General features: G+C 42.3%; 1 protein-coding gene across 1 annotated transcript; it reads left to right on the top strand.

Moving 5' to 3' along the window:
• The first annotated feature begins 51,945 nt into the window (after window positions 1-51,945).
• Window positions 51,946-69,673, top strand: LOC135547969 (sialate:O-sulfotransferase 1-like). The gene is made up of 8 exons (XM_064977173.1): window positions 51,946-52,623; window positions 52,874-52,988; window positions 54,141-54,334; window positions 57,855-57,976; window positions 65,462-65,654; window positions 65,853-66,017; window positions 66,275-66,475; window positions 68,655-69,673. Exons 1-8 carry the CDS (start codon window positions 52,209-52,211, stop codon window positions 68,999-69,001), a joined length of 1,752 nt encoding a protein of 583 aa, XP_064833245.1. The 5' UTR covers window positions 51,946-52,208; the 3' UTR covers window positions 69,002-69,673.
• The last annotated feature ends 2,416 nt before the right edge of the window (window positions 69,674-72,089 follow it).

Genomic DNA, 72,089 nt, shown 5'->3' with positions numbered 1-72,089 from the left:
TTTCTGGGTCAAGGTTTGGCTTTTTCAAGAGAGGCTTTATTACTGCCACTTTTAGTGAGTTTGGTACACATCCGGTGGATAGAGAGCCGCTTATTATGTTCAACATAGGAGGACCAAGCACAGGAAGCAGCTCTTTCAGTAGTTTAGTTGGAATAGGGTCCAGTATACAGCTTGAAGGTTTAGAGGCCATGATTATTTTCATAATTGTGTCAAGAGATATAGTACTAAAACACTTGAGCGTCTCTCTTGATCCTAGGTCCAGGCAGAGTTGTGCAGACTCAGGACAACTGAGCTTTGAAAGAATACACAGATTTAAAGAGGAGTCTGTAATTTGCTTTCTAATAATCATAATTTTTTCCTCAAAGAAGTTCATGAATTTATCACTGCTAAAGTGAAAGTCATCCTCTCTTGGGGAATGCTGCTTTTTAGTTAGCTTTGCGACAGTATCAAAAAGGAATTTCGGATTGTTCTTATTTTCCTCAATTAAGTTAGAAAAATAGGATGATCGAGCAGCAGTAAGGGCTCTTCGTTACTGCACGGTACTGTCTTTCCAAGCTAGACGGAAGACTTCCAGTTTGGTGTGGCTCCATTTCCGTTCCAATTTTCTGGAAGCTTGCTTCAGAGCTCGTGTATTTTCTGTGTACCAGGGAGCTAGTTTCTTATGAGAAATGTTTTTAGTTTATACGGGTTCAACTGCATCTAGGGTATTGCTCAAGGTTAAATTGAATTCCTCAATTAAGTTCCTCAGATAGACCACCAATAACCTACAGATGTCTCACCCTGATCTGTTTCACCTGTCCTTGTGATTGTCTCCACCCCCCTCCAGGTATTGCCCATCTTCCCCATTATACCTGGGTTCTCTGTTTGTCCGTTGCCAGTTCGACTTGTTTGTCGAGTCAACCAGCGGCTTTTCTCAGCTCCTGCTTTTTCCCAGTCTCTCCTTTTCTCGCCCCCCTGGTTTTGACCCTTGCCTGTCCTGTCTCTAAGCCCGCCTGCCAGACTACTCTGCCTGTCCTGACCCTGAGCCCGTCTTCCGTCCTGTACCTTTGCCACACCTATGGATTATTGACCCCTGCTTGCCTTGACATGTCATTGCCTGCCCCTGTTGCTATAATAAATATTGTTACTTCGACAGTCTGCATCTGGGTTTTACCTTGATTCCTGATGACAAAACTTTAGAGAAGCGCATGCAGTATTAAGCCATGGAACACCTTGATTGTCCAGTGAGTGGTCAAGCCTTCATCACGCCTACAACTTGTTAAGTAATCAAAACCCAGCCCTTTCGTACCACCACCAGCTATTGCTCCCATAATAACGACTGTGAAAATAGCAAAAATATTTCTGACAGAGCTTCGATTTACCGTTGTGTTAGGTTTGTTAAAATAGAGCCCTCTGATTTAGGTTCGAAAGAGGATTAGGCAGCATGACTGAGGTCAATACTTAACTAAGTAATGGGGAGAAAAAGGAGTTCAGGCTAACAGACTAAGCACACCATGTAGCAAAGAACACCTCATACGACTGCAGAGAAAACTTACATCAAACACTGTTGAAAGAGGAGAGATGGAGGAAAGGAGCAGGAGAGAACATGCTGCAACATTGAGAAATAATAGCAGACAAACCCTTGAATAAGGGGGTACGGAAGAATTACAGTTTTAATAAACTCGCCCTCCCACATAATCAGATCTGCTTTATTAAACACATGCGCTGGATTGTGGGATATTTACGATTGGGGAGAGACCATTAAAATATAATTAAGTTTGCATACAGAAGGGGGATCTGTGAGCGAGTGAGTTCTATCCCTGGTTGTGCCTGCCTGTGCACTCAGACAGACAGTAGTGATGTGATGGGGCCTGCCCACTGGAAACAGACATCAATTTAACATCTATTCCACATTGGTTCAACGTCATTTCATTGAAATAAGCAGGACAACATTGATTCAACCAGTGTGTGCCCAGTGGGTGGTGAGTGGGCTGCCTGCGAGGCTGGGATGAGGAGGTCAATGAAGGCTGCTCTTCTATTGGAGAGCCAAGCCATTAGCTGACATTTGGTCCATCACAACAGAATCCCTTATGAGAGGAGAAAGCTCCTACAGTAAAGTGAATGCTCATTTTAGTCATTGGATTTCCTATTGTTTTTCTATCTCCCCATTTTCCCCAATCATGCAGGAGAGGCACATAGACAGCATATGTCCTGGAAATTGAATTTGTGGCTAATCCATGTAATTTCCTGCTTATGCACGTAATAACCCAAGTACTTATGCTTTCAGCCCAGAGAACTTTATTAATGGCCCTCTTTCATGGCCAGAATCAAACAGCATTACCCAGGACTGGAGATTTCTATCCATCAAAGCAAATATTTTTTCACTAACAAAGAATGATCTGGATGAGTGTGTCGTTATGTTATTTGAGATTCATTTAAAATCTGGCCAGTAACTGGTTATCTGACTATATTAATAATGAGACTTTCAGGATGTCCAAAAATAAATAAACAACAACTAAATAGAGTAGGAGAGAGGATCACAATGATCTGTCATTGATGGTCCCGGAGTTTATTAGTTATTGACGAGGAAGACTGGGGGAATAACACTTGTTGAGTCCAGTGGTAGACGGCTATTTCTGATACCTGTTGAGGTTCTTGACCTCTGAAAGACCTCAGTGATCTCACTGGTGGTATTGAACAACACACACTGGCAAAGCACAGCGCATCACATAATTACTCGTACGGTATGAGTGGTTAAGGTGGCAATACTGTAAAAAAACATCAACAAGTGCATTAAATTACACATGCACACAAACACATGCACACACACATTGGTATAAAGTACTTAAGTATTACTTAAAAGTATATTTACTTAAGTTATTTTTGGGGGTATCTGTACTTTACTATTTATAAATATGACAATTTTTACTTTTACTCCACTACATTCCTAAAGAAAATAATGTACTTTTTAGTCCTTACATTTTCTTTGACACCCAAAAGTACTTGTTACATTTAGCAAGACATGAAAATTGTCTAATTCACATACTTGTCAAGAGAACACCCCTGGTCATCCCTACTGCCTCTTATCTGGCAGACTCACTAAAAACAAATGCTTCGTTTGAGATTTTGGTCAGAATTCTATCCGTAAATGCTATCCATAAATGTAAAAAGCAAGAAAATCATCTTGTCTGGTTTGCTTAATATAAAAATACTTAAGTACGTTTAAAACCAAAAATTTTAGACTTTAACTCAATTAGTATTTTACTGGGTGACTTTTTCATTTTCATTTAAGGTATCTATACTTTTACTCAAGTATGAACATTTGGTACTTTTTCCACCACTGGACACACGCACACACATATACCATTTTGTTCACAAATAAGTTAAATCATCCAAGAATGAAAAAGATGTCCATTGCTTGACTGTTTGCAGCTCCCTAGGTGTGTTGTCTGTTATTGAGGGTGTTTCTATTCACATTTATTCAAAGCTTTCTCTCATAGTCAGACACTGTCATTACTGACTACACTTCGGTGACTTCAGAGCAGATAACCAGGGACTGTTTCTCCTCAAGACTCTGAGTCACTTTACAAAACATCTATCACTTTAGGAATTAGCCTGGCCTCTCTCTCTGTCATTATATTGAGCTTATGAGAGGTGATCAATCTGTAAGCACTACCCAAGGACTCTGTCTTTCCTCTGCTAGGTGGGTAGGAGGGGGGGAGAGGGGTGTGATCGATGACCGCATTAAAACAGTTAGAGATTTTACAAAATAAATAAACACTTTGAACAGCAGCAGTAAAGGTGGTGTTGACTGGAAAACGCTATAAAATGGCTGTACTTTCTCTTGGAACTTCCTATTCTGGGTTTGAATTAGCAATGAAACAGGAGACATTTTGAACAGGTTATGAGACTCCCATAATATTTTCCATGGCTACCTGTGTGACAGTATAAAGACAGTATATATTGTACTGTTTGGGATCACATCATGTTGCAGCACATGAGAAACAGGGTCAGGTTAGGTGAGACAGGTGTTTTGAGATAAGCCATAGGGGAGTTGCTGTTGCTGCTGCTGCTGCTGCTTAGTAAGGCTCCATGTAGATCAGAGAGGCTGCTGGGTAATACTGGTTAGTGGCACAGCTACTTTGAACAGCATGTCTTCTCTCAGAATTTTGTGCTTGCTGTATGGCCGTAACACATGGCAATGATGATGTTTGTGGTATTGCTACTGGTAGGCAGGACAAACTTTTCACAATTTCACTAATATTTCACAAATATCATCACAAACTTCTATAGATGCACCATTGAGAGCAGCCTCTCCAGAGTGGGCTCTCCAGAGGGTGGTGCAGTCAGCCCAACGCGTAACTGGGGGCACACTGCCTGCCCTCCTGGACATCTACAGCACCTGGTGTCACAAGAAGGCCAAGAAGATAATCAAGGACCTCAGCCACCCGAGCCATGGCCTGCTCACCCACTACCATATACAGTTCCTTGCAAAAGTATTCATCCCCCTTGGCCATTTCCTATTTTGTTGCATTATAACCTGCCATTTAAATATATTTTTTTATTTGGATTTCATGTAAAGGACATGCACAAAATAGTCCAAATTGGTGAAGTGAAATGAAAAAAATTACTTGTTTCAAAAAATAAAATAAAAACGGAAAAGTGGTGTGTACATATGTATTCACCCCCTTTGCTATGAAGCCCCTAAATTAGATCTGGTGCAACCAATTACCTTCAGAAGTCACATAATTAGTTAAATAAAGTCCACCTATGTGCAATCTAAGTGTCACATGATCTCAGTATATATATACCTGTTCTGAAAGGCCCCAGAGTCTGCAACACCACTAAGCAAGGGGCACCACCAAGCAAGTGGCACCATGAAGACGAAGGAGCTCTCCGAACAGGTCAGGGACACAGTTGTGGAAAAGTACAGATCAGGTTTGGGTTATAAAAAAATATCTGAAACTTTAAACATCTAACGGAGCACCATTAAATCCATTATTAAAAAATAGAAAGAATATGGGACCACAACAAACCTGCCAAGACAGGACCGCCCACCAAAACTCACTGACCAGGCAAGGAGTGCATTAATCAGAGGCAACAAACCGACAAAAGATAACCCTGAAGGAGCCGCAACGCTCCACAGTGGAGATGGGAGTATCTGTCCGTAGGACCACTTTATTAAACCATACACTCCACACAGCTTGACTTTATGGAAGAGTGGCCATAAAAAATCCATTGCTTAAAGAAAATAATTTGCAAACACGTTTGCTGTTCCCCAAAAGGCATGTTGGAGACTCTCCAAACATATGGAAGAAGGTACTCTGGTCAGATAAGACTAAAATTGAGCTTTTTGGCCATCAAGGAAAATGCTAAGTCTGGCGCAAGCCCAACTCCTCTCATCACCCCGAGAACACCATCCCCACAGTGAAGCATGGTGGTGGCAGCATCATGCTATGGGGTGTTTTTCATCGGCAGGGACTGGGAAACTGGTCAGAATTGAAGGAATGATGGATGGCACTAAATACAGGGAAATTCTTGAGGGAAACCTGTTTCAGTCTTCCAGAGATTTGAGACTGGGACGGAAGTTCACCTTCAGCAGGACAATGACCCTAAGCATACTGCTAAAGCAACACTTGACTGATTTAAGAGGGAACCTTTAAAATTTCTTGGAATGGCCTAGTCAAAGCCCAGACCTTAATCCAATTGAGAATCTGTGGTATGACTTAAAGTTGGCTGTACACCAGCGGAACCCATCCAACTTGAAGGAGCTGGAGCAGTTTTGCCTTGAAGAATGGGCAGAAATCCCAATGGCTAGATGCGCCAAGCTTTTGAAACATACTCCAGAGACTTGCAGCTGTAATTGCTGCAGAAGGTGGTTCTACAAAGTATTGACTTTGGGAGGGTGAATAGTTATGCATGCTCAAGTTTTCAGTTTTATTGTCTTATTTCTTGTTTGTTTCACAATACATAATGTGTTGCATCTTCAAAGTGGTAGGCATGTTGTGTACATCAAATAATACAACCCCCCCAAAACATTAATTTTAATTCCAGGTTGTAAGGCAACAAAATAGGAAAAATGCCAAGGGGGGTGAATACTTTCGCAAGCCACTGTAGAAGGCGAAGACAGTACAGGTGCATCAAAGCTGTGACCAAGAGACTGAAAAACAGCTTCTATCCTCAGGCCATCAGACTGTTAAATAGTCACCACTAGACGGCCTCCTCCCAATGCCCTGTCCTGAACTTAGTCACTGTTACTAGCCAGCTACCGCCCGGTACTCTATCCTGCACCTTAGAGACTGCTGCCCTATGTACTGTACATTGTTTCCTATCCTGTTTCCAATCCTGTCCATACGGTCTATACACCCCATGACATTGCTCATTCTGATATTTCTTAATGATTATTTTTAGGATTTGTGTGTATTGTTGTTTTGTATTTTTTAGGTATACTGCACTGTTGAAGCTAGAAACATACATGCTGCCTTAAAATGGATTACAAATTAATAATAAAAAAAGGAATATGTCTCGATTGCATGTCTTCACACCCCAGAGTTAATATTTGGTGGAAGCACCTTTGGCAGCACTTCCAGCTGTGAATCGTTTTGAACAAGATTCTACCAACTTTGCTCCTCAACACAAGTATTTGAGTGTCTGTTATTTAAAATACCTTTTAAATAACAGCCAAGAACAAGTAATTTTATATGAGGATTCAAATTGTTATTTTTAAAAACCATGTTCAAATACTTATTTCAAATACTATTTTCAAATACATGGGTTAAATGCTTGGGAGTGTATTTGAGTCAGTGTATTTTAGTTTCCAAGTGTATTTCCAAATACATTAAAATATGAAACTCTTTATTTTCAAATAAAATGTATCTGAATACTTACCTTGAAAGTATTTGAAAGTAATTGAGATATTTGAAATAGTATTTGAACCCAGGTCTGCTGTGCAGCAAGCTGAACGTTCGCTGTTGCCATTGGTGGTAGGTGACATCATGTTGTCAAATTGGGTATTTCAATGGAATTGCACATTATCAAGGGACTGTTCAAAATTTTTGGAACTGGGATCAGGAGAAAAATGAGGGAGGGCCATGCTTTTTCAATTTCAGTCAGGGCATGGTCATGTCAATTTGAATTGATGAAATTGATGAAATTTAATTAATTGATGTCAATTTTAATTGATGAAATTTCAGTATTGCCTGATTCTGACCCTCATCCCTGTTTCTCTGCTGAATGCGCAATATCAGGTGCACTGTGTGCCTGTGGTCTCAATCAAATCATATTATAGCTATACTATAGGCTATAGGCCTAGGTTATACGAAGTCTATGATTGGATAATTCTGACGTTGCAGACGGCCCATCTAGTGGAAATTGCTCAGTTCTGCCTCCAGGACAAGGCTCATTCCAATAAACGTCAACCTGCTCATGTAAAATAACCTGGAATATGATGAGAGATTCATTAAATTATTTTATTATAAAGGACATATTTTCACTCCTACCCATGTCCGCAGCGATCTGCGAACCCCCAATCATCTGGCCCGTAGACTTGCACGCTACATTGCCAATTAATGCTTAAGAGATGAGGAACAGTTTCTAAAATAACATACCTAAGTCTCTGGTCTGTCCTAGGAGTGGGGGCAAACAGTAGGCTTGTTATCGTCTATGTACTTTATGTTTTAATTATCATTCTGGGTATAGGGGAGGGTCACTTATTTTTTTTTCAAGTGTTCAGGGAGGGCCATCAATCATACTTGTGAAAGTAAAGATATAATGTTGTGTCTTTGGCTATGCCAGATTAAGTGATATGACCTGCTATTCTATAAAATCCTTTCTCTGTAATTAATATTACCTGATTGAGCTAATCATGTAAATGTAATTGACTAGAAAGTTGGGGCACCACAAAATAATATTTATAAAGCAGTTATCTTCCAAATAAACTCTAGTAATATTTTACATCAATAGCAGTCAATATTAATCATGACCTTATTTCAGTCTCATCTGAAGTTGTAAATTCGTCACAAACCCTGGCTAACAAGTTGAATCAGCAATACAAAATTGGGTTTAATTATTTATTTACTAAATACCTAACAAATCACACAGAATTACATATACACAGAATGAATCATACCTTAATTACAAATTATGTCATATAGGAAAACGTCCCTAGCGGACGGAGCAGATATGACAGCTGGTTACACAAAGAAAAGGTTGCTGGGTTTGAGTGAATAGCGGGAAGACTGAAGAACAAAGGGAGAAGCGATGTCTCTATCGAGCCGTAGGCAGCTACTCTATCGTAAATACAGAAACTTATGCATTCTAAATTACCGCCCATTTGGAAAAAGAAAATGCAATAAATATTTACTCTGAGCTGTGCTTCGGTAGGTTGGTCGTAGATGCTGCTCATGTTGGCCAACAGATCTTCCTGTCCTCTGAAGAATGTCTCTGGTGGTAAATTGTTGTACAACGTTGTTGTGTGGTAGACGGGATACTCTGTCTGTTCTTTCCTAGCCCACGTTTGCAGCTGTTGTTGCTAACTCAACGGCCAGGAGGTATCACTTCTGTAGTGAATAAGAGTTCAAAGTTCATACCATTCTCAACCAAAGCTCACGCTGAGGTTGGCTTCGTTCTGTAGTTATTATCTGAAATCTTCTGACATTGGATCGTCATCCTAATGTACCCGGAACAGGAAGTTATATTGTCGTCAAGGCTTATATAGGAACGGAGAGGAGGGCGTGTTTCATAGTTTATAACCAATGTCTCTTCACGTGGGCGGGCCACTGAGTCGGGCCTAAAATTCATCCCCACACAAGTAATTTAATATTCAAACATTTAAATTGCACAACAATTCCATGTGAATCTGATAACTAGAATGTGTAGACTTTCCACGTACAGTTTATGTCATCCTATTATTGATGAGAATGTCTCAGATGACATCATATTCATTAAGTACCAACGCATATGTTCAACTGGTTGGATTACCAAAATATGGTTCATTTCCCCCCACCTTCTGATGTTCCCAGAATCTCTATGTTTACCAAGGGATTTTCAATAGTCACATCAGTAGGGTAGAGAGAGAGGAAAAAAGGGGGGAGAGGTATTTATGACTGTCATAAACCTACCCCCAGGCCAGCATCATGACAACATTAATAGAAAATTACTCAAGTAAAAGTGAAAGTCACCCAATAAAATACTACTTGAGTAAAAGTCCAAAAGTATCTGGTTTTAAATATAGTTTATTATCAAAAGTAAATCTATCACCCAGTAGCACTCACTTCTGTCATCATGAAGTGCTTTGAGAGACTAGTCAAGGATCATATCAACTCCACCTTACCGTCACCCTAGACCCACTGCAATTTGCTTACCGTCCCAATAGGTCCACAGATGATGCAATCGCCATCACACTGCCCTATCCCATCTGGACAAGAGGAATACCTATGTAAGAATGCTGTTCATTGACTACAGCTCAGTATTCAACACCATAGTACCCTCCAAGCTCATCATTAAAGTTGAGGCCTTGGATCTCAACCCCGCCCTATGTGATTGGGTCCTGAACTTCCTGACGGGCCGTCCCCATGTTGTGAAGGAAGGAAACAACATCTCCACTTCGCTGATCCTCAACACTGGGGCCCCACAACGTGCAGGAGCCCTCTCCTGTATTCCCTGTTCACCCATGACTGAGTGGCCATGCAAGCCTCCAACTCGATCATCAAGTTTGCAAACGACACAACAGTAGTAGGCTTGATCATCAACAATGATGAGACAGCCTATAGAGAGGAGGTGAGGGCACTCGTAGTGTGGTGTCAGGAAAATAACCTCTCACTCAACTTCAACAAAACAAAAGGAGATGATCCTGGACTACAAGAAACAGCAGAAGGAGCATCCCTATATCCACATCGACGGGACAGCAGTGGAGGAGGTGGAAAGTTTTATGTTCCTCAGTGTACACATCACAGACTAACTGAAATGGTCCAACCACACAGACAGTGTGGTGAAGAAGGCGCAACAGCACCTCTTCACCCTCGGGAGGCTGAAGAAGTTTGTCTTGTCACCTAAAGCCCTCACAAACTTTAACAGCTGCACAATTGAGAGCATCCTGTCGGGCTGTATCACCGCTGGAATGGCAACTGCACCACTCACAACCGCAGGGCTCTCCAGAGGGTGGTGCTGTCTGCACAACATATCACCGGGGGGCAAACTACCCGCCCTCCAGGACACCTACAGCACCCGATGTCACAGGATGGCCAAAAAGATCATAAAGGAAAATAACCACCCTCCTACCATCCAGAAGGCGAGGTCAGTACAAGTGCATCAATGCTGCGACCGAGAGACCATCAGACTGTTACAGCCATCACTAACACTGAGAGGCTGCTGCCTACATACAGACTTGAAATCATTGGCCACTCTAACAAATGGATCACTAGTCACTTTATTAATGCCACTTTAATAATGCTGTTTACATATCTTGCATTATTCATCCCATATGTACATACTGTATTTTATACCATCTATTGCATCATGCCTTTTCCGCTCGGTCATTGCTCATCCATATATTTATATGTACATATCCTTATTCCATCCCTCTACTTTGATTTGTGTGTACTAGTTAGTTGTTGTAGAATTATTAGATAACTTGTTAGATATTGCTGCAATGTCGGAACTAGAAGTACCAGCATTTCGCTGCACTTAGTGACAGTAAGTAGAAATACAGTACATAAAGAGCAAATACCCTCAGCAAAGACATGACTGAAGACTTCAAGATCACATACAAAAGAGCAATCCTTGTCTTTTTAGTGAGACGCATTTCACAACTGGCTTTGATTAAATTATTCAGGGTCAATTTGTCATTTAAAACGGTGTGTTCTTCACTATTTGACAATACCAAGCCGTGACAGTGAAGGAGGAAAAATGCAGCGGCCCTTTACGGTACCAAGGTCAAGAGGACTCATCACTACACTCACACACTCAGCACTGCTGTGGAAAGACTAACAGGGACTTTTAAAGGTCACACTTTCACATGCTACAGAACTACTATGCACAGATTTCTGCCAAACAATATATACAGTATCTAGTCCACCCATAGAAATGAGACCACCGCCGAACACTGAAATGGTGATGGTTATCATGCTTCATATATTGTCTGTGGACAACTATAATCAAATATAAACATGCTCTGAAAGTCTATGGGATAAAGACTGCATGCATAATGTTCACCCCAAAGGTCTCCCTGTAATACTATACATCTGTTATGGTAGTTAAATTGTGTTTCATTGCACCGGTTACAGGTAAATTCTCCCAAAGCATTGGAGCTTGACTGATTAATTGACTATTAGGGTAGAAAGTTGCCTTGCTTCTCTGTAACTTAACATCACTGATTTAAAGACTGCTATGAAACCTGCTATGAAACCGGCTATAAAAACAGACCTTTTCTGTTCCTCCATGATTTTTCTGGCTGCTATTTCCTCCCATAGGAGTCCTTTTATATCTGCACCCTCTTCTCTCTCCTTCCTCTCCCAATTTGCCTGTGTTTCTCCTAAAAAACACATATCAACAGTACTTCTCTCTCTCAACACTACTTCTCTCTACTGCTAGATTTCCAGATCAGAGCAACGCACTAAAGTGGTGACGGCAATGTTCGCTTGGGCGACTGCACCAACCATGTAAAAATACACCCACCACCACCACCACCAACAACAAATATTGGAGAGTTGGGTAATTATGTTGTTGACTGGATGAGAAATTGTTGCAAAGCTGGCAAATCTTACCCCTGGGCATTTCCAAGACAACAGTTCAAGAACGACAAGGAAATCCAATAAAGTTTAATCTCCTGATTGCAAACAGTAGAGGATAAATACATCATTTAACCTACTGTACTGTAGCGTCACTGTGCCTGTACTCAGCCTCAAAGAGAGGTATTTTGGGTGCTGGGATGTGTTAGCATGTGTGTTCTAGCATGTCACTGGCTCATCTCATCAGCTGTAGATCATTTCTATTGCTCCGAGGCGAGCCTGCATTTTTAATCAGAGTGGAGAGACAGAGACATGCAGCCGAGACCAGGCAGATGGCTTTATTACCTCATGTACACATGTCATGCACGCAGACTACATTAGGCTGCATCAAATAAAATAATCTCCAAGACGTGTGACATTTGCTATTCATTCAGCCATTTGCTATTCAAGTTTCAAAGTTGTTTTGTCTCATGCACAGGATATAGCAGGTGTATAACAGTACAGTGAAATGCAGAATAAAAGTAATAAAACAAACAAGAAAAATGAGAGAAGGAAAAAAAACACGAGAATGCAAGTTATATTCAGGTCAGTGCCAGTACTATTATTACAATGTGCAGGGATACTGGGGTGATTGAGGTAGGTATGAGTATATAAACAGGGGTAAAAGTGACTGGTAGCAGAATAAATACCAATGGTCATAATCCTAATGATAAAATGGGTAGAAGGTGGCTGTTAGCAAGATACATACTAATTGTAATAATAATTGTATTATCAACATAGCAGCAGCGTAATGGTAATAGTGATCAATATAGTCACTTTAACTGTAGTGTATGTGGTGAGTGGGTTTGTGTGTGAGTGTATGTGACTGTTTGTGGTGACAGTAGTGAGTGTGTGAGCATGTGTGTATGTTAGACCTGGGTTCAAATACTATTTCAAATATCTCAATTAATTTCACCTACATGCAAAGTAAGTATTCAGATATATTTTATTTGAAAAGACAAGTAGTTTAATATTTGAATGTATTTGGAAATACACTTGTATTTGGAAATCTCAAATAGAGTGACTCAAATACACTCCCGTGCATTTAACCCAGGTATTTGAAAATATTTTTCAACATACTATTAAATACAATTTGGCAGACTATTTGTTTGTTTTTTACAAATACTCAATTAAAAGTACATGTTTTGGGCTGTGTATTAGAAAATACTGAAAAACAGAAAAAGTGTTATTTTTATTATTTTAAAAAATAATAATACAAATATTTTTTTCACACCAAATGCAAACATACACATATTTTTATTTAACTTGGCAGGTCAGTTAAGAACAAATTCTTATTCACAATGATGGCCTAGGTACAGTGGGTTGTTCAGGGGCAGAACGACAGATTTTTACCATGTCAGCTCGGGGATTTGATCTAGCAACCTTTCGGTTACTGGGCCAACGCTCTAAACACTAGGTTACCTGCCACCCCTATGAACAACAACTTACAGAAGCACACAAACAATGACTACATCTCCTCTGACCAGACCCACATGCTCACACCTCCATCCCTAGTGCCTGTGTTATTGTTTGCCATATGGCGTTAAATTGTACCAATTAGTTTTCTCTTGGTTGCCCATGCTATTTCAATATGTAACACCCTAGCGTTGATTGACTTACCAGTGCGTCAATCTAAGTAACATAATAAAAAAATCCCCATTAAAATCTGTCAAATTAAACTGGAAATGTCTCAATCCACCGTATCTACCAATGTCGCACGGGGTGAAAGGTAGCAGGACTACAGCAGTGTTTGTTAGACCATGAGACATCCCGAAAATCAGTCTTCTCACAAAAACATATGTAGTGTCCAAATGGTTTGACCTACAGATTATTATGACCAGTCTATGGCAAGGGGAGACTCTCATGAACATGATGGTGTTCTCTGTCTCAGGACTCTTCTGAAGGTATCTGGTACCGGTTGAAACAAAATTGTGAAAGGTGAAGGTTGTTTTGTGCCTACCCAATTTATTTTTTAATATGTGTAAAAACAATAGCTACAAATATTTCCTGAGCTTTCTTATATATCTTAGATATAGGACAAACACTTCAAAATCTTGTGTCTCACAGAGTACTGTGAAATACCGCAAGAATCGGAAGTGCCCAATGAATACCAAGATATGATCACTATACCTGGGTTCTCCTCAAATAAGAGGGGCACTGTGCCACCTTATTGGCTTGGCTGTGCCTCTATGTAAAGATTTCAGAGCAAATTAAATTTATATTTACTAATGATAGATAGAGTAACTATCTTTGATCGCAAGCACATTTCAGCAGTAAGCTATCTCGACTCAGAGCGCGCTCAGGACACTGAGTATAATGTTGTCGTATTATTCAAACTTTTTAACGGCAGTCAAACAAAGTTGATGAATTTGCTAGATAACCTCCTTCAACAAATGACACAATATCTCCTATTTGGCAAAATCGAGTTGATCTACTCTCATACCGTTTGTTGATCACACATTCTGTACCGAAGCTCTCATATGGGCAACAAGTACGAGAGCACAGAGAAGCTGGTAAAAGATAAATCGGTATTTTGACATGGATAGGCAAGAGACTTGCTTTGATAATGCAACCTATGGATTACAGAATAAAGTGAGGACTTTTCATGCGAGACAGGAGTTAGGATTTTGGGTTTCAGTGAAATTAGGACTGGATAGCAAAATAGCCTCAGCTCTAGGACAGGAGAAGATAGAAATGTCCCTTATGCCTCTGAATTGTTAACATACATAATTTCTGTGACAGAAATCCTTATGTAGTGAATTCTGCATAGAACTATCAAATGTGTGACTGTCTGAAGATTCACAATGACAGCTCAAAGAGGCACATTATTTTATAGACTATAGGCCTTCTGTTGGGGTTTCTTGTAGGGTTTATTAACTGCATTTGGGTAGTTTGTGCAGTCCAGCAGTGTCAATTATGTGTGTGCTTTGAGTTTAAGTCAACTTGTGTGAAGTAAATATGTGAGGCTAAAGACTTCCATGCAACAACCTGTTCGGATAATATGCTTTTATTTTTGCTTATCAGTTTTTTGCATGTTGTGTGGGGCATGCATTAGTATCGACATTGGAGAGAAAGGTTGTAATTTCCCGGGTCTTGTCATTACATTTTTTCGGGAAATGTGAAGAGTGTTCCCTGGACATTCCCGGGATCCGGGTTAACCATTTCATCGGTACTGTAGTTGAGCATTGAGTCAATGCAGGTAGGCAGTGCGGCTAGTCCAAGGGAGCGAGGGAGGGCAGTGGTAGTTAGCTTCTAAACAGTCTTTTGGCCTGGGGAAAGAAGCTGTCTCTGAGTCTGTTGGTCTGAGACCTGATGCAATGGTACTGGCTGCATGGCTCAGGTGACTGGAGTCTTTGGTAATTTGTTGGGCCGTTCTCAGACACCGGCAGGCATGATGGTTGGGAGTTCACCCTCAGTGATGTGCCGGGCCATCCTCACCACCCTCTGTAGGGCCTTGCGGTTGAAGGTGGTGCAATTGGTGCTACAACCAGCTTCTGATAGTGCACCTGTAAAAGTCCTTATGATTTGATGGGCCGTGACAACCCCCCCCCCCCCATTTCCTGTAGTCCACGATCAACTCCTTGGTCTTGCTGACATTGAGGGAGACAATGTTGTCCAGGCATCACCAGGTCTCTGACCTCCTCCCCCATCGGTGTTCAGGCCTACCACCGTTGTGTTGTCTGCAAACTTGATGATGGAGTTGGAGTCATGCGTGGCCATGCAGCCATGGGTCAACAGGGAGTACAGGAGGGGGCTAAGCAAACACCCCCTGGGGTCCCCCGTGTTTAGGGCCTGTGTGCAGAGGTATTGTTGCTACCCTCACCACCTGGGGTCGGCCCATCAGGAAGTCCAGGATCCAGTTGCAGAGGGAGGGGTTCAGTCCCAGGGTCCCGAGCTTGGTGATAAGCTTGGAGGGCACTATGCTGTTGAACGCTTAGCTGTAGTCGATTAACAGCATTCTCACTTAGGTATTCCTTTTGTCGAGGTTGGAGAGGACAGTGTGGAGTGACATTGAGATTGTGTCATCTGTGGAGCTGTTGGGGCAGGATGCAAATTGGATAAGTTCCAAGGTGTCTGGGATGATTACATGATTAGATGATTACAGATGTGAGTGCTACAGGGCAATAGTTATTGTGGCAGGTTTCCTTAGAGTTTTGGGGAACAGGAATGATGGTAACCAGCTTGAAACGTATGGATTAAAGACTTGGACACGGAGAGGTTGAAAAAGTCTTTGAGGTCCCCTGGCCTTGAGGTCTTACGAATGTCGACTCGTTCAAAAGTCTAAGGTCAGCCTCAGAGAGCGAGATCACCCAGCCCTCTGGAACAGCGAGATATTAAACTGCGGCGGTCGTAGTGGGACTTTTTGTACAAAAAAGACAGTCATTTATGAAAACTAGTAGCACAGAAGTTACATGTCAAGAAAGAGAAGCAAGAGAACTTTATTTTGATGGGTGTTGATTTTTTATGCAATTGAGAAAGGTAATGATTTAATAAAGTTGAAAAGTTTACAAATTAGATGTGCTGAAATGAAAACAATTTCCGTAATTGAACACTCAAATTATAGTGATATTATGTCTGACCCCGCATGTGCAATGCATTCAGAAAGTATTTAGACCCCTTGACTTTTTCAACATTTTGTTACATTACAGCCTAATTTTAAAATTGATTAAATAAATGTTTATCCTCATCAATCTTCACACAATACCCTATTTACAGAAGCATTCAGACCCTTTGCTATGAGACTCGACATATAGCTCAGATGCTTCCTGTTTTTTTTTAATCCTCCTTGAGAAGTTTGTACAATTTGATTGGAGTCCATCTGTGGTAAATTCAATTGATTTGACATGTTTTGGAAAGGCACCCACCTGTCTATATGAGATACCACAGTTGACAGTGCATGTCAAAAAAAAAAACAAGCCATGGGTCAAAGGAATTGTCCATAGAGCTCCGAGACAGGATTGTGTCGAGTCACAATCTGGGGAAGGGTACCAAAAATGTTCTGCAGCATTGGAAGGTCCCCAAGAACACTGTGGCCTCCATCATTCTTAAATGGAAGAAGATTGGAACCACCAAGACTCTTCCTAGAGCTGGACGCCCTGTCAAACTGAGCAATCGGGGAAGAAGGGCCTTGGTTAGGTAGGTGACGAAGAACCCAATGGTCACTCTAACAGAGCTACAGAGTTCTTCCGTGGAGATGGGAGAACCTTCCAGAAGGAGAAACATCTCTGCAGCACTCCACCGATCAGGCCTTTATGGTAGAGCGGCTAGACAGAAGCCACTCCTCAGTAAATGTCACATGAAAGTGTTTTCCAAAAGGCACCTAAAGGACTCAGACCATGACAAACAACATTATCTGTTCTGATCAAACCAAGATTGAACTCTTCGGCCTGACTGCCAAGTGCATGTCTGGAGGAAACCTGGCACTATCCCTACAGTGAAGAATGGTGGTAGCAGCATCTTGCTATGGGAATGTTTTTTCAGCCGCTGTGACTGGGAGACTAGTCAGGATCGAGGGGAATAAGAACAGAGCAAAGTACAGAGAGATCCTTGATGAAAAACAGCTCCAGCAGCAACGCTCCCCATTCAATTTGACAGAGCTTGAGAGTATCTGCAGAGAATTGGAGAAAATCCTCAAATACAGGTGTGCCAAGCTTGTAGCATCATACCCAAGAAGACTCAAGTCTGTAATTGCTGTCAAAGGTGCTCCAACAAAGTACTGAGTAAAGGGTCTGAAAACGTATGTAAATGTGATATTTCAGCTTTTATTTGTAATACATTTGCAAAAATGAAATCGAAAATCCTGTTTGTGCTTTGTCGTTTTTGGATATTGTCTATAGACTGATGAGGGACATTTTTTAATACGGCTGTAACATAACAAAATGTGGAAAAAGTCAAGGGGTCTGAATAGTTTACGAATGCACTGTTGGTGTAATCTAGAGCTAAGCATTTAGATTTTAATTGGCATGGATATCCTTCTCTTGACCCACTTGATGAATTATGCAGTTGAACTTGACAGCAACATGATTGATTAATAAATGAGGTAGTCTAAACAGTGCAGGTGGGCCTAGAGACAGAGCACATTTATGGTGGGTGTAGCCCTGTTCCAGCCTTTTAAACTAATTAATTAATTAATGCAAATACACCCCGTGTTTTATATGCAATTTAGGCACTGTTGGGTCTTTGGCTTTGCCAGATTAAGTGATATGACTTGCTATGCTATAAAATCCTTTCTCTGTAATTAATATTACCTGATTGAGCTAATCATGTACATGTAATTAACTAGAAAGTCGGGGCACCACAAATAATATTTATAGAGCAGTTATCTCCTGAATAAACTCTTAAAGACCTAGTAATATTTTACATCAATAACAGTCAATATTAATCATCACCTTATTTCAGTCTCATCTGAAAGTTGTAAATTCTTGGTTTTCTTCACAAACCCTGGCTAACAAGTTGAATCAGCAATACAAAATTGGGTTTAATTATTTATTTACTAAATACCTAACTAATCACACAGAATTACATATACACAGAATGAATCATACCTTGATTACAAATTATGTCATATAGGAAAATGTCCCTAGCGGACGGAGAAGATATGACAGCTGGTTACACAAAGAAAAGGGGGCTGGGTTTGAGTGAAAGCGGGAAGACTGAAGAACAAAGGGAGAAGCGATGTCTCTATCGAGCCGTAGGCAGCTACTCTATCATAAATACAGAATCTTATGCGTTCTAAATTACCGCCCAATTGGAAAAGAAAAATGCAATAAATATTTACTCTGAGCTGCGCTTTGGTAGGTTGGAAGAATGTCTCTGTTGGTAAATTGGAAATATGTTGTAGTAACGTCTTTGTGTGGTAGACGGGGTACTCTGTCTGTTCTTTCCTAGCCCACGTTTGCAGCTGCTGTTGCTAAATCAACGGCTAAGAGGTATCACTTCTGTAGTGAATAAGAGTTCAAAGTTCATACCATTCGCAACCAAAGCTCACGCTGAGGTTGGCTTCGTTCTGCAGTTATTATCTGAATGCTTCTGACATCGGATCGTCATCCTAATGTACGCGGAACAGGAAGTTATATTGTCGTCAAGGCTTTATATAGGAAGGGAGAGGAGGGCGTGTTTCATAGTTTATAACCAATGTCTCTTCACGTGTGCGGGCCACTGAGTCGGGCCTATTTCACTCACGCAAACCCAATTGGGGTTTGCAGTTTGCAGTTGGGTGAATTTTGGTCCATTCCTCCTGACAGAGTCGGTGTAACTGAGTCAGGTTTGTAGGTCTCCTTGCTCGCACACGCTTTTTCAGTTCTGCCCACAAATTTTCTATGGGATTGAGGTCAGGGCTTTGTGATGGCCACTCCAATACCTTGACTTTGATGTCCTTAAGACATTTTGCCACAACTTTGGAAGTATGCTTGGGGTCATTGTTCATTTGGAAGACCCATTTGTGACTAATTGTTAACTTTCTGACTAATGTCTTGAGATGTTGCTTTAATATATCCACATAATTTTCTTTCTCATGATGCCATCTATTTTGTGAAGTGCATCTGCTCCTCCTGCAGCAATGCACCCCCACAACATGAGCTGCCACCCCTGTGCTTCACGGTTGGGATGGTGTCCTTCGGCTTGCAAGCTCCCCCTTTTTCCTAAAAACATAATGATGGTCTTTATGGCCAAACAGTTCTATTTTTGTTTCATCAGACTAGAGGATATTTCTCCAAAATGTGCGATCTTTGTCACCATGTGCAGTTGCAATCCGTAGTCTAGCATTTTTATGGCGGTTTTGGAGCAGTGGCTTCTTCCTTGCTGAGCAACCTTTCAGGTTATGTCGATATAGGACTCGTTTTACTGCGGATATAGATACTTTTGTACCTGTTTCCTCCAGCATCTTCACAATGTACTTTGCTGTTGTTCTGGGATTGATTTGCACTTTTTGCACCAAAGTACGTTCATCTCTAGGAGACAGAACGCTTCTCCTTCCGGAGCAGTGTGTCGGCTGCGTGGTCCCATGGTGTTTTTACACTTGCGTACTATTATTTTTACAGATGAACGTGGTACCTTCAGGTGTTTGGAAATTGCTCCCAAGGATGAACCAGACTTGTGGAGGTCTGCAATTTTTAAAATTTCTTTTGATTTTCCCATGATGTCAAGCAAAGAGGCACCTAGTTTGAGGGTAGGCCTTGAAATACATCCACATGTACACCTCCAATTAACTGAAATTATGTCAATTAGCCTAATTGAAGCTTCTAAAGTGATGACATTTTCTGGAGATTTCCAAGCTGTTTAAAGGCACAGGCAACTTAGTGTATGTAAACTCTGACCCACTGGAATTGTGAAGCAGTGAATTATACTTGAAAAAATCTGTCTGTAAACAATTGTTGGAAAAATGACTTGTGTCATGCGCAAAGTAGATGTCCTAACCGACTTGCCAAAACTAGTTTGTTATTTAAAAAAAATATATTATTATTTTTTAAAGGGGTGGATCAGCTTAATATTGCGGAAAGAATATTGCTTCCATTAATGTCATTGTCTGCATCATTTCCAATCCCCCATGTATTTTTTAGGTAAATATATCCATACACGCATGCATACATATACATATATACATACACATTGTCACGACTTCTGCCGAAGTCGTTGCCACTCCTTGTTTGGGCGGTGCTCGGCGTTCGACGTCACCGGTCTTCTAGCCATCATTGATCCATTTCTCATTTTCCATTGGTTTTGGCTTGTCTGCCCACACCTGTTTTCAATCCCTTTCATTACCTGTTGTGTATTTACCCTCGGTTTCCCCTCATGTCTTTGTCAGAGATTGTTTTATTGTCAGAGATTGTTTTATTGTCAGTGTAGTTTGATTGTTGTATAGGTGCGCGTCGGGTCCTCGTACCCATGTTTGTGTAATTTTTTTTGTGATGGAGCATGTTACGTGGACTTAATTAAAAGACTCCATTTTACACTCCTTTTGACTCTCCTGCGCCAGACTTCCCTGCCACCTATACACCTATGCCTGACACACATACCTATATAGACATACATACTTTTTAAAAGAATATACATTTATTATTATTCCCAGCAAACCCTACCGCCGATCCCCCAATTGGCGTAAACTAATAAATAATTTGGCTTTAATCTTCAATTTATACACATTTTACATACACAGTCTATTTTACAATAGTTATTTTTTGTTTGTTTTTAGTCCTTCCTCTATTTCTGATGTCCACCCAGTTTGATTTCTATTTGTAACTATGCTATTTCACAAAAGTTCTGAACCTATATACATTTTACAGACCCTGTATGTTTTAATGTTTTATCTTGCTATTAGTCCCACCCTTCAGCTCCATTCAACCTCTCCCATCTATCTCTCAGCATCATCCATTTTGGATTTCTATTTGCCATATATTTTTCAACTGTGCTGTGGTGATTCACAAACTAATTGAACCTATCTATTCTCATAGCTTCTACAGATTGTAAATTAAAAATAAACATTTTTGCTCAAATAATTATTTTATTATTGATTGATTGACTATGATATTTCAAATCACCCAGTATTGCTGTCTGTAGCGTTAGTTCTAGGCAAATGTTGCAATTCTTCAGCCATTCCTGGACCTGTGACCAAAAACGAGCTACATATGGACAATACCAAAATAAATGATCTAATGACTCTGCCTCCTCACAGCAGAATCTGCAGAGCTGGGAAGATTGTATCCCCCATATCTATAACATTCTATTAGTTGCAAGAATTTTGTATAGTAATTTGAATTGAAAAATTTGAAGTTTTGCATCCGGCGTTGTTTTGCGTATCAATTCATAAACCATGTGCCATGGAATGGGTACATCGAAAATCTCTTCCCAACTATTTTGCAATTTATATGGCACAGCTGTCAGTCTTTTGGTCCTTAAATTAAATTGGTATATGTTTTTATTTACCACACTTTTCTTTAACCATGGATGTTCTTTAATACAGGGCCGACATACAAGTTCCTTACTTTTTTCCCCTTCTACTTGCCTCTTCCATTTTTGTGGTAATGCTGCAATTAATTGGTTGTAATTTTGGGTAAAGGAGACATTTCCATATGTCTGTGTTAGCTGCATGTGTGACGTAACTCCACCAGTCCTATTTATGATATTATTCACTAAAATTATACCTTTTTTAAACATTTCTTCGAAAAATACAAAACATTTTTAGTGTATTATTTGTTCTGTCTTTTCAGGTGGATTAAACTGAAATTGCAACAAACTTTCTAAGGCTTGTTTAAAAAATAAAGATATTTTGGAGATGATTTCCTTTTCAAACAATTGAAAGTGGGCCGGTGTAATCTGAATAAAGGGGAATAGGCCCTTCTTGAACATAGGATAGGACATTCGTACCAATTTACTAGAGAACCTGTTTGGATTTAGGTATAACTTTTGTATGACTGATGCCTTTAGTGAGAGGTCTCCTGCTTTAATATTTAATCATTTCTGCCCTCCGAATTCATATTTGTTATATAAATAGGCCCTTTTAATTTGATCTGGCTTGCCGTTCCAAATAAAATAGAATATTTTATGTTCAAAACCGTAAGCAAATAGCTAAACTGTGATATGACTAAAGAGTTAATCAGGGTGATTTTTCCACAAATAGACAGGTGTTTTCCTTTCCATGGTAGCAAGATCTTATCTATTTTTGCTAAATTTCTATAATAATTTATTGGAGTGAGATCATGAATGTCCGAGTGTGACCCCCTCCCCATGGGTTACTGCAGCGAGTGTTGCCAGCACTGCCACTGCCTGGGTGGGGGTACCCCACCGGAATCCCCACCGGCTTTGAGAATTCCCTTGTATAGTACGCTCTCCCTTTAGGGGGCTTTGGCTTTGCAGGACCAACCCTGCCAAGCAGGCTCAGAATCTTGAGGGGGCAGTGCTGCTCTTGGTCTCTGTAACGGCGTTCTTCGTTTGTTGAATGAGAGTCGGACCGAAATGCAGCGTGTTGGTAACTCATGTTTTTTAATGAAGAAAAAACGGAACTATACATGAAATAACTAATAAATACAAAACAACAAAACGGAACGTGAAACCTAATTACAGCCTATCTGGTGAAACTACACAGAGACAGGAACAATCACCCACGAAATACACAGTGAAACCCAGGCTACCTAAATACGGTTCCCTATCAGAGACAACAAGAATCACCTGACTCTGATTGAGAACCACCTCAAACCTAAACTAAACACACCCCTAATCAACTACAATCCCAATGCCTACAAAAACCCCAATACCACAACACAATAACATAAACCCATGTCACACCCTGGCCTGACCAACTAATTAACTAAAACACAAAATACTAAGACCAAGGCGTGACAGTCTCTGACCGCATTTTGGCTGCATACAGACCGCTTACAGCAGGCCCATAAAACAGTTAGTGACTTCTCCTTAGTATCTGTGTCACGAACCTCGCCGAAGATGCTTCCTCTTCGGGCGGTGCTCGGCAGTCGTCGTCGCCTGCCTATTAGCTGCCGTCGATTCCCTTTCCGTTTGTTTTGATTATTGGGTAATTGGGTACACCTGTACACCTGTAATTTTGTTTGTGTCTTTATTCTTCGGACTATTTTGTCCTGTTGTTTGGACTGAGAACTTGTACACGCCTGTGTGTTGGCGTGACCGTTTTTGTTACGCCAGTGAAATAAATTGACAACGACTGAACCCTGCTCTCTGCGCCTGATTCCACCCACCACTCCTAGTTTATCGTAACAGAAGCCTGCACCACCTATGGAATCAGCAGGAGCAGGGACCACCCCTCTCCCCACTATGGAAGAGCGCATCCATCACCACACAGCTGTCCTCCATCGGATCGGTACAGCGATGGACCTGATGATGGAGAGGATGGAGGGATGGGAGAGGAGTGGTCTACCGACATCTCCCCCAGCTCCCCCACAGCCGACACCACCTACTCCACCTACGTCGTCCTCTGGTTCCAGCGCACTGCGTCTCTCCCCCCCGAGGGAGTACGATGGAGCGACGGCTGGGTGCCAGGGATTTTTGCTCCAGCTAGAGCTCTACCTGGCTACTGTGTGTCCGGCTCCCTCGGGTGAGGAGAGTGTGAGTCTCCTCGTCTCCTGTTTAACGGGTAGGGCCCTGGACTGGGCCAACGCTGTCTGGAACAATCCGGACTCGGCTCGGGACAACTACCTGGAGTTCACCCCTGCCGTTTTCGAGCTGTGTTCGACCACCCACCAGAGGGCAAAGCGGCGGGTGAGCGACTGTTCCATCTCAGACAGGAGACGAGGAGTGCACAGGACTTCGCGTTGGAGTTCAGGACCCTAGCTGCTGGTTCTGGGTGGAATGACAGGGCCCTGATGGACCATTACCGGTGTAGTCTCCGGGAGGACGTCCGCTGGGAGCTAGCTTGCAGGGACACCACTCTCTCCTTGGATGAACTAATAGACATGTCTATTCGATTGGACAACCTGCTGGCTGCCCGCGGGCTTTCAATAGGGGTCATGTTAATTCCCCCTTCCAGCTCTCCCACTCCCACTCCGATGGAGTTGGGAGGAGCTGCATCTAGGGGGACCAGAGGAGGAGGCTCCTCCGGTTCCTATTGTGAACGGAGAGGACACACTTCGGACCGGTGCTGGAGGAGTTCCTCTGGGAGTCGAGCTGGTCGGCGGAACACTCCTCGGCCACCCCAGGTGAGTAAGCACCATACTCACTCAGAGCTCCCTGTTGGTCACATGTTTTTGTTGATTTTTTTTCTGCGTTTTCCCCCGCTCTTCAGCATAAGGCGCTAGTCGATTCAGGCGCAGCTGGGAGTTTTATGGATCACGGACTCGCCCGTAAATTGGGTATTCCGTTAGTGCAGATAGACCCACCTGTCCCCGTGCACTCCTTAGATAGCCGACCGTTAGGGTCAGGGCTGGTCAGGGAGGCCACGATTCCGCTGGACATGGTAACGCAGGGGAATCATAGGGAGAAGATCAGTTTCTACCTTATCGATTCACCTGGGTTTCCAGTGGTGTTGGGGGTTCCCTGGCTAGCTATTCACAATCCCCTTATTTCCTGGAAACAGGGGGCTCTTAAGGGGTGGTCAGACGAGTGTTCAGATAGGTGTATAGGAGTTTCCATCGGTGCCACGGCGGTGGAGAGCCCAGACCAGGTTTCCACCGTGCGCATTCCCCCAGAATATGCCGATTTGGCTATCGCTTTTAGTAAAAAGAAAGCGAACAAATTACCACCCCATCGACGGTGGGATTGCGTGATAAACCTCCAGGAGAACGCTGCACTTCCCCGGAGTCACGTGTATCCACTGTCACAGGAGGAGACATATGTCATGGAAGCTCTGAGACAGGGGTACATTCGGCCCTCCATGTCACCCGTCTCCTCGAGTTTCTTTTTTGTGAGGAAAAAGGAGGGAGGTCTGCGTCCGTGCATTGATTATCGAGGTCTCAATTCGATCACAGTGGGTTTTAGTTATCCGCTACCTCTCATCGCTATGGCGGTGGAATCATTCCACGGAGCGCGTTTCTTCACAAAACTAGACCTCAGGAGCGCGTATAATCTGGTGCGTATTCGGGGAGGAGACGAGTGGAAAACAGCGTTTAGTACCACATCAGGCCACTATGAGTACCTCGTCATGCCGTATGGGATGAAGAATGCTCCAGCCGTCTTCCAATCCTTTGTAGATGAGATTCTCAGGGACTTGCACGGGCAGGGTGTGGTAGTCTATATTGATGACATCTTGATTTATTCTACCACACGCGCCGCGCATGTTTCCCTGGTACGCAAGGTTCTTGGACGACTGCTGGAGCATGACCTCTACGTCAAGGCTGAGAAATGTGTGTTCTCCAAACCAGCCGTTTCCTTCCTGGGTTATCGCATTTCCAGCTCGGGGATGATGATGGAGTGTGACCGCATTAACGCTGTGCGTAATTGGCCGACTCCGACCACGGTAAAGGAGGTGCAGCGGTTTTTAGGGTTTGCCAATTACTACAGGAGGTTTATCCGGGGTTTTGGCCAAGTAGCGGTGCCCATTACCTCACTGCTAAGGGGGGGTGCCGGTGCGTCTGCGGTTGTCAGCAGAGGCTGATGGAGCCTTCAACAAGTTGACGGCGCTGTTCACTGGGGCTCCCGTGTTGGCGCATCCGGACCCTTCGTTAGCATTCATAGTGGAGGTGGATGCATCCGAGGCTGGGGTTGGAGCCGTTCTGTCTCAGCTCTCGGGCACACCACCGAAGCTTCGTCCCTGCGCTTTCTTTTCTAAGAAGCTGGGTCCGGCGGAGCGGAACTATAATGTGGGGGACCGGGAGTTACTAGCTATGGTAAAGGCCCTGAAGGTGTGGAGACACTGGCTAGAGGGGGCTAAATACCCTTTCCTCATCTGGACTGAACACCATAATCTGGAGTATATTCGAGCAGCGAGGAGACTGAATCCGCGTCAGGCTAGGTGGGCCATGTTCTTTACACGTTTTAGATTCACGATCTCTTATAGACCAGGTTCCCTTAACACTAAGGCCGACGCGCTGTCCCGTCTCTATGACACCGAGGACCGGTCCATCGAACCCACTCCCATCCTTCCAGCCTCTCATCTGGTGGCCCCAGTGGTATGGGAGGTGGACGCGGATATCGAACGGGCGTTGAGGGTTGAACCTGCGCCTACACAGTGTCCGACCGGTCGTAGTTACGTACCGCTTGGTGTCCTTGATAAATTGATTTGGTGGGCTCACACACTACCGTCTGCGGGTCATCCGAGGATTGATAGGACAGTGCGGGGTCTTAGGGGGAAATACTGGTGGCCCACCTTAGCCAGGGATGTGAGGCTCTATGTCTCTTCCTGTTCGGTATGCGCTCAAAGTAAGGCTCCTAGGCACCTTCCTAGAGGGAAGTTACAGCCCCTCCCGATTCCACAACGGCCATGGTCACATCTCTCGGTAGATTTCCTTACTGATCTTCCCCCATCTCAGGGGAACACTACCGTTCTGGTCGTTGTGGATCGGTTCTCTAAGTCCTGCCGTCTCCTCCCATTGCCTGGTCTCCCTACGGCCCTGCAGACTGCAGAGGCTCTATTTACCCACGTCTTCCGGCACTATGGGGTTCCAGAGGATATAGTCTCCGATTGGGGTCCCCAGTTCATGTCCCGGATTTGGAAGGCGTTTATGGAGCGTCTGGGGATCTCGGTTAGCCTTACCTCTGGTTATCACCCCGAAAGTAATGGGCAGGTGGAGAGAGTAAACCAGGAAGTGGGTAGGTTTCTGAGGTCGTATTGCCAGGACCGGCCAGGAGAATGGGCGAGGTACGTCCCGTGGGCAGAGTTGGCCCAGAACTCACTTCGACATTCATCCACGAATATGTCGCCATTCGAATGCGTACTGGGTTACCAGCCGGTCCTGGCTCCGTGGCATCAGAGTCAGACCGAAGCTCCTGCGATGGAGGAGTGGGTACAGCGCTCTTGAGAGACCTGGCGGGCAGTCCAGGATTCTCTCAGGCAAGCCAGTGAACTGCAGAAGAGAGACGCTGACCGCCACCGTAGTGAGGCCCCGGTGTTCGCACCAGGGGATAGGGTCTGGCTCTCGACCCGAAACCTGCCCCTCCGCCTGCCCTGCCGGAAGCTGGGGTCGCAGTGTGTGGGGCCATTTAAAGTCCTGAGGAGGATAAACGAGGTGTGTTATAGATTGCAACTTCCTTCTTATTATCGCATTAACCCCTCGTTTCATGTGTCTCTCCTCAGGCCGGTGGTAGCTGGTCCCCTACAGGACAGTGAGGTACCGGAGGTCTCTCCACCCCCTCTGGACATCGAGGGATCCCTGGCGTACACAGTACGACCGATTCTGGACTCGAGACGCCGGGTGAGGGGCCTGCAGTACCTTGTGGACTGGGAGGGGTACGGTCCGGAGGGGAGGTGCTGGGTACCGGGGAGGGACATTTTAGATCCTTCCCTCTTGAGGGATTTTCATCGCCTCCACCCGGATCGCCCCGCGCCTCGTCCTCCGGGTCGTCCTCGAGGCCCGGGTCGGCGCGCTGCGGGAGCCACGCGTCAGGGGGGGGGGGGTACTGTCACGAACCTTGCCGAAGATGGTGCCTCTTCCTCTTCGGGCGGTGCTCGGCTGTCGTCGTTGCCAGCCTATTAGCTGCCGTCGATTCCCTTTCCGTTTGTTTTGATTACTGGGTAATTGGGTACACCTGTTTTGTGTTAGGGTTTGTTTGTAGGCTATTTAAGGGCACTAGGCCTGCTGGGTATTTGTGCGGGCTTGTTTCTTGTTACTCTGTTTGGATGGTGTTAATTTTGTTCGTGTCTTTATTCTCCGGACTATTTTGTCCTGTTGTTTGGACTGAGAACTTGTACACGCCTGTGTGTTGGCGTGACCGTTTTTGTTACGCCGGTGAAATAAATTGACAACGACTGAACCCTGCTCTCTGCGCCTGATTCCACCCACCAATCCTAGTTTATCGTAACAATCTGGGTCATTCAGGTGGGTGTTTAGAGTATAAGGTTGTGGACCGTACCATTAAATTAGGATCAAAAATAAACAATTAGATATAATTTATTTTAAAAATGTAGTTCCCCGTGATAAGACAATAAATAAATCAAACGTATAATTTATTTTAAAACTGTTCCACAATGATAGGACAATAAATAAATAAGACATATAATTAATTATAAAAGTATTTCCATCATCTAAACAACATTGCAAGCTCTCTCATACCCCAGCTCACAGCAATACATTGGTTCTGGGATATGCAACCATTTCCTTACTCACTCACTCAACTTTCCCAAACATTACAAATAAAAAAATAAATAAACACACACCACACCATCCACACATACTGTGCCTTCTGTTTACATAGTTTTTATCTTCACCATGTTGAATTAGTGCTTGTGTGTTCCAATTAGTTATATGTGAAGACATACAAAAGCTATTTTTATTTGATTGTATTGTTACAATCCATAACCGGGCTAGAATTGTGTTTCACTATTTTCCTCATCTATGAGAACTTGGTCATTTTTAAAATATGGAGTCATGGAGTAGTCTTTGTGTCTCTGAACAACTGGTTATCAATATATAATTCATCAACGACGAGAGCTACTTGTTTCCCTTTTAATCTATTTTCTTTGAAAATTGGATACAGCCATAAGAAGTTTTAATTAAGTTTTAATTAACAAGAAATGTGTGGAGTGGTTGAAAACAAGTTTTAATGACTCCAAACTAAGTGTAGGTACTCTTCTGACTTCAACTTTAAATAGAGAATGGAGGATGTTTTTCCAGTGGTTCATTCTCATGCCAGCCAGGTAGCCTATGCTCTTGTTATAAATATAAGCAATGTGCTTAATATTAGGAAAGCTGATAAATAAATATAGTAGGCCTAGCCTATAGAAAGCTGATGTGATCCTCTTATTTTTAGTAGAGGCCATCACTCTGTTTTCTCACACAATTGCATAGCCTATAGAAATGTTGTGCAACAAGAGCACATGGGCTCTCATAAAGAGTTTGATTAGATTTTCTTTTACATTTGCATTTCTGTCAGAGGGATTAGAGGGACAATAGAGTGCTGAGTACCAGACAAGTTTTGGTAGGCAATTTTTGGTAGACCAGCAGCAGATCATGGAGAAGCCTAATTACCATGATTAAATGGTAATGTGGAATTTGACTGCCTTCATGGCTTGTAACCGCTGGTGTGGCGGTAACACGCAACAGCTCTAGTTACATTCACCCCTTTTGCCCTCAGAACAACAATTCAAAGGGGCATGGACTCTACAAGTTGTCGAAAGCATTCCAAAGGGATGCTGGCCCATGTTGAATCCAATGCTTCCCACAGTTGTGTCGAATTGGCTGGATGTCCTTTTGGTGGTGGACCATTCTTGATACACACAGGAAACTGTTGTGCCGTGAAAAACCCAGCAGCGTTGTAGTTCTTGACACAAACTGGTGCGCCAGGTTTCACCTAGATTCACCTTGTCAGTCTTGTCAATCTCGTGTAAAGAGCAGGTGTCCTTAATGTTTTGTACACTCAGTGTATAGGCAAACTGCTTGAACATCATCTAGTTTCCATTATAGTTTTGTAGATCTTTACTTATAATATCTGTAAATAAATAAAACCAATTTGGAAAATCGTATGGTAAACTATTTACATGGATAAACAATGTTTCTGTGCTGAACAAATGTTTATTATAATTCCATATAGTGTATAATGAATAGTGCAAATACAGTAATTCATAAGTTATTTATATATTTTTTTGCTTTGTCTCATACAGTTAACATTGATGAAAGAAAATGTTTCCAATTGCAGAGTAATTGAAGAGTATTGTTATTCCTAACTTCAGGTTTGCTGGGTTGTGGTTCTTAACATGTAATTGAGTCTTCAGGGGAACTTATTTCTATCAATTTAGTTTCAAATCATAAAGCAGTTACAGGGATGGTCAAATTAAAGCATGCTTTCAGATGACTTCATACAGCATTGAAAGATGAAGTAATATCTGTCTGCTACATAGTCAGGTCCATAATTATTGGCACAATTGATAAAGATGAGCAAAAAAAGACTATGAAATAAATAATACAAATACTGACATGTATTGCATGCAACAACAAAAACGTGTAATTAGATTATTTTATACTCATACAATTGCTACAATTGCTCAGAGAAAGAGATTTAGTTGAACAAAAAATCTCAATTTGAGATTGTGTCAAATTGGCTGTAAGTCTTTTGGGTGGTGGACCGTTCATTCTTGATACACATGGGAAACTGTCTGAAAACCACAGCAGTGTTGTAAGGGAGTGCATAACTGGCGGCAGGGAAGTCAGGCGCAGGAGAGACAAACTGGGTAATCCATGGAGCAGTTTTATTCACAAAACCACCGGAAACCAGAACAACAAACAAACAAATGGGTACAAAACCCGTTGCGCATCAGAGAAAATGTGCACATGCACTTACAATAAACACTTCCACACAAAGACATGGGGGGAACAGAGGGTAAAATACACAACATGTAATGAGGGAATTGAGACCAGGTGTGTGGGAAGACAAGACAAAACAAAAGGAAAATGAAAAGTGGATCGGTGATGGCTAGAAGATGGCCGAGCGCCGCCCGAACAAGGAGAGGAACCCACTTCGACGGAAGCTGTGACAAGCGTTGCAGTTCTTGACACTAACCGGTGTGCCTGGACCCTACTACCATACCCCGTTCAAAGGCACTTACTTAATCTTTTGTCTTGCCCATTCACCCCGAATGGCAAGTAGCTTATTGGTTAAGAGCCTTTGGACAGTAACCGTAAGGTTGCTGGTTTGACTTTCCAAGCCGACTAGGTGAAAAATCTGTAAGTGGTGCATGAACAAGGCACTTAACTCTAATTGCTCCACATGTACGTCGCTCTGGATAAGAGTGTCTGCTAAATGACTGAAATGTCAATTGACTCAAGGCTTAAAAATCTTTCTTTAACCTGTCTCCTCCCCTTCATCTACACTGATTGAAGTGGATTTAATTAACAAGTAACATCAATAAGGGATCAAAAGCTTTCACCTGGATTCACCTGGTCAGTCTACGTCATGGAAAGATTTAATGTTTTGTATACTCAGTGTATATTTTCAAGCCAGAGATTCAGATTGAGCTCAATGTGATCTAATCCTTCCCATTGACTTAAATTGTAACGGTTTTCTTGTGGTGAAGGAGAGGCGGACCAAAACGCAGCATAGTTATATTGATTCATGTTTAATAAAAAAAAGAAACACAAACACTACAAAACAATAAACGCGGAAAACCAAAAACAGCCCTATCTGGTGCAGAGACAGGAACAATCACCCACAAACACACAGTGAAACCCAGGCTACCTAAGTATGATTCTCAATCAGAGACAACTAATGACACCTGCCTCTGATTGAGAACCATACTAGGCCGAAACATAGAAATACCCAAATCATAGAAAAACAAACATAGACTGCCCACCCCAACTCACGCCCTGACCATACTAAATAATGACAAAACAAAGAAAATAAAGGTCAGAACGTGACAGTAATTGTCATACCGTCCCTCATGTTTTAGTCTCCTCTCTCCCATCTGGTTTATGCGAGGTGTTTTCCCCCATGGATACAGCAAGTTTCTGTCCCTGTTGCCTTTAATGTCTTAATTATAAAATGAAACACATTCAACCCTTCAGTACCTTACACACCCGTTCATTATTGAACTAAGTCTATTAGAGCTGTGAAAAGTGTGTGTGTGTGTGTGTGTGTGTGTGTGTGTGTGTGTGTGTGTGTGTGTGTGTGTGTGTGTGTGTGTGTGTGTGTGTCAGAGGTGGGGGTGGGGGAGATTTAAGTTTACCGTTTGTGGTCATAAACCAGCCAGTCTCTAATTAGCCACCATGGATATTATGGAATGCCAGGATTTTACATTTGTCCTTATTATCTCATCCTTATTATCTCAGCAAAGGAGGCATTAAACTGTTCTCACCTCACCTTACAAATGGCTCTCATTGACAGGTTTTTTTCTGGGCAGATGCAATGACAGCTTTGAAAGATATAATGAGAGATACAGTACACTGAAATCCATAAAGACTAATCAGAAATGCAGTGCTTCACTCAAGCTCTGTCCTGATAAGGCCTAAGTAATACATTATATGACATCCTTTGAAGAATTCATACCTTCAATATAACTTTTAGACAGCTGATTAAACTTATTTAAAACGCATGAATGAATTTAAGGTTAAGGATTCTCTTACACAACATTTATATTCCATAATTAGCCCTATTGTAGCTGGCTTAGTTAGCAGCTGAGCGCAAGGTAGTGTCAGTGACGTGTCATCCCCCTCTCCCTGCTCCCCCCTTTCCTCCTTCAACTAGGCTGTGGTCAGAGGTCGTAAAGTCCTCAGAAGACCCTGCCTCATGGCCACACAGTATTAGAGAGAGGGTAAACTTTCATAGAGGACAAAGGAAATACTTCCACCTCACAGAACTTGAGGTACGAACAAATGTCATGTTCCAGAGAAAGTGTAAAAGATGGGTGAAGAATCCAGCTACGAACTGGTGCGTTTGTCACAACTTGGGAAGCTCAAGAGAGACGGTGTGGCCACATTACCATAACGCTGTTTATATAATAGCCTCAGATATGAGGTTTACATCTAATTGTTGTATAAGATGTATGAGTGAGGATGATACTGTTTACACAATTTTACAATGTGATTTTGGACTGTTTAATGAAGGAAAACTCAAAAAGGGAATTGGATTTGAGCTAAATCAGAGGACCGCCCCTGAGCCCAGTTAGGGTCAGACATCCTGGACCGGCCCTGAGCCCAGTTAGGGTCAAACATCCTGGCACAGCCCTTTTCTGCCATTCCGAATAAAACCCAACTTTGAGAAATTATCAGCAGACCCATGTTTTTATCCATTAGGAGGGGGACAAAGGTTGTAGACCATTGCTGAATCTTTTAACAATACCATGTGGTTAAACTCTTAGACTATCGATACCGACAGAATGAGAACAAGTCTTTGATATTAATTACTAGTCTGCAGCTAGGAATTCGGTATCATTGAACGCGAAGAACAACAACCGCCGAAACATCCATTCTATAACGAATGTCACTTTGAACTATTCCCTCTAAGCAAGACAGAGAGAGAGGGAGAGAGACGGACAATTCTATGAAAGACACAAACTTTTCACCAGCGATCAAGACGACACACTGAGCGTAAATATATATATATATTGATTGCAATTGTTCCCGAATGAGTGAGCGTTCATGTGTAAATGATTAGCATTTTAATTGTTATAATTATCACTCTGTAGTGACTTCTTGGTCGACCCCCCCATTTTCCCTTTGTCGAACAAGCCGCCATGCCGGTTTAGCCCACTAGGGCACATTCTCCTATCATTTCATGTAACATGTTTGTTTATGCATTTCTGTGAATTACTTAGTTAGTAATAAATAAATGTTAAGACAATTGATGTATGGATTACTCATAGTGAAGACTGGGTTCGTGCAGATAACCAACAATTTACAAAGTTTGGAATGAGACTAACGTGAGGTAAAATAAATAAATCATTAATCAGAAGACTATTGAACAGATATGAAAATATCTGAATGGTTATATTGGGAAATTATAACTTTGTAATCTGAATACTTTCCTTGGTGCCCCAACTTCCTAGTTAATTACAGTTACATGATTATTCAGTTTAATCGCGTAATACTAATTACAGGAATCTTTGATAAAAACTAAGTCTTCAATTTAATGATAGTAAAGACACGACAGAAGGAATGCTTAAACAAATCACAAGGGATAATTGGAGTCTGCATTGTATAAAGAAATAGGCTAGCAGCACAATCTTTCATAATGATCTCTTCAGATAACCTCTTAACCTCTTACTTTTCAATCCACATTGCGGAAATTCAGTGTTACAGCGTGATTGAAAGTTAAAGGCAATGTTCCAGCGTCAGCAGAGACTACATTCACAGTAAATGCTGTAGAAGTCGGCTCAATAGAAAATTGCTGTTAAATATCTAGCGTGCTCTCTGTAACGCTTCAGTTACACAGATTGAATAGAATCCTTATTTCTTAATCGTTGAAGAAGACTGGAACTCACATACCTTTTTCAGCCGCTCAACTGAAGAAAATCTACAATAATCTACAAGGTTATTTTAGTACAAACCAACAATATACAAATTAGATAAACAACTTACATCCCAGGTTATAATGAGACCCAAATGTTTCAAAGTAGATGTTAAGGCTCATATGGACAGAAAATCAAATAGGCTGCTTGAAAGCTCCTCTACGCACATAACTGGAAAGACTACAGTGGCCAAATATCAGTGCCAGGTCTATCTGTCCAGTTCAATTCCACTCAGCCCCGGCTATTTTCCCAGTGACTAAGGCTCAGCCCTGAGTAGAATCCGTGCATTGGCTCTGACTCTGGTCATGAAGAGAAGATGAAAAGAGAAGAAAGAAGAGAAGAGAGAAGACATAGCATGAGAGTAATACAGACGACAGAGCGTTGTGCGCTGCTGGAGTCCCAGAGATGAATGAAGAGGATCTTCTTCATGTATAAGTAATGGAGTGTGAAGTGTAAACACTGGGGGCTATCGTCCCTGCTCTGAAGAGCTGTTAGAGGGAGAGAGAGCGATGGGTAGAGGAGAAAGAGAGAGCTAGAGAGAGGGAGAGCAACAGATAGAAGATGGAAGAGAGTGAGATGCCTTCTCCCCCCCTCTAAAGCAAGTCCTTCACTCTTCCTCCCCAGAGGTCATCAACAGCAGGTGATCTGGAAAGACCAACAGCTCACTCACTCACTCACTGCCAGAAACACCATGTGACATTCAGTTCAGTTTGTATTCCGCAGCCATTCTTGTAGATTTCAAATTATGCAGACGCTAAAAGATTTTCACTGGGATCATAAAGGAGAGAACATTACATCATTGACTCAGTCTGAGCTTGAAATACTTAAATAATGTAATGTAAATGGACAGACATTGGAGAGTACACAAAGCCCTCTGCCTCACTGCCTTGAAATGCAATATGAACATATCATCATTATTCATTATCATGTTTACAAATCCAGGGGACGACAGCAGTCAGGCACTGACAGAGCCTGTGCTACAGTACACTTCATAGTTGATGCTTCTGTTTGTTTCGTTCTTTGTATACTTGGCTGATTGAATACAGGGTCAACCAACAATCCCAATGTTTAACTTAATGTACACTGTCTAATGGGAACCTACTCTCCATCTAGTGAAATCAACTCAAAGATAAATGACAAGATGGTCTACAAAGGGATATCTAATTAACCAATATGAAAAAGAAAAAAAATGTAAATGCCTCAGTGAATAGTCATCCACTAAACATCAATAGTCACATCGAATAGAAACATGAAGGTGAAGGACCCTGTGAGTAGCCTACAAGGCAACCTCTTGTCACACAGATTATGAGGATCACATCTCTCACTAGCTGTTTTCCATCAGCTTTGGAATCCAGGGGAGTTTCATTTCTTCCAGTGATTACTTGTGGATGATTTAATCAGAAAAGGCATGTACAGATGTAGGATCGTAATATGATCCCTATTTTATTGCTGAGAATTATTCTGCACATCAGTGTATGAAGTTTAAAAAGGCTTCCAAAGTTTGCAATTTCCACTTTAAAATGTCAGAGTTGACATTTTATTTGCCCTAACGAAAAATGCATCCACCTCTAAAATTATTTTTGTTAATTATATTCCACATAATATTTCACATTTCCTGTTGCTGCAGGATTGTTTCCCTGCTGTAGCAAACTGGCTCAAATTAAGATCCTACATTTGTAGAGACAAACTGAATGTGTTTGCTGCTATCCCTAAAGCCTTAACTCCACAGCCATCCAAGTGCTTTAGTCCAGTTTATCCCCCAAAGGGAGACATGGAGAGATGGAGGATTGATCGTAATCAATCTCTTGATTGTTCTGTGACCTTGAGCAAACCAATAATAGGATTACTCACAATGATGAGATACGAGCTGGGCCATGGTTGGGAGTTGGTGGTTGATACTACCATTGTCTGCCCATGATATCCACACAATGAGACAACATTGCCCCCTGTGCTGATTGATCCTAACAAAGAGAATTAAAGTGAATCCATCTCATTTAACTGAACAGGGTTTTTATTCCAAGCTAGTTTAGTTGGGCCCCTAAGATCAGGGTTGGCAATAGATCTGTAGAGGGCAATAGCCTAAAGACTTACGCCCACTGCTAGCTTTCATGTAGCCAATGTGGATTTAATTTAAGCCGTAAAATCTTGAACAGTTTTCAACTGTTTGCAATCTTTAATTTGATCATGCCTCCTTGCATACACCTGTAGCAATGTGACAAATTCAACAATCAGCTAATAATAGATAGAACAGTCCAGTCTAAACCAGCAGCATCACCAGGAGCTTGCAATCCATCTGAACAAAGAGGTCTCTATTAAAGAAGTGGTGAATACCACTACTTGATTTACAGTGTCTGGGAGGCTTGGTCGATGCACTGGATATCACGTAGGTACAAATGTCACTCATTCCCTATCTGATTTCATAAGCTTTTATAGCCACAGTCAACACAGGGTATACAACAGTGGTGACTGCTGAAGTGGTGTGGCCAAGTTATTAAATGGACAGGTCACCATGAACTGAATTGTGGACATTTGGCCGTGAGCATACAAACGTATAATATGATTTTGCCTGTATCCTGCTATGAACCAGTGAATCCAGTGGTGGTGAGAAGTGTAGAGACACACTATTAGAAACTCAAACCCTGTGTGTGGGCAAGCTGCTTGTTCCTGTGTGGCTGGACAGGGCCCAATTTTAGAGGGTAGAAAGGCTCTTGGCAGGATTAGTCATAAAACAGAGAAATGAGGCAGATGTCTCAACAAAGATTTGTTAGAGGAGTAAAAAAATAGAGGCATTTTCTTTTCAAAGTTATAGAACACAACACATAGAGGTGATACAGGATCAGTAGTCCCAGAAGGTCCTATTATTGTCAGAGCCCAGTTAATGTGTGTACGTGTGTATGTGCGTGTGTCATATCAATTAAAATAAAATTGTTTTGGTCGTATACACATATTTAGCAGATATTATTGCGGATGTAGTGTAATGCTTGTGTTCCCTAGGTCAGCAGTGACTTTTTCCAATTTTCCAATACTTTTAAAATCGTTTTTTCCCCCCTCATCAATATACACACAATACCCCATAATGACAAAGCAAAAACAGGTTTCTAGAATTTTAGCAAATGTATAAAAAATGAAATATCACATTTACATAAGTATTCAGACCCTTTACTCAGTACTTTGTTGAAGCACCTTAGACAGTAATTACTGCCTTGAGCATGTCGTCATTGTAAATAAGAATTTGTTCTTAACTGACTTGCCTAGTTCAAAAAAGATTCAATAAAATAAAAAAATAAAAAATAAAAAATATTTGGCACACCTGTATTTGGGGAGTAGATCAGATCCTCTCAAGCCCTATCAGTTTGGATGGGCAGCATTGCTGCACAGCTAATTTCAGTTCACTCCAGAGATGTTTGATCACTTTCAAGTCCGGGCTCTGGTTGGGCCACTCAAGCCCATGATGGTTCCAAACCATCACCCCAGTCTGAGGTCCTGAGCGCTCTGGAGCAGTTTTTCATCAAGGATCTCTCTGTACTTTGCTCCATTTATCTTTCCCTCGATCCTGACCAGTCTCCCAGTCCATGCCACTGAAAAACATCCCCACAACAAGATGGTAACACCACCATGCTTCACCATAGGGATGGTGCCAGGTTTCATCCAGAAGTGACGCTTGGCATTCAGGCCAAATAGTTCAATCTTGGTTTCATCAGACCAGAGAATCATTTTTCTCATGGTCTGAGAGTCTTTAGGTGCCTTTTGGAAAACTCCAAGCGGGCTTTCATGTGCCTTTTACTGAGGAGCGGCTTCCATCGGGCCACTTTACCATAAAGGCCTGATTGGTGGAGTGCTGTAGATATGGTTGGCCTTCTGGAAGGTTCTCTCATCTCCACTGAGGAACTCTGGAGCTCTGTTAGAATGACCATCGGGTTCTTGGTCACCTCCCTGACCAAGGCCCTTCTCCCTCGATTGCTCAGTTTGGCAGGGCGGCCAGCTCTAGGAAGAGTCTTGGTGGTTCCAAACCTCTTCCATTTAAGGATGATGGAGGCCACTGTGCTTTTTAGGATCTTCAATTCTGAAGAAATGTTTTGGTACCCTTCCCCAGATCTGTGCCTCGACACAATCTTGTCTGGGAGCTCTATGAACAATTCCTTTGACCTCCTGGCTTGTTTTTTTTCTCTGACATGCACTGTCAACTGTGGTACCTCATGTAGACAGGTGTGTGCCTTTCCGAATGATGTCCAATCAATTTAATTCACCACAGGTGGACTTCATTCAAGTTATAGAAACATCTTGAGGATGATGAATGGAAACAGGATGCATCTGAGCTAAATTTCGAGTCTCATAGTCTGAATACTTATGTAAATAAGGTATTTCTGTTTTTTAATTTGTAATGCATTTGCAAAAATGTCTAAAAACCTGTTTTCGCTTCATCATTGTGTAGATTGATGAGGAATTTATTTGATTTGATCCATTTTAGAATAAGGCTGTAACATAACAAAACGTGGAAAAAGTCAAAAGGTTTGAAAACTTTCAGAATGTACTGTATATGTGTGTATTGCAAGCTCTGTTTATCTTTCCCTCGATCCTGAACAGTCTCCCAGTCCCTGCCGCTGATGTATGTATGTATGTCCTGAAATGCCTTTCCTTTTTCAGGCAATTAAATTGAATGTTCTGTGCTCTTAATGGAAAGATACACATCTTGAAAACAAGTCCCCTCACCTGCATAAAATGCCACGCCTGCAGCCAGAGAAACAGCCCCACAGGCCCACAGCTGGCAGCAGGAGTCATTCTGACTAATCATCAGTTTATTTGAATCACCTCGCAGCAATTATCCTCTCTCGTCCCATCTGAGGAACTCAGGCTCACAGCGGTGCACTACCCTACAGCACAATGAAATAAATAGATTGATTACAAGTTGAAAGAGGTTTGTAAATGGGGGCTCTTTGCAAAACATGTAGGCCAGGGAAGGAAGGAAATAGAGAGGGCAGAATCATTGAAGGGTTGCATATCTATGACCTGTAATAGGCCCTTATATTTTGGCGTACCTCCTCATGGAGGACTCTTGACAGGCAGGGTGTTTGAGCCACAGTTTAGACACATGACATGAATAGAATACCCTATGTACTGATGCCCCAGACGCATATGTCATTTACACATATTCCATAACGTTTCCCTGAATATTAGTGCAAAATGAGACATGTCTTCCTTTAGTAGTCTGCTGCACGTTTTAAACAGTTGAAGAAGACTTCATTAATGTGAGGATAAGTACAAAATCTTGTGAGCTGCAAGCCCACCGGTTGATCTAGCAGCTCAGATTCCTGGTCAGCAATTACACATTGGTCATTAAAAACTCAGAAGTCTACATACTACAATTTTCATATATTAAGGTTAATCAAATTAGATAAAAATACATCATGGGCAGCCAATTCAATACTGCTGCAAGGCTACTTGTGCACTGTTAGTGATGCTTGTTTTAATCAAATCTACATGGTAGGTTATTAATATGTGGTTACCGTTTTACCATGCAATTTCTGGGAAAATATCTGGTAATTTATATGTGGAAAGAAAGGACTACCTTCCTTAACCTACAATAGTTCTGCTCTGAAAGAAAGATAACTCATACCTTGGAAGTAACCATCAGAACTTGCGCTATCCGTGGTGCTGATGTCTTGTGTAAAACGCTACATGCTTCGACAGTCAGCTCCTCTCCTTATCTGACATATTCATTCTCTGCACGGATAAGAGAGGCTTCAAATGAATGAACAGAAGGGCTGAATGGTACATTTTCAATGTCGGAATGGGCAGCAGATGGACAGCACAGTAACCGTGAGATGGTTAAATGGTTTGAACTTCATTCATGTGTTGATATTGGCAACATGCGCTCAGCTTTCTACAGTAACCACGGGATCATAACATACCATATCTAGAGGTTCATGGCAGCTGGGGGACACATCTCCCACACCACAGCGGGCTGGTGACGCATCGGGGATGGCCAATGCAAATGAGTATGCTCCCTCATTCCCTGCCTTCTCGTTTTGTAACGCTCTACTCTGCCACGGAGAGGGAGAGAGTAAGGAGAAAGAAGAGGAGCCGAGAGACAATTTTTAAAGATTGTTACAATACAAACGCGTCTTCACTTCTTTAGGATATAGAATAGGAAATCATGTTCTAAATCTTCAGAGTACGTGGGAGAGAGATTCGATCCTGATAGCTTTCTGTATGGTTAAACGCAGTTCCAAAAGGGTTCTACATATAAGGTAGGCTAAATGGTATTCAGATTTGTATTTTAACACAATGATTCTAGCTGAGTAAATGTGCGCTTTGCAACTTGTTTTGATTAATGACTGGTGTTTAATAATGTTGTTATGCATTATACATTACTCTTAGATTAAAGCTGACAAAAGCATAGTTTATTATTTTCCAATGGGCAATATTCTCAAAAATGTGGCCACTTTATACTTAGAAATTACTGAGAATGTTGACGAGAGTTAGAGAAACTGGTAGTTCCCAAATGGATAGATGCAAATTCCTTATTGTGGTGGAAGCCTAATGTATGTGCAAACTGTTGCTTTCCTTGGCTGGCCTGATAGCCTATTATTCCCAAGAACCCCACGATGAGGTAGCCTGATTGTACCAGAAGGTTATATCTATTGAACTGGGGATAATGTTGGAACAGTGGAAAAGTCATACAATTGGAATTAGTGGCAAAAAAGTCCTAAAAGAAACGGTCATAACAATAATTCTGTAATATGACATCTGGTCCAAATGCTGTATTTATGCTGAAGGTCTAGAGATAATAGGACAGCAAAATATCTAATGTTAATGGATATCTTTAGCCTGTCATGCACTACCTGGTATTTATCCATTAGGCTACTATTACAGAATTAGTGGTGGTTGGCACTACCACTGTCTCTCCATAAGATTCACACAATGACACAACAACGCCCCCGGTCTGATCGACCCTAACAAAGAGAATTAAAGTGAACTCATCTAATTTAACTGATCAGGGTTTTGATTCCAGGCCAGTTTAGTTGGGCCCCTGGATCAGGGTTGAAGTTAGATCCATAGAGGGCAATATATAGCCTAAATACTTGCACCCACTGCTGCCTTTCATGTGGCTAACCTGTGGCTTTCTTTTAAGCCGTAAAATCTTAAAAGGTTTTCCACTATTCAGTCTTAATTTCCATGTCATGCACTATCTGGCAGTCCTCCATTAGGCTACTATTACAGAATTATAGAGAAAACGTGTCTAAAGTGCTGTTCACAAACAGAAATAAAACATAATAAGCAAGATTGTATAAAGCCTACACCAGTGGCGAACCTTGATTATTAGACATAGGACTTCAGTGGGGGAAAATAATCTCCAAAACCGTCAAACTTCAAATTGACAAATCAAGAAAAATAACAGAAACATTATCACTTAATAAGTCTTACATTATATCTAGCTCTCATGCAGGCGTAGGAATGCTTTTTGATGACATCATGAATTAATCAGACAGGCCTGAGCAATGCATTGGCTGTCACTCATTCTACCATCAACAACAACAACAACAATCACTTAAACAACCTGTGGTAGCCTAAAGGCATCCGCTTGCTTCCCATCTGAAACAGTTTTTGCATATACTATGATGACATTTTGTGATGTTTTTGTTTGTTCATGCACACAATTTTTTTTCCTGAGACAAGCCAAGTTCAGTAGCCAACGTCCACGGCCCTTCGCTGGTGATTGGTCAACAGTAGGGATTCTTCAATTAAGTATTTGTTGTCATTCAACGAGAGACGACTCGTTTTCATGCAAATTTTTTCACTTGAGAAATACTGCACCAAACATTTTAGTTAGAAAAATCGCGTGACCACGACCTCAGCAAAAAAGTCCAAATTAATTACTAATTATCTTACATTAAGTCTGATTATTTTGAGGAAGCGTATACTGGCTATAGAACCGATAGAAAGAAAGCTGTTACTGTTATAAGAAACCCATTCATAGTAATCCCGTAGGCCCCCAATCATAACAAAAACACAACCATTAAGCATTTACAAATCTAAATTTGTAACTACTACTTTCTATTGCAAGCATATTTTATCACGTTCAGCACACAAAGTAATGATCTAAAGTTTAAATGCAACAATGTTTCACACACATTCTTTTTTAAAGAGAGAGCTGACAGCAATCGAGCTACAAAAAAACATTGCTGCTCACCAAATGATGATCATTTGATACTTAACTTCTTGTTGAAAGTTAATCTTGAAGGACGATGTTAAAAATCGACTGCCACTAAAAAGCAACTTCTGATTTTGAAAATGTGTGGCATCTATATGAGTCAGAAACATTTATTCTGTTGTCAAAACTGACTACAAAGTGTAAAGATAATTTTGGCCATGCAAGGTGATAGGAAAAAATGGTGTGTCACGGAATACTGTAACAGTTTTCCTTTGGTTGGGTTTATTTCAATCCTGCCCACATGCCCACAGTTGGCAACACCCAAGTAATCATCAATTCGGAACGCAGCTGCACAGCAACCCGATCTTAATGCCCGTGGTCAGCTTGGTTTGACAGTTGATATCCCTATGGTGCTAGTTAGGGACCATCAGTAAATTACACAATGTACATGGGACAATATTTAAAAATGGCAATAGCTCCAAATTTCAATGACAAATAAACTATAAATTGTAGAAATTAATATACAATTCTATATATATACAGTATATATTTACTTTTATATACAGTGCCTTGCAAAAGTATTCGGCCCCCTTGAACTTTGCGACCTTTTGCCACATTTCAGGCTTCAAACATAAAGATATAAAACTGTATTTTTTTGTGAAGAATCAACAACAAGTGGGACACAATCATGAAGTGGAACGACATTTATTGGATATTTCAAACATTTTTAACAAATCAAAAACTGAAAAATTGGGCGTGCAAAATTATTTAGCCCCCTTAAGTTAATACTTTGTAGTGCCACCTTGAACCCCCCCCCACCCACCAGGGTGCAGACTTCCGACCGCACACCTAAACCCTTAGGGGAGGGTCCGGGTGGGCGTCTGTCCACAGTGGCAGCCCCGGCGCGGGACGTTGACCCCACTCCAACAAAGTCTTAGTCCACCTGCATTACGTCCTTTGATTGGCGACCCTCGCCGCCTACCTTGGCCTAGTAACCCTCACCAAGGACCCCACTGGACTGAGGGGCAGCTCGGGACCGAGGGGCAGCTCGGGACTGAGGTAGCTCGGGACTGAGGGGTAGCTCGGGACTGAGGGGAAGCTCGGGACTGAGGGGAAGCTCGGGACTGAGAGGAAGCTCGGGACTGAGAGGAAGCTCGGTACTGAGAGGAAGCTCGGTACTGAGAGGAAGCTCGGTACTGAGAGGAGGCTCGGTACTGAGAGGAGGCGGGAGACTCCGGCAGCGCTGGAGAGGAAGGCTCTGGCAGCGCTAAACAGGCGGGAGACTCCGGCAGCGCTGGAGAGGAGAAAGGCTCTGGCAGCGCTAAACAGGCGGGAGACTCTGGCAGCGCTGGAGAGGGGGAAGGCTCTGACAGTGCTAGACAGGCGGGAGACTCCAGGCAGCGCTGGAGAGGAGGAAGGCTCTGGCAGCGCTAAACATGCGGGAGACTCCGGCAGCGCTGGAGAGGAGGAAGGCTCTGGCAGCGCTAAACAGGCGGGAGACTTCGGCAGCGCTGGAGAGGAGGAAGGCTCTGGCAGCGCTGGACAGGCAAAGCGCACTGAAGGCCTGGTGCGTGGTGCTGGCACTGGTGGTACTGGGCCGAGGACACGCACAGGAAGCCTGGTGTGGGGAGCTGCTACCGGAGGGCTGATGTGTGGAGGTGGTACTGGATAGACTGGACCGTGCAGGCGCACTGGAGATCTTGAGCACCGAACCTGCCCAACCTTACCTGGCTCGATGCCCACTCTAGCCTGGCCGATACGAGGAGCTGGTATGTACCGCACTGGAGACACCGTGCGCTCCACAACATAACATGGTGCCTGCCCGGTCTCTCTAGCCCCCCTGTAAGCACAGGAAGTTGGCGCAGGTCTCCTACCTGGCGTCGCCCTACTCCCTGTGAGCCACCCCCCAATAATTTTTGGGTGCTGACTCCTGGGCTTCCTTCCACGCCGCCGTGTTCGTCTCGCCAACCTCATTCTCCTGTAACCTTCCTCGCACTGCTCCATCGAATCCCAGGCAGGCTCCGGCACTCTCCCTGGGTCGACCGACCACCTGTCTATCTCTTCCCAAGTAGTGTAGTCCAGATTCTGCTCCCATGTCCCAAAATCCTGACATCGCTGCCTCTCCTGCTCCTGGTAATGCCGCCTCTCTGTTTTCGCTGCCTCCAGCTCTGCTTTTGGGCGGTGATATTCCCCAGCCTGTGCCCAGAGTCCTTTACTATCCAGGATCTCCTCCCAAGTCCAGACGTCCTGTGATCGCTGCTCATCCTGCCGCTGCCTGTCACCACGCCGCTTGGTCCTGTTGTGGTGGGTGATTCTGTCTCTGTGTTACTGTGTTAGTTTGCACCAGTATAGGCTGTTTCGGTTTTCGTGTTATGTTTCTTGTTTTTGTATTGTTCGTGTTTATTCGTTATTAAACATGTATGAAAATTACCACGCTGCATTTTGGTCTGATCCTTGCTACACCTCGTCGTCAGAGGAGATAGAAGAAAACCGTGACAACAATGAAGTTAGGTAAGTTGGAAGCTTGTTTAGTAGGGTTATGTAAGCAAAGAGGGAGTAATGAATTGATCTACGGGACTTTAATGAGGACCAGCCAAACTTTTGATACAGGATGCAGTGGGGAGTATTAAAACTGCCACCGGTGATAAAACGAATGGCGCTATGCTAGACGGCATCCAAATGTTTAAGAGTAGTGATTGCTGCAATCTGGTATATGGTGTCACCATAATCAAGAACAGTCAGGGGATCCGACCACACATACTGTATTCCTTGAATTGTGTATCAGAGAGTGGTGGTAATCCAGCCCATTTATGGAAAGTGGTCAAATCTTTGGAAAAAAAACGGAAATAAAACAATGAAGGGCCTGATCCGAGTCAGTGATAGTTCACACAGTCCCCCAGCCACTCAACCCCAGCTTAGACAAAAATGTTGCTGATTAAAATAAAATAAATGTCTCTTTGTAATAATGCGTGAGCAAGATTTAGGATGTTTAACATGTCTTATACAAGCAAAGGAACAATGGTCACTGAACTCATTGGCAAATATCCTGTTGGCTGTAACCTATGAGGGAAAATTGTTAGAATAATATCAAATACAGTAGATTATTCAGGGTGTTTAGAGTTGGGGCGAGTTGGTTTAATTATCAGTTGAGTTAGATTTAGCTCAGTGCAAATATCTTTCAGCCCATCAGATACTGTAATCAACCAATCTCGATTAGGATCACCCACTATCAGTAATTCAGATTGAGCATAGTTATACAGTAGGTCAACAATTTGCTAAGAGCACATATGGAGGCCAAGGGAGGGCGATAAATTCCCATTAGCGTCAGATGGGCATTCTTACCAAGTCCCATGTTTAGGACTAGACATTCACATTTCTTAGGGACAAAGGTGGTGATGGTCACAGAAACATTCAACTCTATCAGATCTAAAAACATTATACACATCAGAGTCCAGCATAGACTTCTTTAGCCAAGATTCGGTTATAATCAGAATGTCCGGATTGGTTTGAGATGCCAGAGTTTACAATACAATACATTTTAGAAATCACACTTCTGTCATTTACAGTACATGAATGATGACTAAGAATGCAGCTGCAGGATTTCAGATCAGACAAAGTTTCTAAAACAAACATACCATGTTCAACACTTCCTACTAGAAAGTACCATGGGGTTAGCTTGAATTGGAATAGATGCATTATGCCTATGCCTCAAACTATGCTCAGTTGGAATCCCCTTATTTGAAAGAATTTAATGAGACAACTAAAAGAACTGCAACATAAAAATATTGTCCAATTTACCCTATGTAATTTATTTATCGGTCCTTAACTAGTCCCGGAGAAAGACTATCCAATATCAAACCAACTTTGCAATGGTCGCACACCAGCCGGCTGAAGCTAATTGGCAAAAGAAGTTGGCCAGCACTAGCTAGCCTAGGTGACTTCAAGACACAATACCAGGTTAGACTGTTTCAGGTTATCTACTGTGGAAGGGTGAGTGACTGTAACTGTGTACTGTTTTGGAATGTACAAACGCTTGCCACGTTTGTACACCCACACTAAATCATCCCCCAAGACAACTCTCGTTTAGCTTTAGTCATGCCCGCTGCATTTCACTCTGAGCGGTTGTTTTGGGCCCTGTACAGTGGCCATTTGAAAGCTATTTGAAAGCTACAGGCCTTGTCTTTTTGGAAATCAAACTCAAATATTACTGCTGGCAATGTCATAAAAAGTCTTTAGGAGCTTTGCACACCTGGATTGTACAATATTTGCACATTATTCTTTAAGTGCCAAGGCACTTAGGAACATTCCATGTCGTCTTGGGACCCAACTCCAGTGTATATTTGGCCTTGTGTTTGAGGTTAATGTCCTGCTGAAAGGTGAATTTGTTTCCCAGTGTCTGTTCGAAAGCAAACTGAACCAGGTTCACTTCTACGATTTTGCCTGTGCTTAGCTCTATTCCGTTTATTGTTATCCTAAAAACTCCCAAGTCCTTGCCGATGACAAGCATACCCATAACATGATGCAGCCATCACAATGCTTGAAAATATGAAGAGTGATACTCATTGATGTGTTGTGTTGGATTTGACCCAAATATAACACTTTGTATTCAGGATATAAAGTAAATGTCTTTCTCACATTTTTTGATGTTTTACTTTAGTGCCTCATTGCAAACAGGATGAATGTTTTGGAATATTTTTATTCTGTGCAGGCTTCCTTCTTTTCACTCTGTCATTTAGATTGTATTGTATTGTGGTCTTGAAATTCACTACCCAACTGAGGGACCTTACAGATAATTGTGTGCATGGGGTACAGAGATGAGGTAATCATTCAAAAATAATGTTAAACACTATTATTGCACACAGAGTCCATGCAACTTACTAAGCAACTTGTTCAGCGCATTTTTACTCCTGAACTTATTTAGATTGGAAAAAACAAAGGGGTTGAATACTTACTGACTCAAAAAATTTCAGATTTTCATTTTCAATGAATTTGTAAAAATGTCTAAAAACATAATTTCACTTTGACATTATGGGGTATTGTGTGTAGGCCAGTGACATAAAATCTCAATTTGATCAATTTTAAATTCAGGCTGTAGCACAACACAATGTTAAAAAGGTCAAAAGGTAGATCATTCATGTTAAACAAAAACAAATTGCACAAGCCCTGCACATTTAAAATGGTTGTGTTCCTATGGGAATTGTTGCATGTTTAGAGCGCTGAGATTAGGTAAAAGACCTGACAATTGTATTATTATACAGTTGAAGTCGGAAGTTTACATACACCTTAGCCAAATACATTTAAACTCAGTTTTTCACAATTCCTGACATTTAATCCTAATAAAAATTCCATGTCTTAGGTCAGTTAGGATCACCACTTTATTTTAAGAATGTGAAATGTCAGAGTAATAGTAGAGAGAATGATTCATTTCAGCTTTTATTTCTGTCATTACATTTCCAGTGGGTCAGAAGTTTACATACACTCAATTAGTATTTGGTAGCTTTAAATTGTTTAACTTGGGTCAAATATTTTGGGTAGCCTTCCACAAGCTTCCCACAATAAGTTGGGTGAATGTTGGCCCATTCATCCTGACAGAGCCTGTGTAACTGAGTCAGGTTTATAGGCCTCCTTGCTCGCACACACCTTTTCAGTTCTGCCAGCACATTTTCTATAGGATTGAGGTCAGGGCTTTGTGATGACCACTCCAATACCTTGACTTTGTTGTCCTTAAGTCATTTTGCCACAACTTTGGAAGTATGCTTGGGGTCATTGTCCATTTTGAAGACCCATTTGCGACCAAGCTTTAACTTCCCGACTGATGTCTTGAGATGTTGCTTCAATATATCCACATCATTTTCCTGCCTCGTGATGCCATTTATTTTGTGAAGTGCACCAGTCCCTCCTGCAGCAAAGCACCCCCACAACATAATGCTGCCACCCTCGTGCTTCACGGTTGGGATGGTGTTCTTTGGCTTGCAAGCGTCCCCCTTTTTCATCCAAACATAACGATGGTCATTACGGCCAAACAGTTATATTTTAGTTTCATTTCTCCAAAAAGTACGATCTTTGTCCCCATGTGCAGTTGCAAACCTTAGTCTGTTTTTTATGGCAGTTTTGGAGCAGTGGCTTCTTTCTTGCTGAGCGGCCTTTCAGGTTATGTCGATATAGGACTCGTTTTACTGTGGATATAGATACTTTTGTACCTGTTTCCTCCAGCATCTTCACAAGGTCCTTTGCTGTTGTTCTGGGATTGATTTGCACTTTTCGCAGCAAAGTACGTTCATCTCTAGGTGACAGAATGCGTCTCCTTCCTGAGCGGTATGTCGGCTGCGTGGTCCCATGGTGTTATACTTGTGTAATATTGTTTGTACAGATGAACGTGGTACCTTCAGGCGTTTGGAAATTGCTCCCAATGATGAACCAGACATGCGAAGGTCTACAATTTGTTTTCTGAGGCATTTTTTTTGAGGTCTTGGCTGATTTCTTTTGATTTTTCCATGATGTCAAGCAAAGAGGCACTGACAAGGTTTGCCTTGAAATACATCCATGGATACACCTCCAATTGACTCAAATTATGTCAATTAGCCTATCAGAAGCTTCTAAAGCCATGACATAATTTTCTAGAATTTTCCAAGCTGTTTAAAGGCACAGTCAACTTAGCGTATGTCACTTCTGACCCACTGGGATTGTGATGCAGTGAATTCTAAGTGTAATAATCTCTCTGTAAACAATTAACTTGTTTACTAATTACTTGTGTCATGCACAAAGTAGATGTCCTATCCGACTTGCCAAAATTACAGTTTGTTAACAAGGAATTTGTGGTGGTTAAAAAACAACTTTTTAATGACTCCAACCTAAGTATATGTAAACTTCCAACTTCAAGTGTATATATTTATTTTATCCATTTGGAGCAGTAATTGTTGACAAATGTTATCTCAAATCTAAACGTTCAAATATCTTATTTCCCAACTTGGGGACAATTGGGGAGACCCATTTGTTATTGGTCTATTAACAGATTCACCGTATGGTAATGTCACCATGGAAATCCAAAACTCTTTGGTAGATTATATTTTCAACCATCAACTATCAGGAAATAACACCAATCTATTTTTGTTCACCATTTTATGGTGCTAGTTTCATCAGCTGTTGTTCCAAATGATTCAAAACACATAAAAAAAAATGTTTTACTGCACATTCTCCTCAATAACACTTATGGCTGCAGCCGCATCACACCTATGTGCCTAGCCGCGCACTACAACAAAAGCTAGGTAGACTGTTGGAAAACTAAGCTAATTTTCATGCTCTCAGGAGTTACATTTCTAGGCCTTCTAGGCATTTGAGATTTCCCTGTCACTCCAAAATTCTGCCCTAATACAGTAGATTGGCTGATGCCTTCTGTCTAGATTCTGAGAGCCTATCCAACTTAGCTAAGTAGATTTTTCTCCCGAGACCATCAAATAAAAATCCTGATTGGATTTTTTTGTTTTTGCATCAGCATTAACCCTTCCCTTTTCCTAAACAAACTTAAGAAATGATATCAGAATATCATTTAATGATAGAAAATCTGAAATTTAAGTTTGAAGTCCTTTTTATAAATCCTTCGGCCTTCTCTGAAGCAGTGAAGGCTGCTGAGGGGAGGATGGCTCATAATAATGTCTAGAACAGAGCGAATAGAATGGCATGAAACACAAAAAAAAACATGTGTTTGATACCATTCCACCTATTCCACTCCAGCCATTACCACAAGCCCGTCCTCCCAAATTATGGTGCCAGCATCCTCGTGAAGTCGTAGAAGGCCCTTACGATTTCCAACTGGCCTATACTCTCTTTGAGTGTTACAGGTCACAGCTAAACACTTAATTCACTGCTATACATTACCAAAATACTGAAAAGAGTTTATTATTTTTAACACCCTCCTGCATCACATTATTCTCCGATCTCCATGGTAGAGTTTAACCTGTGGAGGTGGAGGAGCAGAGGGCTCGGAGATCTGTGAAGCGACTAAAGCACGTGTCAAACTCCTCCCTTGTACTTGATTGATGAAATATGGTCACAAATTAGTAACTCCCCTCACCTGGTTGTCTCGGTCTTAATTGAAAGGAAAACCCAAAAATCTGCAGACGCTAGGCCCTCCGTGGATTGAGTTTGAGACCACTGGAGCAAAGCACACGAGTCAATATCCCCCCCAACCAGACTCTTCCCAGGGCAGGCACTCTTCCACAATTTTTGCTCATGTAAAGCCATTGATTTATCCATATTTTGAAAGATAAAACTCTGAAGTCGGGTCACATGTGTGCTATGATAATCTTGTTTCATTGGAGCCAACCATAAATATTCCCACTCAAGACACTTTTATCATGTCATAATTTCCCACTGTGGTAATAGTGTATCTGGTTTATTTAGATTTGGAAGCAGCAGGCAGATATTAACATGTTATCTGAGAGCACTACTACTTTCAAAGGAATAGTTCACCCAAATTACAAAATGGCATATTGGTTTCCTTAACCTATAAGGTATGACAGCAATCCATGCTTTGGTTTAGTTTACAGCTGGTACTGTTTCCAAAACATTTAAAGATGTGTGACATAGATCCAATTCATGGTACCTGTATTAGTATTTTTCACTCATCATGTCCAAATCATCTATAGGTGACTTACTTTAGCTACCTAATCAATTTGAGATAATTTAGGATGATTTGGACAAAAAATGCTAAGATACTGTAGGTACCATGACTTGCATTGGATTTGTGCCACAAATGCTAAAACATTAGCATTTGGAAACAGTGCCAGAGAAACAAAACCAAAGCATGGGTTGCTGTCATACCTTGTCCATAGACTGCTTACAGGGTAAGGAAACCAACATGTAATTTTGTAATTTGGGTGAACTATCCCTTTAATGCTTTTGATGTGGGTCACAAATCCAATTGAAAATGCTTTTGAAAATCACTAATTTCCATAACTCTTAATCCGAGTTGCCGCTTAAACATAATTGGTTTGATATGGTACAAATCGTCAAAAGATGGTTCACAAACCCATGTCTGTGGAGCTTTACAAATGTACCAACACAGTGAGGAAAGTCAGGGAAACAAGAACATAATACAGATGGTGCTGTGATGCTGTCATGCTGCCAGTGTAATTGAGGCAGAATGATGGATATTTTCTAAGCCAAGACAAGCGTAAAGCTAAGAAACTGTTCTGTAGCTAACAGGAAGATAACCTCTTCCCACACACCCTCTGACACCAGATATAATGGCACACCAGGTTCACAGGAAAGACAAACAACAAATAGCAAGGGAAATTACTTTATGCTCACTGCTCTAGAACAGAAATACAAATACCAACATGAACTGTAGATCTAATCCACAAAGCTATTGTATATACGTTTCCCTTGTATATTCTATAGGGGTTGTATACAAAGATAATTATATTCTGCCAATTAAAATCTTATTTGCTTCTATTTTGTTGCCCTTGGTGAAACTATTGGCTTCCAGGGTTTGCTGGCTGTTCTGTTGCCTTGGAGATTACTGTAAAGTCGGGCGCTGCTGTGACTCATCTGAGGGATCTGATTACACAGTGGTCTTTTTGGTCTCCTGTCCAGAGGCATGGCTATTAAGCGTGGAGCCTCATTAACCATCTGAAGCTGCAGCCAGGTAGTCTACCTACTGTCACTGGACTGATGGGGTTATAATGAAGCTGTAGATCCCTCACCCCTCTATCTGGAATGGTGGCTCACTAAGGATCAAATAGCCACCAGCTGGACAATGGGAATGGCCACACCCCTCTACAAGCTGCGTTGCTTCCTGCGGCGAGCTCACATGCTCCTCCTCTTCTTGGGTATCGCCTACCTGATGGCAGGGAGCATTCTGCTGCTGCAGCGCTCCAGCCTGACCCTGAGGACCACCCAGCCACCAGGCAGCGCCAGCCTCTCTTCTCTCATGGCACTGCCAGCACCTCCCACAGCCGTGAGGGCTGCCCCCGGCCTGGACATGAGAGCGCGCTCCAGATGGGCAGCCCCCCAGGGCATGTTGGGTGGTGGAATGGGCATCAAGATGGGGCGGCACTGGCCCACATCCCGACACCTGAGGGTCCAACATCTGCACCGCCGCTGGTTTCACGGTCTGATGCCAGACGCACAGGAGCAGAGGGGTCCCCTACAAAGCAATACCAGGCACAAAGGTACCACCTACCCACTGCAACATTGTTTACTTTATTGCCAACATAGGTGTAGTTTAACCGCTGACTGCATACCAGACCTGGTTTAAATAGTATTTGTTCCAGACTCAGTGACAGGACTGAGAGCCTAAAATCTGCTGCAAACCTGTATTACCATCACTTCTCAATAGTGTGTTGTACTAAATTATTAATATTGTTGTTTGAATGGATATAACATGGCTTTTCATTAACTGCTTTGTTTTGACATGGCAAGGGACCTACATGGGTTGCTTCATGCATGATGCCAATGATCAAGCCCTGGGGGGAACCGTGTTGTATGACCTGCGCAAAATGACCAGCTCTTTGTGTCAAGACACCTGCTCAGAAAGGTAATGAGTCTGGAACCATGGAGAGCTGCGGCTATTTGGTTAATTATTCTGTCTCAGTCGCTGGGATGAATAGATCCTGTGTTCCAATGGGGAAGAATGGTGGTGGTGGTGGTGTGTGTGTGTGTGTGTGTGTGTGTGTGTAGTGGAAGGCCATATCTGCGTTAGAGATGCAGAATAAGATATAATGGGTATTTGAGGAGTGTTAGTATACATTAAAATGAATGACAAAACTGTATAAATAATTTTATGCCAAAACAGTTAGCAGTGCAATATCCCACAGTACGTTTAGACACAGGAAATGATTGCCACAAAAACAAATAGCCAAAGCAAACAGAATCAATCAATGTGGACTGCTGGGAGGATATTCTACCAGAATCCTATGCCTGCTCAGCCTTTCCTCCACCCACATGGAGAGTAGAGTCATGCTTTTAGCTGTCATCGTTGAAATAAAGCACAAATAAAAGTCTCAAAGCAAATGCAAATAGGTCCTCTCTTTCCAAGGAGAGAGGATAAAGATACTTTAGGTAGGATGACTCATGTCTCCCTTGGGATTAGAAAGGACCTCCATCATCCACCCAGAGCAGAGCAATTACTGTGATCTAGTCAATGGTGAAAACTGTTACCAGCCAGCACCACAGAGCAATGAATGCTGTGCTTCTCCGCTGCCTGCCCTGATTGATTCAATTAAAATGTTTAGTATTTATTTTTTAAATTTTTATTTTACTTTACTAGGCAAGTCAGTTATGAACAAATTCTTATTTTCAATGACGGCCTAGGAACAGTGGGTTAACGGCCTGTTCAGGGGCAGAACGACAGATTTCTACCTTGTCAGCTCGGGGATTCGAACTTGCAACCTTTTGACGCTCTAACCACTAAGCTACCCTGCCGCCCCATGCTGGCCTGGGGTTATGCAATCTGGTGTCCTTTGGGGTAAATTATCCCTAGGCTGATGATGGTTAAAGACAGCCCTGGGCTAAGGCACTGAGGTGGGAGGGTCTGTGTGTGTGTGTGTGTGTGTGTGTGTGTGTGTGTGTGTGTGTGTGTGTGTGTGTGTGTGTGTGTGTGTGTGTGTGTGTGTGTGTGTGTGTGTGTGTGTGTGTGTGTGTGTGTGTGTGTGTGTGTGTGACATATGTGCTTGTCTTCTCTCTGCAGTGGGTACCGATTTGCAGGTCTGGAGTACGGAGCAGAATGTCACTGTGGTAACCACATCAGCAGCTCGCGGTCCCAGGAGGAGGACTGTAGCCTAGTCTGCAGGGGGGAGAGGGGCGAGAGAGGAGTCCCCTGTGGGGGTGTGGGGCGCCTCTCCATCTATAAGGTGGAGGAACAGCTCCCAGGACAGAGGAAATGTAAGTACATTCAATCTGAATAGAGCACTGGCTGATTGAACGGCTGTAAAACTTCACTAATCTCTGAACCCAGAACCACATCTCGTGAGCGTTGACCAACAGTTTCAAGAGAGACCAGTGCTTTACTAATGCTTACTGTACATTAGATCAGCCATAGCCAGAGGACTATGCAAGCATGGCACTGGAAGGAATAGCGGCCATTTTACGGGTTCCTGACCAATTGTGCAATTTTGTGTATTTCTTTTGCACTGATCTTAACTTGTTTGTATGTAATGTTTCCGCCGTCGTTTCCTATGAACATCAGAACAGCTGACACTAACCTCAATTTCGGGGAGGACATCTACTTCATCATTTGGAATGGGCCCTCAGATAATCAAAAGGTTCTTCAGCTGCACCATTGAGAGCATATTGACTAGTTTCATCACCTCTTGGTATGGCAACTGCTTAGCATCTGATTACAAGGTGCTTCAGAGAGTAATTAACCAATAGCTACCCGGACTATCTGCATTGACCCTTTTTGTATTGTCTTTTGACTCATCACATACATATGCTCTCATATGTACAGTGCCTTGCGAAAGTATTCGGCCCCCTTGAACTTTGCGACCTTTTGCCACATTTCAGGCTTTGAACATAAAGATATAAAACTGTATTTTTTTGTGAAGAATCAACAACAAGTGGGACACAATCATGAAGTGGAACGACATTTATTGGATATTTCAAACTTTTTTAACAAATCAAAAACTGAAAAATTGGGCGTGCAAAATTATTCAGCCCCCTTAAGTTAATACTTTGTAGCGCCACCTTTTGCTGTGATTACAGCTGTAAGTCGCTTGGGGTATGTCTCTATCAGTTTTGCACATCGAGAGACTGAAATTTTGTCCCATTCCTCCTTGCAAAACAGCTCGAGCACAGTGAGGTTGGATGGAGAGCATTTGTGAACAGCAGTTTTCAGTTCTTTCCACAGATTCTCGATTGGATTCAGGTCTGGACTTTGACTTGGCCATTCTAACACCTGGATATGTTTATTTTTTGAACCATTCCATTGTAGATTTTTCTTTATGTTTTGGATCATTGTCTTGTTGGAAGACAAATCTCCGTCCCAGTCTCAAGTCTTTTGCAGACTCCATCAGGTGTTCTTCCAGAATGGTCCTGTATTTGGCTCCATCCATCTTCCAATCAATTTTAACCATCTTCCCTGTCCCTGCTGAAGAAAAGCAGGCCCAAACCATGATGCTGCCACCACCATGTTTGACAGTGGGGATGGTGTGTTCAAGATGATCAGCTGTGTTGCTTTTACGCCAAACATAACGTTTTGCATTGTTGCCAAAAAGTTCAATTTTGGTTTCATCTGACCAGAGCGCCTTCTTCCACATGTTTGGTGTGTCTCCCAGGTGGCTTGTGGCAAACTTTAAACAACACTTTTTATGGATATCTTTAAGAAATGGCTTTCTTCTTGCCACTCTTCCATAAAGGCCAGATTTGTGCAATATACGACTGATTGTTGTCCTATGGACAGAGTCTCCCACCTCAGCTGTAGATCTCTGCAGTTCATCCAGAGTGATCATGGGCCTCTTGGCTGCATCTCTGATCAGTCTTCTCCTTGTATGAGCTGAAAGTTTAGAGGGACTGCCAGGTCTTGGTAGATTTGCAGTGGTCTGATACTCCTTCCATTTCAATATTATCGCTTGCACAGTGCTCCTTGTGATGTTTAAAGCTTGGGAAATCTTTTTGTATCCAAATCCGGCTTTAAACTTCTTCACAACAGTGTTTCGGACCTGCCTGGTGTGTTCCTTGTTCTTCATGATGCTCTCTGCGCTTTTAACGGACCTCTGAGACTATCACAGTGCAGGTGCATTTATATGGAGACTTGATTACACACAGTTGGATTGTATTTATCATCATTAGTCATTTAGGTCAACATTGGATCATTCAGAGATCCTCACTGAACTTCTGGAGAGAGTTTGCTGCACTGAAAGTAAAGGGGCTGAATAATTTTGCATGCCCAATTTTTCAGTTTTTGATTTGTTAAAAAAGTTTGAAATATCCAATAAATGTTGTTCCACTTCATGATTGTGTCCCACTTGTTGTTGATTCTTCACAAAAAAATACAGTTTTATATCTTTATGTTTGAAGCCTGAAATGAGGCAAAAGGTCGCAAAGTTCAAGGGGGCCGAATACTTTCGCAAGGCACTGTATATACTATACTCGAGACAATCTACTGTATCTTGCCTATGCTGCTCTGTACCATCACTCATTCATATATCTTTATGTACATATTCTTTATCCCCTTACACTTGTGTGTATAAGACAGTAGTTTTGGAATTGTTAGTTAGATTACTTGTTGGTTATTACTGCATTGTCGGAACTAGAAGCACAAGCATCTCGCATTAACATCTGCTAACCATGTGTATGCGACAAATAAAAATTTGATTTGATTTGATTTACACTGCCATTACTGTTTATTATCTATCCTGTTGCCCAATCAAATCACATCAAGCTTTATTTCTACAGCACATTTCAGACATGGAATGCAACACAATGTCCTTCACGGGAAAAAAACTCATTAAAACTATGAAAATATTTACTACACAAACATAAGAGGATAAAAAAATAAAGAAAAAAAGGTGTGTTTTAAGATTTCTTTTTAAAATGTCCAGAGTTTCCCCATCAGGTTCTCTGGCAGGCTATTCCAGAGGCTGGGGACATAACTAAATGCTGCCTCTCCAAGCCTCTTGGTCCTAGGTTTTGGGATAGTTTAAAGGCCAGTGCCAGAGCACTTACGGGACCTACTGGGTACATCACTCAAAAGCATGTCTGACATGTATTAGGCTGCACAATCGTGGATTGATTTAAATAGAAGAATCTTCAAATTAATTCTAAACTTACAGGCAGCCAGTGCAGAGACCTTGAAACCGGTGTAATATGTGCTGCAGCATTCTGTATGTTTTGCAATGGCCAATGGCTTGCTTGGGTAGCCCAGACAGGAGAGCATTACAGCAGTCAAGCCTGTTTGTAATAAAAGCATGGATGTGTCTCTCTGTATCAGCCTGGGAGAGAAATCCTATTGCCTAGTCACTTTATCTATACCTATATGTACCTCAATTACCTTGTACCCCTGCACATCAACTCGGTACTGTCACCCCGTGTTTATAGCCAAGTTATCATTACCCATTGTGTATTTATTCCTCGTGTTATTGTTTCTATTTTTCTATTATTTTGTAAACATGTCACTGCATTGTTGTGAAGGGCCAGTAAGTAAGCATTTCACTGTTAGTCTACACCTGGTGTTTACGAAGCATGTGACAAAATACAATTTGATGTGAAAATTTGATTTAGCAATTTGTTAAGTTGATAATAGGTAGATTTCTATGGCCAATGTTCCCTTTAAGCTTGGCAGTGTAAGACTGCTTGTAGATCATTTGCCATTACCAGTACAGAGAAACAGAGAAATACATTCAAGGAATGTAGCTATATTTATAAGATGTGGTCTGATGTCTGCTTACCTCTGTTCTACTCATAGTCAGAAACGTCCGCTACGGTGGCTGCTTCAAGGTTCCAAAGAACACCACCAACACCTTCCCTGTCTACTCCTTTCAACCAAACTCCACTTCACAGACCTGCATCGAGACCTGCACAGATAAGGTTTGATTCTGTTCCTAAAAAGAAACTCTGAAAACCACTGAACCATTTATTTCATCTTCACTACCAGCCCAGACCCCAGTCTTCCTCACACAGATCTAGGAGTGAGGTATCATCGATCATGGCCTGTCTCTGTCTCTGCTCCCTGGAGATGGGAGATGGGAATGGCGTGGCTCTGTGTGATTGAGCGCCTGGAACACCATTTGACTGTTTAAGGTTTAATGTCCCTCTAAGGAGAAATAGATGGGCTCTGGAATCAGTCCTTCACGCTGAATGGGTGCATCAGTTGGGTCAAATCAAATCAAATCAAAGTTTATTGGTCACGTACACAGATTAGCAGATGTTATCTCAGGTGCAGCAAAATGTGTGTGCTTCTAACTCCAACAGTGCAGTTTAAAAATATATATATATCAGTACAAGCAATGTCAGAGACAGGAATTTAAATATATAGTATACAGTACCAGTCAAAAGTTTGGACATACCTACTCTTTCAAGGGTTTTTCTTTATTTTTTACTATTTTCTACATTGTAGAACAGTAGTGAAGACATCCTAACTATGAAATAACACATATGGAATCAAGTAATAACCAAAAAAGTGTTTCATAGATTTTAGATTTTAGATTATTCAAAGCAGCCACCCTTTGCCTTGATGACAGCTTTGCACACTCTTGGCATTCTCTCAACCAGCATCACCTGGAATGTTTTTCCAACAGTCTTGAAGGAGTTCCCACATATGCTGAGCACTTGTCAGCCTGTAGATGTGTTGGGTCATTGTCCTGTTGAAAAAAATGATAGTCCCACTAAGCGCAAACGAGGTGGGAAAGCGTATCACTGCAGAACGCTGTGGTAGCCATGCTGGTATAGTATGTCTAGAATTCAAAATAAATCACTGACAGTGTAACCAGCAAAGCACCCCCACACATTACATCTCCTCCGTGCTTCAAGGTGGGAACCACACATGCGGAGATCATCCGTTCACCTACTCTGCGTCTCACAAAGACACGATGGTTAGAACCAAAAATCTCAAATTTGGACTCATCAGACTAAAGGACAGATTTCCACCAGTCAATGTCCATTGCTTTTTCTTTGCTTTTATTAGTTGGCCCAAGTAAGACTCTTCTTCTTATTGGTGTCCTTTAGTAGTGGTTTCTTTGCAGCAAATCGATCATTAAGGCCTGATTCAAGCAGTCTCTTCTGAACAGTTGATGGTTTTTGCAACTGCACTTGAAGAAACTTTCAAAGTTCTTGAAATGTTCTGGATTGACTGACCTTCATGTCTTAAAATAATGATGGACTGTCATTTCTCTTTGCTTATTTGAGCTGTTCTTGCCATAATAAGGACTTGGTTTTTTTACCAAATAGGGCTATTTTTTGTATACCCCCCTACCTTGTCACAACACAACTGATTGGCTCAAACGCATTGAGAAGGAAAGAAATTCCAAAAATGTACTTTTAACAAGGCACACCTGTTAATTCCAAATCAAAACAAATTTGATTGGTAACATATACATGGTTAACATATGTTTTTGCGAGTGTAGCGAAATGCTTGTGCTTCTAGTTCCAACAGTGTAGCAATATATAACAAGTAATATCTAACAATTCCACAACAAAAACCTAATACACACACATCGAAGTAAAGAAATGGAATAAGAATGTATAAAAATATGGATGAGCAATGTCAGAGCAGCTTAGGCTAAGATGCAATAGATAGTGCAATAGATAGTATAGAATACAGTATATACATGAGATGAGTAATGAGATGAGTAATGCAAGGTATGTACACATTGTTAAATTGGCATTATTATAGTGTCTAGTGTTCCATTTATTAAAGTGACAAATGATTTCAAGTCTGTATATAGGCAGCAGCCTCTCTGTGCTAGTGATGTCTGTTTCCACCTTCTCCACTGTTGTCCTGTCAATGTGGATAGGTGGTTGCTACCACGATAATCTCCTTTTGTTTTGTTGACGTTGAGAGAGAGGTTATTTTCCTGACACCACACTCCAAGAGCCCTCACCACTTCTGTAAGCTGTGTCGTCGGTGTTGGTGATCAAGCCTACTACTGTTGTGTCGTCTGCAAACTTGATGATTGAGTTGGAGGCGTACATGGCCACGCAGTCATGGGTGAAGAAGGAGTACAGGAGGGGGCTGAGAACGTACCCTTGTGGGGCCCCTGTGATGAGGATCAGAAAAGTAGAGATGTTGTTTCATACCTTCACCACATGCGGGCGGGCCATCAGGAAGTCGAGGACCCAATTGCACAGGGCGGGGTTGAGACCCGGGCCTCAAGCTTCATGGGTACTATGGTGTTGAATGCTGAGCTATAGTCAATTAACAGCATTCTTACATTCCTCTTGTCCAGATGTGATAGGGCAGTGTGATGGCAATTGCATCATCTGTGGACCTATTGGTGCAGTAAACAAATTGAAGTGGGTCTAGGGTGACAGGTAAGGTGGAGGTGATATGATAATTGACTAGTCTCAAAGCACTTCATGATGACAGAAGTGAGTGCTACGGGACGATAGTAATTTAGTTCAGTTAACTTTGCGTTCTTGGGTACAGGAACAGTGGTGGCCATCTTGAAGCATGTGGGGACAACAGACTGGGATAGGGAGAGATTGAATATGTCTGTAAACACACCAGCCAGCTGGTTAGCACACTAGCCAGCTGGTTAGCACATGCTCTGAGCACACGTCAAGGGATGCCATCTGGGCCGGCAGCCTTGCGAGGGTTAACACGTTTAAACGTCTTACTCACGTCGGTCACGGAGAAGGAGAGCCCACAGTCCTTCGTAGCTGGCCGTGTCGGTGGCACTGTTTTATCCTCAAAGTGGGCAAAGAACGTGTTTAGCTTTTCTGGCAACTAGACGTCGGGGGCCACGAAGTGGCTGGTTTTTCTTTTGTAGTCCGTAATTGTCTGTAAACCCTGCCACACACATCTCGTGTCTGAGCCATTGAATTGCGACTCCACTTTGTCTCGATATTGACGTTTTGCATGTTTGATTGCCTTGCGGAGGGAACGACTACTCTGTTTTTATTCTGCCATATTCCCAGTCATCTTGCAATGGTTCGTGGTTCGTGCTTTCAGTTTTGCGCGAATGCTGCCATCTATCCACGGTTTCTGGTTAGGGTAGGTTTTAATAATCACAGTGGGTACAACATCTCTTATACACTTCTTGATAAACTCAGTGACCGTATCGGTGTACACATCCATATTATTCTTAGAGACTACCCGGAACATATCCCAGTCTGCGTGATTAAAACAATCTTGAAGCGTGGATTCCAATTGGTCAGACCAGCATTGAATAGCCCTTAGCATGGGTGCGTCCTGTTTGAGTTTCTGCCTATTGGAAGGGAGGAGCAAAATGGAGTCGTGGTCAGATTTGATGAAAGGAGGGCGGGGGAGGGCCTAATATGCATCCCAAAAGTTAGAGTAACATTGGTCCAATATTTTTCCAGCACGAGTGCTACAGTCAATATGCTGATAGAATTTAGGTAACCTTTTCCTCAAATTTGCTTTGTTAAAATCCCCAGCTACAATAAATGCAGCCTCAGGATATATGGTTTAAAGTTTGCATAAAGTCTAGTGAAGTTCCTTGAGGGCCATCGTGGTATCTGCTTGAGGGAGGACATACACGGCTGTGACAATAACCATAGAGAATTCTCTTGGGAGATAATATGTTTGGAATTTTATTGTGAGGAATTCTAGGTCAAGTGAACGAAATGACTTGAGTTCCTGTTTGTTGTTTCAATTACACCATAAGTCGTTAATCATGAAACATACATCCCCGCCCTTCTTCTTCCTGGAGAGATGTTTATTCCTTTCGGCACGATGCACTGAGAATCCATGTGGCTGTACTGATTCCGACAGCATATCCTGAGAGAGCCATATTTCCATGAAACAGAGTACGTTGCAATCCTTGACCTGATCTCGTCTACTTTGTTATCTAGGGACTGGACATTAGCGAGTTATATACTCAGAAGCGGTGGGTGGTGTGCGTGCCTCCTAAGTCTGACGAGAAGACCGCTCCGACTCCCTCACCTCCGGTGTCGTTGTTTTGGGATCATTTCAAATGCCCTGGGTGGTGCGAAGAAAGGGTCTGCTTCGGGAAAATTGTATTCCTGGTCGTAGTGCTGGAAAGTTGACGGCGCTCTGATATCCTATAGTTTTTCCGGCTGTCTGTAATAACACTTAAGATTTTCTGGGATAACAATGTAATAAATAATACATAAAACGACAAAATACTGCAACACTTCCTAAGGACTAAAAGCGAGGCAGCCCTCTCTGTCAGAGCCATTTTTCAAATTGAAATGCATTCCAGGTCATGAAGCTGGTTGAGAGAATGCCAATATTGTGCAAAGCTGTCATCAAGGCAAAGGGTGGCTATTTGAAGAATCAAATATATAATATATTTTGATTTGTTTAACACTTTTTTTTATTTACTACATGATTCCATATATGTTATTTCCTAGTTGATGTCTTTACTATTATTCTACAATGTATAAAATAGTAAAAATAAAGAAAAACCTTTCAATGAGTAGGTGTGTCCAAACCTTTGACTGGTACTGTACATGTACTTATAATGGTGTGTATATACAGTGTGAACAGTATATGAATAGAAAGTTGTGTACAGGAGTAGTTATGTAGAATGAGCCATGAATAGAATATAGTATATGTACAGTGCATTCAAAAAGTATTCGGGCCCCTTCCTTTTTTCCACATGTTGTTACGTTACAGCCTTATTCTAAAATGGATTAAATTACATGTTTTCCTTATCAATCTACACACAGTACCCCATAATGATGAAACGAAAACAGTTTTTTAGACATTTTAGCACATTTATAAAAATAAAAATAAACTGAAATACCTTAGTTTCATAATTATTCAGACCCTTTGCTATGAGACTCAAAATTCAGTTCATATGCATTCTGTTTCCATTGATCATCCTTGAGATGTTTTTACAACTTGATTTGAGTCCACCTGTGGTAAATTCAATTGATTGGACATAAATTGGAAAGGCACACACCTGTCTATATAAGATCGCACAGTTGACAGTGCATCTGGCTAGAACAGTGACTGAGGTTCAGGGCACTGGGGGGAGGCCGGCTAGTGGTGACTGATTAACAGTCTGATGGCCTGGAGACAGAAGCTATTTCTCAGCTTCTCGGTCCCAGCTTTGATGAACCTGTACTGTCTCCGCCTTCTAGATGGGAGCGGGGTGAACAGGTCTTGACTCGGGTGGCTGAGGTCCTTGATGATGTTCTTGGCTTTCCTGTGACACCGGGTGCTGTAGATATCCTGGAGGACAGGCAGTTTGCCACTGGTGATGCATTGGGCTGACTGTACCAGCCTCTGGAGAGCCCTTTAGTTGCAGACAGTGCAATTGCCTTACCAGGCAGTGATAAAGCCCGACAGAATGCTCTCAATGGTGCATCTGTAGAAGTTTTTGAGGGTCTTCTGGGCCAAGCCAAATTTATTCAGCCTCCAGAGGTTGAAGAGGAGCTGTTGCACATTCTTCACCATGCTGTCTGTGTGAAGGGACCATTTCCGGTTGTCAGTGATGTGTATGCCGAGGAACTTGAAGCTTTTGACTGTCACGCCTTGGTCTTAGTATTTTGTGTTTTAGTTAATTAGTTGGTCAGGCCAGGGTGTGACATGGGTTTATTGTTTGTTGTAATTCTTAGTGGGGTTTTTTAGTTATTGGGATTGTAGCTGATTAGGGGTGTGTGTTACATAGGTTTGGCTGCCTGAGGCGGTTCTCAATCAGAGTCAGGTGATTCTCGATGTCTCTGATTGGGAACCGTATTTAGGTAGCCTGGGTTTCACTTTGTATTTCGTGGGTGATTGTTCCTGTCTCTGTGTTAGTGTTCACCAGACAGGCTGTATAGGTTTTTCACGTTCCGTTTGTTGTTTTTTGTTTTTTCATGTTTCGTCGTTTGTTCTATTAATAAACATGAGTAACCAACACGCTGCATTTCGGTCCGACTCTCTTTCGGCAAACGAAGAACGTCGTTACATTGACCCTCTCCATTGCGTCTCCACCAATGTGGATGGGGGCGTGCTCTCTCTGTTGTCTTCTGTAATCCACTATCTGTAATGGATTTCTTGTGGGGAAAGAGAGGCGGACCAAAATGCAGCGTGGTTAGTTTTGTGCATCTTTAATAAAGATGAAAGTACTACAATCGACAAAACAAGAAACGTGAAAAAAACAAAACAGTCCTATCTGGTGCCACAAAGACAGGAACAATCACACACAAAACCCAACACAAAACTGGCTACCTAAATATGGTTCCTAATCAGAGACAATGACTAACACCTGCCTCTGATTGAGAACCATATCAGGCCTAACATAGAAATGGACAAACCAGACACACAACATAGAATGCCCACCCAGCTCACGTCCTGACCAACACTAAAACAAGGAAAACACACACGAACGATGGTCAGAACGTGCCACTATCAGCTCCTTCGTTTTGTTGACGTTGAGGGAGAGGTTATGATCCTAGCACCAATCTGCCAGGGCTCTCATCTCCTCTCTGTAGGCTGTCTCATCAAGGTGTGTAATCAGGCCTACCACTGTTGTGTCGTCAGCAGCTTGATGATTGAGTTGGAGATGTGTGGCCACACAGTCATGGGTGAACAGGGAGTACAGGAGGGGGCTGAGCACGCGTGGCGGAGGTGTTGTTGCCTACCTTCACGACTTGGGGTCGGCCCGTCAGGAAGTCCAGGACCCAGTTGCACAGGAAGGGGTTCAGACCCAGGGCCCTGAGCGTAATAATTCTTGGAGGGCACTATGGTGTTGAAGGCTGAGCTGTAGCCGAAGAACAGCATTCTTACATAACTATTTATCTTGTCCAGGTGGGATGGGGCAGTGTGCAGTGCAATGGTGATTTTGTTGTCCATGGATCAGTTGGGGCGATATGCGAATTGTAGTGGGCCTAGGATGTTGGGTGAGGTGGTCCTCTGCTCTGCTCTGCTCTACACACAAATGTCTGGAAGAAATATCACAGCCATGTCTAAGTGATGATAATTGTGTATTTGATTTAGCCTATTCCCTCTGTACGGGTGTGCACTTGTGTGCTTTGTGTGTTTTTACATTAGCGTATCTTCCAGTGTCAGTAAACGAAGAGAACTGTACCAGCATATAACACAATTGCCTCTCTCCAGAGTCAGTCTCGATAGAAATTGTAATTCCATAGTGTGGGTAGGTGATGGGGGCTATACTGGGGCTATACAATATTGAATAGGAAAAAACTAAGACAACTTGTGCAAAAAACATCTGAACTTTAGAAAAAAAGGAATCAAAGAAAATGGAGCAGGAGTGATTCAGACATCTTATATAACCCACCTATCATGTCATCCAAGGGAAAATCACATCCAATCCACCAGAGGAGGAATGAGTGACCAGTCATATTCCTTGCACTGTAAATTACTGCTTGAAGTTATGCCTCTGATGTTTTTTATTGATCCTGGTTCGGTTTCTACTGCAGGAGCTCCCACTGGCTGTGTTGAGGAAGCCACATTGTTACTGCGTCTGGGCCTCGTTTCTGTTTAGACTGAGTCAACGTCTGCCACTGGACCAGCCATGTCTGGAGACTAATGGCACAGAACACACTGATGCCTCCATCTCCACTTCGCCGTCTGACCAAGACTACTACCAGATCTACCAGACACCTGTACTTGGTGAGAGCCTTGAATAACCTTTAGTTTCACCGATACTTCAGTCCAAGTTTTCAACCATAAAAAAAACATGTGGACTTTATACTTCACTGCAACTGTAATTAAACTCTTAGCAATAGCATGCTACAATACAGTATCTCAGATAGAACAATGGCGTGTTTTTATGGCGATGTTCAACCCTGCTGGTTCTGCCTCATTCAGACTCGAGGTGCAAAGAGAGGACATTTCTGCCTGAGAGGTCTACCTCCCTGGTGGCTCTCTCCAGCTTCCCCGGAGCTGGCAACACCTGGGTACGCCACCTGATTGAGCTCGTGACGGGCTACTATACTGGCAGCTTCTACTTCGATAGCGCGCTTTACAATAGAGGTGAGGCTGTGAACACAGCTCAGGTGTTGTGATGGATAATAGCACATACTGTGAATGCTTGATGTTTCTCTACTGAAATGTATCATTGCATGTTTTTAAGTATGCGCTAAAAATTGTTATACCATGGAGCTCTCATAGAGAATTTCCAATGAATGCACTTGTACAGTACTTACAAATGGCAAGAACAGCTTGAATGCTCTGTGATGCATACGTTTTCAGATGTTTGATCATCTTGGGTATTTGGGTTTTTCTACCAGGTTTCAAAGGGGAGAAGGACTACTGGAAGAGTGGGCGTAGCATCTGTGTTAAGACACATGAGAGTGGTCAGAGAGAAATAGAGATGTTTGACTCTGCCATTCTGCTGATCCGTAACCCCTACCGTTCCCTCATGGCAGAGTTCAACCGGAAGTGTGCTGGACACCTGGGCTATGCCACAGACGCACAGTGGAGGAGCAAAGGTAACACCACACAACAAGCACAGCTCAGTGTTTAGGGAAATGGACTGGGGGTTATGTGGCAACTAAGGAATGCAAAATGATTAAGGCATATCCAAACAACACAATGAGATTTTGGGATTTTGGTAAACTGTTTGCCTTGAACAAAAGTCTATTTCAAACAGACGTTCATGACTGGTGACAAATGTTCACATCAGCTGCTATACCTCGCTGCATAGACTCTGGACGTGAGATGTCAGCATAGTCTCCACACATCGCACATTGATAAGATACACTACATTACCAAAACTGGGTGGACACCTTCTCATCGAACTTCTCATTCCAAAGTCATGGGCATTAATATGGAGTTGGTCCCCTCCCTTTGCTGGAATAACAACCTCCACTCTTCTGGGAAGGCTTTCCACTATTGTTGCAGATACTTGTTTCCATTCAGCCACAAGAGCATTAGTGAGGTCGAGCACTGATGTTGGGAGATTAGGCCTGGCTCGCAGTCAGCGTTCCAATTCATCCAAAAGAGGTTTGATGGGGCTGAGGTCAGGGCTCTGTGCAGGCCAGTCATGTTCTTCCACACCGATCTCGACAAACCATTTCTGTATGGACCTCGCTTTGTGAATGGGGACATTACCATGCTGAAACAGGAAAGGCACTTTTCCAAATTGTTGCCACAAAGTTGGCAGCACAAATCATCTAGAATGTCATTGTAGCGTTAAGGTTTCCCTTCACTGGAACTAAAGGGCCTAGCCCGAGCCATGAATAACAGCCCCAGACCACTAACTTTATAGTTGGCACTACGATTCATCTGTCGGACTGCCAGATGGTGAAGCTTTTCAATTCAAATCGAATACAAAAGGTGTAGACGTTAAAGTGAAATGCTTACTTACAAAAATGCAGTTCAAAATAAATAAAAGTAACAAATAATAAGAGCAGCAGTAAAATAACAATAACTAGGCTACGTATATACAAGGGGTGCCGGTACAGAGTCAACGTGCGGAGGCACTGGTTAGTCAAGGTTATTGAGGTAATATGTACATGTAGTTAGAGTCATTCAAGTGATTATGCATAGATAATAACAGAGAGTAGCAGCTTAAAAGAGGGGGGGCAATGTAAATAGTCTGGGTAGCAATTTGATTATATGTTCAGGAGTCTTATGGCTTGGGGGTAGAAGCTGTTTAGAAGTCTTTTGGACCTAGATTTGGTGCTCCAGTACTGCTTGCCGTGCGGTAGTAGAGAGAACTAGGGTGGCTGGAGTCTTTGACCATTTTTAGGGCCTTCTTCTGACACCGCCTGGTATAGAGGTTCTGGATGGCAGACTTCTATACCACCCTCTGTAGTGCATTGCAGTCAGAGGCCGAGCAGTTGCCATAACCAGGCAGTGATGCAACCGGTCAGGATGCTCTCGATGGTGCAGGACCCATGCAAATCTTTTCAGTCTCCTGAAGGGGAATAGGTTTTGTCGTGCCCTCTTCACAACTGTCTTGGTGTGCTTGGACCATGTTAGTTTGTTGGTGATGTGGACTCCAAGGAATTTTAAGCTCTCAAACTGCTCCACTACAGCCCCGTCGATGAGAATGGTGGCATGCTCGGTCCTCCTGCCACTGCTCCAGAGTCCAATGAGTTGGCACTCCAGCTGACGGTTGGCATTGTTCATGGTAATCTCAGCCTTGTGTGCGGCTGCTCGGCCGTGGAAACCCATTTCACGAAGCTTCCGATGAACAGTTATTGTGCTGACATTACTTCCAGAGGCAGTTTGGATCTCGGTAGTGAGTGTTGCAACTGAAGACAGACGATTTTTACATTCTACGTGCATCAGCACTCTGCAGTCTAGTTCTGTGAGCTTGTGTGGCCTAACATTTTGCGGCTGAGCCGTTGTTGCTCCTAGACGATTCCACTTCACAAAAACAGCACTTACAGGTGACCGGGCAGCTCTAGCAGAGCAGAAATTTGATGAACTGACTTGTTGGAAAGGTGGCATCCTATGACGGTGTCACATTGAAAGTCACTGAGCTCTTTAGTAAGGCCATTCTACTACGAATGTTCATCTATGGAGATTGCATTGCTGTGTACTCAATTTTATACACAACGGGTGTGGCTGAAATAGCTGAATCCACTAATTTGAAGGGGTGTCCACATACTTTTGTATATAAAGTGTACTTATTTCCCCCCTCTCCTCTGTTTACTTCAGAATGGCCAGAGTTTGTTGACAGCTACGCCCCCTGGTGGGCGTCCCACGCTCTGAGCTGGCTGCAGTTTGGCCGTCGCCTGCTGGTGGTACACTACGAGGACCTGCAGAGGGCGCTCTTCCCCCAGCTCCGCCTCCTCACCTTGTTCCTCAACGCCACCATGATGGAGGAGAGGCTGATGTGTGCTAAAAGCAACCAGGACGGACACTTCAAACGCTCTGGGGGGGCCCAGCGACCTTCCTTCGACCCCTTTACCGCAGAGATGAGGAGCACCATCGATTCCTACATCCTCACGGTGGACCAGGCCCTGAGGGACAGGAACTACAACGGCCTGCCACACAAATACTAACCCAGATGATCACCAGCTCATCCACACTACAGCCCAAAAGGACATGACAATAAATGAAGTGGGAAGGTGCAATCTCTGCCACCACTCCAAGGGGAGTTGTCCAGCCAACTAATTAGCATGGTTGGGTGAAGGTTTTTAGATGTGTTGAAGAATTCTGTCAGCTACAAAACATTTCCAGAAGAGTGGCTCAGAGGGAAAGTGACTGTATGAACACACCAATGATGCACTTGACATTGCCAACCCACTGTGAATGGCTGTAACATCGAGTTAGACTTTAGTGTGAACTGTCAGTTTCACTGGGATGAAGACATTGCTGAACATTACAGCTCCTGCTGAAGGTGACACATTCCCCTTTTTACTGCAGGCATATGGAGTATGGAACAATTGCCTGTCTGCACAAACAATTCAATCAAGCATTGTAGACTGTGAGGCCTTTAGCTTGTATTGGAATCCTTAGGTCATTTGAATTTGTTTGGGATTTTTGTCATGTGTAATATCAGTTTTAATGATAAACAGAAAACATGCCATCCAGCAATGTAATCTGGTTGTTGTATTGGACTTTTGCTAATTAAATGTCCTATGTTTAGCTCTATTGTCAGGTTTTTCATTATTGGTTGAATGATTGACTCATGGTTGACTCATATCTTGTTGTGGTAGTCAGTGGGTAGTGAAACTGAGGAGTCTGGTCTGAAGGCTTTTTTGTTTGTTTGTAGTTGTATCAGTTTGTAAGTGGCTTCCATTTCTCTGAGAGATGTAAAGTGACATTGTACTGGGTAAACAGCCCATTCGTAGCATTGTGTACCATATCTTGTACAAATTGTGTCTGGTCTAATAGCTTTGGTCTAATTTGGTCTAGTAGCTTTCCCATGTTTATAGGGGAAAGTGTACTGCTTGAGATTCGAATATGGACACTTGAGTGCAAGATATTTTACCAAATTATAATTTTTAATTGTATGCTTAATGTTCAGTCTGTTACGGCAAACAACAAATCAACACATTGGGAAGATAATGGCCAGAAAGGTATTTGAAGATAGACAAACAATTGGTCATATTAATGAATCTAAAAGCTGGATCCATGCACAGACAGACAGCAGCATTGGCATCTGTTTATGTAGATTAGCGGCATAGTTGTGGAACAAAACAAACACAGACTAATTATAAAATAAATATGGTGCAACTCTCTGGCTGTCTGCCATTGTGTTTGGCTGATGACAGAATATAAAGAATTTCACACAAAGACAACGGGAAAATAATCAACTCATTGAACCCTATCATTTAAATTAGAATTTGTTGAGTTTTTGGGGGAGTGTTACAATGCATTTGCATAGTGATATGGGCTCGAAGCCACTGAGTCAAGATGTTGAAACACTTCCTATCAAAACCCTCAACGATACTATTAACCCATCTGTCCAAAGACTGAGTCTGTAACTCATTACAACATCTAACCTTGGCACAAGGGTGACAACTATAGTGTAACTAGCTCATTGAACTATAGTCAGCTCAATGCATTGCTCTCGATGTGTTTTCAAATGCAGCTTTTTTTTCAGCGGTGTCGTTTATTGGTTTAATCCAAAAGAGACAACTTTGGGACTATAATGCGATAGCCGACACCCGCATAGCTGATGTTTTGGCAGGGTCGGACGTGTAATTGCGTTGGAGCTGTCAAATCGATGAGCAGCTGCTCTTGATCATTGTTACGAAGCCACACGTGTCCCACTCGCATTACAAGTTCAGAACGAGAAAGTGTAGGTAATATAGAAACAATGATGCTCAAATTTAAAATTATTCAATTAAATAATGATTTCTATCAGCATAATCAAGAATTCCAGTGTTTTAACTTGTAAACAAGGCTACATGGGAATTCTATTAAAGCAACTCCGTGCAGCCACTGGCAATGTCCGATTTAGGTATAATGCCAGGAGCTTCTTGTGGATTTGACAGCTCTAATGCAGTTCTACCTCCGGCCCCGCCTAAACAATCGCGATGCGGATGTCAACTAAAGCACATCTAATTTAATAGAGCCCCAAGTAACAGCTAAGTTCTAAGAGCACTGTCCACTATAAAGTCAAGGGTTTTGAATTAAAGCTGGAATCCAGAGTTGCTATATCCATTTTTGGACATTTAAATTAATTATACAGCGCCTTCACAAAGTCATACCACTTGACTTATTCCACATTTTGTTGTTACATCCTGAATTCAAAATGGATAGAAAATTGATACACACAATACCCCATAATGAATAAGTGAAAACATGATTTTTAGAACATTTGTGAAATTTATTGAAAATGAAATACAGAAATATCTCATTTACATAAGTATTCACACCTCTGAGTCAATACTTTGTAGAAGCACCTTTGGCAGCGATTACAGCTATGAGTCTTTCTGTATAAGTCTCTAAGAGCTTTCCACACCTGGATTGTGCAACATTTTACCATTATTATTTTCAAAATCCTTTAAACTCTGTCAAGTTGGTTATTGATCATTGTTTGACAACCATTTTCAGGTCTTGCCAAAGATGTAAGCAGATTTAAGTCAAAACTGTAACTCAGTCACTGAGGAACATTCACTGTCTTCTTGGTAAGCAACTTCAGTGTAGATTTGTCATTGTGTTTTAGTTTATTGCCCCGCTGAAAGGTAAATTAATCTCCCAGTGTCTGGTGAAAAGTAGACTGAACCAGGTTTTCCTCTGTGATTGTGCCTATGCTTAGCTCCATTCTGTATATTTTTTCTCCTGAAAAACTCCCCAATCCTTAACAATTACAAGCATACTCATAACATGATGCAGCCACCACTAACTATACTTGAAAATATGTAGAGTGGAACTCAATAATATGTTGTATTGGATTTGCCCCAAACATAAGCATTTACATTACATTTACATTTAAGTCATTTAGCAGACGCTCTTATCCAGAGCGACTTACAAATTGGTGAATTCACCTTCTGACATCCAGTGGAACAGCCACTTTACAATAGTGCATCTAAATCATTTAAGGGGGGGTGAGAAGGATTACTTATCCTATCCTAGGTATTCCTTGAAGAGGTGGGGTTTCAGGTGTCTCCGGAAGGTGGTGATTGACTCCGCTGTCCT

The sequence above is a fragment of the Oncorhynchus masou genome, chromosome 11 (genome assembly GCF_036934945.1).
Source record: "Oncorhynchus masou masou isolate Uvic2021 chromosome 11, UVic_Omas_1.1, whole genome shotgun sequence".
NCBI classification, from domain to species: Eukaryota; Metazoa; Chordata; class Actinopteri; order Salmoniformes; family Salmonidae; genus Oncorhynchus; species Oncorhynchus masou.
The sequence above is the reverse complement of the archived record's forward strand: the minus strand, read 5'-3'. Positions and strand labels throughout refer to the sequence as shown.

Coding starts and splice junctions, on each gene's coding strand:
- LOC135547969 (XM_064977173.1), top strand. CDS start 52,209: ATGGGAATGGCCACACCCCTCTACAAGCTGCGTTGCTTCCTGCGGCGA. Junction 54,335..57,854: donor GCTCCCAGGACAGAGGAAAT/GTAAGTACATTC, acceptor TTCTACTCATAG/TCAGAAACGTCCGCTACGGT. Junction 66,018..66,274: donor TAGCGCGCTTTACAATAGAG/GTGAGGCTGTGA, acceptor TTTTTCTACCAG/GTTTCAAAGGGGAGAAGGAC.